Raw genomic sequence first — 71,364 nt, 5'->3', positions numbered from 1 at the left:
TCCCAAAGCCAACGCTATCCTTCAGCTGACACGATACCTACTCTAAGATACTTACCTGTCGCTACTCATCCATCTCTCGTCTCTTCCAGTTGTCTTCCACTTGGACATTGATAGCCGCGAAGCACTTGCGACAAATGAAGGCCTGGTCGAGTGCTGATGGGTTGGAGATTGGAATAAGTGTCCCGTCCACAAGGCCAATTACTCGCGGGACACCTGCAATGGCATGGAAGCCTTGATGTGTCTCCATCACTTCGTGCCTTGTGAAAGGCATACATATGTAATCGGTGGCGTGGCGAAGCAGTACGTTTGTGACTTAGTGAACGCACAGCCACACTGAGGTCTTACTCAGCCAATATCCATCCCCAACCACCTCCAGAAAACTCCCCACGGCATAAAAACGCCCTTAAAAAAACGCCAGCAGCTGAATTTCGGGTCTGAGGGGGTACCTCCATCGAGTTTGTCCTGACAAATCTGGGCCAACTGGTATCTGGCTATGCGGACAGCGCCATCTTTGATTTAAAACAAGTACTCGCTGTCCCGTCTTTCTTTATTTCTGTCAAATGGTTCGCCAGCAGATGTGCCTCGGGATAGTAATTAAAAAAGCTAATAACCATTAGTGTATGGAAACTTTATTAATGAAAACACTTCCATACACTAGGTGTAGGCTATAACAAAGTATGTATGTAAGTATCCTGAATCCTGAATCCTGAATTCTTTTTATTATCCCCGAGGGGCAATTTGTTCTACAGCAGCCATTGACACAGCCAACACATAAATACAGTAAAAGATACAATAAAAGAAAAGATAAATAAATAACACAATTAACCCCTAGATATCATCCTGGAAAAGTTACAAATTACAATGCTTAGAGCTGATTCAAGTATTTAACAGCTAATGGTACAAATGATCTTGTGTATCGGTTTGACTTTGCCTTCCTAGAAAAGGCAAACCTTCTCCCTGACGGCAAGAGCTGACGGCAATAATTGAAAAAGTGAGAATTGACTCAACAAATGATGAATAAAACATTTTCATAAGTGAACTTTCAACATTAAAACTCCTCAGCTTCCTTAAGTAAAACAGTCTTTGAATGACCTTTTTACAGATCCTATCTGTGTTGGCCTCAAAGGTCAGTTTATCATCCAGTATAGTTCCCAAGTACTTATACTGACTGACAGTCTCCACTACAGAGCCATTTATAATGGAACATGGCAAGGCAGGTGGTTTCCTACGGAAGTCAAACCGCATGTCTTTGGTTTTTGCGACATTGAGCTGTAGGAATGACTTCTCACACCATTCTATGAAACTGTCCAAGACTGGACCATGGCCCACTTCATGGTCCTGCAGAAAACTAAGTACCACTGAATCATAGGCATATTTGATTATAGATGATGATTCCAAAGTGCTACGGCAGTTATTTGTATACAATACAAATAACAATGGCGATAAAACGCACCCCTGGGGTGATCCGGTAGAACACACCAGGGCCTCAGACAAGGTGCCATTTACACGGACTCTCTGTGGCCTCCTGGTCAGCCAGCCAACCAACCAACATATGGTACCAACATCTATTGCAGGAATTTCAGAGAGCCTCTGAGCAAGAATGTGGGGCTGCATGCAATTAAAAGCTGATGAAAAATCAATAAAAGTAGCCAATACATGTGTCTTTGTGCCCTCTAAGTGCCCCATGACACGGTCCAGGAGTGTTGCTGTAGCATCCTCCACCCCTTTACCTGCCTGATATGCAAATTGGAGTGGGTCAATAATATTCTGTGACATAGCAAGCAAGCTCTTCTTCACAATCTTTTCTAGCCCTTTCATGACTAATGATGTAAGTGCAACGGGGCGGTAATCGTTCAGTCCCTTAGGTCAGGGGTTCTCAACCTTTTTTGCGCCAGGGCCCACCTCCTTCTCGGGTCAATTTTGCAAGGCCCTCCTATGCCTGACACTGACATTTCCTCATTTCATTTTTTTAAACCTTTTTTTAATAACCAAAACATTTGTTTGGCTTATTCTTCTACTGCATGTTATAAAAAACCTCAAACAAACAAACAAACTTTAAATTAAAGCTAAATTTAAAAGAAAACCCTCTGCTCAGTTCTAACTTTTTAACATATATATACACATATACAGGTTTAAAGCTCCTGAATTCTTTAATTCAGACCTTCTTTACAACTTCAGAGTACTTTTTCTTAAGTGAACCTGCCAAACAGAACAACAGGGAGATGCCAAAATTCTACTCACTAAACCTGTCCATTTGAACTGGATTGACTGAATATCTACTGTTTGCATCCATTATAAAATATACATACAAATGAAAAATACAGCAAATCCATTTTGAATCTGTTCATGCTGGTGCTTATGTGCATAAACACCACTGACCCTTAGATCCACCTCTATGGGTGAGCATTCATAATAAAACACTCACAAGACATTCATTTGACAACTATGCAAATATTTTGAAATTTCATGCAAAAATATAAGGATCAATAGCGGAATAATAGCGGAATAGCGTGCCTAGACTCCGATATACAAGTATGTCATTCATTAGGCGCCAGTCCGTTACCATTACACCGATCGTCTTTACCTTCAAATTAGCGCAAGGGTTTGTTCCATGCAGCCAAGAGATGAAGTAGAGACCTGTTTCCCCACGGGGGTATAGGTTACTTTTATGCGGGCTTTTGCTGGCGGGAGTGGGGGACAAAACACGAATGTCGCGGGCGGAGCGGGACGAAAAAATCCGTCCCTTAAAGAGTATTTGAGCGCAGCGGAACGCGGAGTGAAGCGGTGTGATTCTGAATGGAGGGAGGAGCGGATTTTTTAAAAGTCGGAGCGTCGTGGTTTTCGCTCGCTCCAAGAGCGCTCCATCTTGAGAACAATTTACGCCAACTGTCCGTAATATTACTGCATATTAAGCAAGAATTCACATGCTAAACATATTTACCTAGCTTGATAGAGATGGATCACGCTAATCAGAAAGAATGTGAAGGTTATGATGACGGCAATGGACATGAGCGGTAAATTATAGTTCAAAAGGAATTGGTTTGTTCCTTCTAGATACTGAATATTTTTATGTGAACAACAGTCACAAGCAATGCATTGAAACAAATGTAATGGTATCTGATTTCGAATGAGCAGAAATAACTACGATGAAAACGTATTCTTATTTTCATTACAAACTTTGCACTGGAAAAGCAGAAATTATACTCTTTTAATGCTGACAGTGTTATTAGTTTGGCATGTGGTAGGAACATAGTTTGCACAGTACTAGTGTTCCAAACTCTCTTGTTATTTTATTGTATAATTTTTTGTGTTTTAATATGTTATGAACAGGACTGTTATATTTCAAACATACTGAATTTTTTTTATGACGCGGAGCGGTGTTTCTGATATCAGTGAGCGAGGAGTGGAGCGGGAGCGGTAAATAATGAACCCGGAGAGGAGTGATTATTAAATGCACGGAGCGCGGAGGGGAAAATGTTGCCTCTCCACTCGGCTCACATACTCTGATACCTTGCAGGTATCTAATGACGCTTGCGTTTTGAGCTGCCGTTCAGTTTGTATTTAACAGTACGATGAGGCTTGCTGTGCCGAGTCCAAAGCAATCCATCACAGAACACGAAAGAGGCATGCTTTGATCATTTTAGGATAATATTTAAATTAATTTTAAGGCATCTCGCGGCCCACCTGGAGGATCACTGAGGCCCACTAGTGGGCCGCGGCCCACCGGTTGAGAATCCCTGCCTTAGGTGATGGAATCTTAGCCACAGGAACAATAATTGATTCTTTCCATAATGCAGGGACATCCATTTGTGCTAAGGAAAGCTTGAAAATATAAGAAAAAACATCACATAAAAATAGACCACAATTTTTGAGCAGGCGACCACAAACGCCGTCAGGCCCGGGACTTTTCCTCGGGTCAGTTCCCTCCAAAATTCTCCAGACATCCATTTCATTAATCTGAATTTTACTGCCCTCAGGAGCCTCCCGAAATTTAGACAGATCCTCAGAGAAATCATGACAATCAAATCTCACATAGAATTGGTTCAACTCCTCAGCCAGGGCAGTATCAGACTTATCAGGGTGAAACACCCCCTTTTTTTTGTCTGAGGACACTTTTAAGGGATTTACTAACCCAGGGTTTGTTATTTGGATATATCTTAATTGTCTTCTTGGGAATAATAATATCTTGCATATGTAATACATAACTTGTCACAGTATCAAGCAATTCATCTAAGTCATCACAAGCATATTTAAAAACATCCCAATCAGTGCAATAGAAACAACCATTTAGTTCTTGAATGGCACTCTCTGTCCAAAGAGCAACCTCTTTGTATTCAATCTTCCCTCTCTTAAGGGCTGGCTGATAGACAGGGGCTAGAAGAACACAATTATGGTCAGAGGATCCTAATGGTGCCATTGCATATGATTTATACGCCCCTTTTATAGTGCCATAACACAAGTCCAGCACTTTGCCATGTCTAGTTGGACAATTTACATATTGGTAAAAATGACCGAGGGGCTTTTTAAGACAGCAAGAGTTAAAATCCCCCAAAATAAAATGTGGAGCATCAGGAGAAATACTCTGCAAACGGTGCACAAGTTGGACAATGGTGGAAGTAGCATCTGCCAGATTGGCTTTAGGATGGATGTACACCACCGTCAGAAATACTTGCGGAATTTCACGTGGCAAGTAGAATGGGCGCAGTGAAATAGATAAGAGTTCAACATTGGGAGTACAGATCGATTCTCTCACTATAACTGTCTTACACCAGCGTTGATTGACATACAGGGCCACGCCCCCTCCCAGTGTCTTACCGGTCAGCTGCTCATCACGATCGAGTCGGATAGGTTGACCAAAGCCATCGATTTCATAGTCGTGGCTCGGGTACTGATCTTTCAACCAGGTTTCAGTCAAAGCAATCACTCACGCATTTTTATATTCAGGAATACTCTTAACATGTGCCTGCAGCTCGTCGATCTTATTCCTCAGTGACTGCACGTTTCCTAAGATAATAGAAGGCAGTGGAAGGCGACGAAGCCCTCGCCTGCGTAACCTCTGTCGCACGCCTCCTCTTCGGCCCCGCTTCCGCTTTCGTACAGCGGACTGCTGCCGGCTGTCTCCGGTCTGGTGTCTGGATGGCAAGTTTAACCACACTTGCCCTCCTCCTTCCCGTCCGCGCTTCCTCGCTCGCACCGCTGATAGCACATCCAAGTTAGCGGCTCCGTGCATACAGATCTCCGGCGGAATGCAGCTAGGTTTCGGTAAAATCCCGACAGCTTTTTTGCCGCACTCTATGAGGAAGTCCCGGCTGTATTGGAGCCTACCCGGCTGGTTGTTTGCTCCGTAACACTGGACATTTGTTTGGAAGTTCAAGATGGTACCAAAAGTGACAATGTTCATAAGCAAAGCATTCATAAGTTCCATGATGAGGTTAAAACACCATGCGCACGACGATAAAAAAAAAGACATAGAAATAGACAAATACACGCAAACCCAACCACTGCTGTTGGTCGCCGCAAGGCAGCGCCGGAGAAGTATTAATACTATTAATAAGTATTTTATGTGTAAAATTTTAAAGTAAAGTAAAAATGCACATTTAATACTAAATCAGATTTTATATTAAATGTTCATATAAAATTTTCTATGTGTAATTAAACTGCGATGTAAAAAAAGCTTTTTGCATAGTAGTGGCCACTAGCGGTATGAACTGTCAGCAGCGATAAGGTATAGCTAAGAGTGCTCCAGACCAACCTCACGAACGTATGACTTACAGAAGGTATACTTGACTAAGAAGGTTTCGAAAAACACATATTAACATAAGATACTCTTAAGGTACAACTTAAGAACGACGTAGCGTTAAGGTGGTTTCGCAGAACGCAGCCCAGGAGGGAGGTGGAACGGAGGCGGACCAGGGAGAGGGATGGCGGGCCAGGCCCATGTAGTGGAAGAGGGCTTGGATCCAGAGTTAGATCATGGAACCAGGGCAGGGAAGGCTGGGGCGGAGCCGGCCAAACTACAGCCCCAGCAGACGACCAGGGCGGAAACGGAGGGAAAGACCAACGAGACTAAAAACAAATAGCCACACCGGCGGGTGACCAGGGCGGAGCCAGGAGCTTGGCAGGCCTGCCAAGGAGGAGCTGACAAAACAGATAAATCCCCTAGCTGCTCAGGCAGGACTGCAAAGAAGAGAACAGAACAGAACAGGCAGGCAGCTCAGCAACGTTCTCTTTGACCATAACAGAGAAGACTGAAAGCTCAGGAGTGGGCACCACCGCCCAGAGAAGAGCTGAAGCAGATGGCAAATTGCAGACGGAAAATTGACCCAATGTGGCCACCGAATAAAGTGAATGTTGTTAAAGCCACAAAAAATAAGGACCATCCTGAGTTAGGATGGACTCCACACAAAATTCATACAGGCTTGGAACAAGTGGAGGTGAGGAAATGATGACAGAATTTACATTTTTGGTTGAACAATCCCTTTAGTGGATAATTGCCATTTTATTTCAACAATGAACAAATTAAATGTTAATTCACAGATAAGCATGTTGGCAATGAAAGTGGGATGGACACCAGAGATGGAGTTTGGAGAATAATGACAGCAACGATAACAAACTCGATGGCCAAGAATATTTATGTGTAGCGTAAAAGGGAAGATCAGCTTTAAAAGCTTGCAGTTACGGAACAATGTTCTTGGTAAGTCTGTAGTGAGTAGGGATGGATATCGTTAAGGTTTTAATGGTATTACTACTTCTATCTATACCACTTATCGATTCGGTACTGTTATCGGTACTTTTTGTTGTGTTTTTTAATTATAAAAACTAAACAAATTGAGAACAGAAAAAACAACACTTTATTTTTTAGATGTAAAATAATTATCCATAGCTTAGCAAAGACCAATGTTTAAGCAAATATCTATTACACAAACAAAACCAATGATTGTAAACAAATAAATACACAATTTTCTTGTAAAGGAATATACAATGATTTAAAGGAACATATTTGGAGCATGCAGGCAGGCTGCAAAAGAACTAGCAGCTTTTAACCATTCTTCTGGAGAAAAATCAACATATTGGCCTTTTCTGGCAGAAGTCGGGACCTCTCTTGGCTTATTGTGCTCCCTGCAGTTGAAAATACCCTCTCACTAGGGGTGGAGGAGGCTTGTGCACAGAGGTAACTTGTTGCAATGGTTGTGAGGAGCTGCAGTTCATCTCTCTTCTCCCACCACCACATCACTGGATCTTCAGCCATTGGAATGGAAGGCAAGCTTTTGTAGCGTTCAACCTCTAAGTCAACCTGATCACTTAGGGTGAGGGACAGGTTTTCCTTTTGGATCCTCAACCTCAACTCCCTGTCCTCTGAGAATAGCTTCTCTAAGGCACTCCTTTTTATGTGCAATGGAACAATGGTCTCCTCCATTTTCTCATCTTCTCCTTCTGATTCCTCCTTTTCCTCTGTGTTTGTCATCTCATCTGACAGCCATGTTGTTGGTCTCACATTGGACTCAATAGCTTTCCTCCTCAGCCTGTCCCAAGTTTCATCACTTGCTGACCTCCCTTTGAATCTGGGGTCCATTGCTGTGGCCTCATGCAGGAAGGCTTGGATGTAATCATTCTGATAGCGCTGGGAGATGTTCTCCCACACCTTCTCTTTGATTGATGCTACAAACATTGTATCTTCATCCTTCATAGTCAAATGCTCTTCTAGTTTTTGAAGGATGGGTATGATCTGTCCACAGGTGGCATTTTTCTCACATGACACACACAGTGTGGATGTATAGAGGACTCTTATGAGCTGGACAAACTCCTCAGCCTTATGGAAGTCCTCATCCTTCAGACGATCTAGGTTGTCCTTGGTGATTGCTTTTCGAAGGCGTGGGTCCAAGGCTGCTGCTTGTATTGCTGGAAACTGCTCCATGAATCTCTCTATCATTAGATAGAGTGAGTTCCATCTGGTCTTGACATCAAGGATGAGCGAGTGTTGTGGAAGGCCTGAAACAACAACAACAGACAACATACAATTAATAACCAAATCCTTGATTATTGACTGAAATTGTTAAATGTGTAAATTTCAAAAGCAACATTTGTATAATATATCAAACTGACTTACCAAGGAGCTGCTGCTTTTCCATCAACACTGTTTTGGAAAGGGAGGACCTATTGAACCACACGACCACTGCTCTGATTCGGGCTGCCCATTTATCAATGCTAGCAATTTTGTATATATTCTGTGCTCCTAAATTCAACGTATGTGCAAAACATCCTATTTTTAGGATCTGTAGCTTCTTGATAGCAACATCCATATTACCAGCATTATCGACAGTCACAGCTACAATCTTGCTTGGCTCTATCTCAAACTCTTTTAAAATATCAGAGATCTCCTCTGCCACTTCTTCACCAGTTTGAGATTGGTACACTGCCCTGGTGTGGAGGACCTTCTGTTTTACACTGCCCTGGCTTGTGTAGTGCACTGTAACAGTAAGATAGTGGTCCTGACAAAAGCTGGTCCACCCATCTGATGTGATGGCCAGCTTTGACACATCCTTCAGCTCACTGATCACATTAGCCTTTTCAACATCATACCAGGAGGGAATTAATAGCCGCTTTTCCACTGTCGGGCCAGTGCGAGCCAGTGCTAAGAGCGTGCCGGGCGGGGCCAATGGCCTCGAGTCGCAAGCACCAAGACCAAAAGTAAGCTGTGTTTCCACTATCGAGCCAGTAGCCTCGCTGCGCAAACCTAAAGCCCGCCCTTTACACACCTCTTTGAATCAAACGTCACGAAACCTCTCCCCTTTCAGCGGGGAGATTGAAAGTAAGTCACCGTAGTGTGATTATCGAAGGAGGAGAGCCGAAGCGGCTGTTTGCTCCTTTTGGTGTTTTCTTGGTGGAAGATGAGGCAGGGAAAACCAGACGCAAAGACGGAGGCTCAGCAGCGTTTAAGGCGAAAGCTTATATTAGCTGCAAGGCGAAAAAGAACAATAAAGCGACATGGAAGCCGGATACAGCGAATGCAGAAACGTCTAATGTTGGTGATGTCTGTTCTGATGCAAGAAGTGCTCTGCAACAGTTGTTTATGCAGCAGCAATATTTGTAATATATTACATTAATAAATCACTTGAAAAGAAGCTTTGTTTTTATGACCGACACACAAGTCTTTCGTCTAACTTTGTATTACATTGAACTAAATGTTGCATATTATCTACACACTACTGCAAAAAATAACTACACAGTTGTACTTCTAGTATAATTTTGTATGCTTTTATTTAGGTACAGATACAATTGCAGTGTATGTTAACAATTTATCAAGGTGTGTTGGTGAGTTTCTGTGGGGGTTTTTGGACGATGTAAATAAACGTATACATCAGATCTTATTTGCATTTTTCCAAATTTAAATACGAGTAGATACTAATCAGACAGGCATTTAAATGTTTTCATCACAAATCTGTAACAACAGTTAATAGTGTAACGATTACTGAATAGGACCTGGTTTACACAGGACACAAAAGGTGCCCCATCAGATAACCATTTAAGTAATGTGCCCATCAAAACGGCATTTCCATATAATATCTGCCTAATGTAAGTGTCTTCTCTGGGCACCGCTTTGTCCATTGTGCATTTTTATGGCTTTGTACTGCGCCGTGCGCCCGCAATTTCTTCAACTTGTCTCCAACTTGCATTGTGGTGCGCTGGATATTGCGAGTCCAGCAACAATGTATTTTATCACGTCTGTATTTGTTTCTGCAGACGCCGTCAAACTGGCGTTGTATATTGTCATCGGCCCAAATACATAGAAGAGCCCTGTATTAGTAATACAGCGAAATGCGCATACCGCAGACACACTCCGCCTTTCACTTTGACCACGCCTCAAGCCCCGGCTGGCCCGCTTTGGCCCAAGGTTTTCGTCGGGCCGAAAAATCCGGGCCATTGGCCCTGAGGAAGCACCGACGAGGCACGATCAGGCCCCGGAAGTGACAGTGGAAACGCGACTGGCTCTGGCACGCACTAGCACGCCCGCTTTTGGCCCGACAGTGGAAACACGGCTCATGTGTCACTGAGATGACTCCTGGAGGGAGGGGTATATTTGGGGTTAAGTGTCTTGCACATCTCCCGACAGTAAAAAATATAAACAAATAAATAATCATTCTTTCATTTGTTTGATTTATCATTTTTATTGAACTATTGTGGTGCTGTTTTTTTTTTGTGGAGTGATGGGACTAATATACAGCCCTTTTATAATTCTACTATATCCTACTATATGCAACTGTGTATATGTATATACTGACAAACTGTTACCTAAAAAAGTTGGACTCCACTGTCGCAAAGGGATGTAGGCCTTTCACTATGAACTTGGTCAAGGCTACACTCATTTTACTCTCTCCTCAGGCATCTTTACACTAGCTGCCAGTGTGAAGGGGCTTTGGGTTTGTGTTTTGCTTGGACCAGATGCAGGAAGAGTGTGTTTGTTCACTTAAATTGCAGCTTTAAAAAATAAAATAAATAATAAGTAGCAAAATGCAGCTAAACAATCATCTGTGGCTACCGTTTAAGTTTTATCATGAACACATTCACATAAATTACTGTGTTTGGGATTGAAAGTAATACAGGTTTGGAACTTATTGCAATGTGTGTTAAATTGAATGTATTTAATCACTACAAATACATTTTTAGGTAAGCTCTGCTTTATAAGTTCTTAGCATAGTTTATTATTATTTGTCTATTTGTAAAAGCAGTTCTATAAAGGCATTTTAATGTTTAGTATTTATTTAGGCTACTGCATTAAAAATACTCTAAATATTTAGCACATATGTAGGCTATATGTTACTAAATGTGTGTTTATTGAATTATTAACATTATAATACTGATTTAGAGAGACTTTATGTGATGTTTATGTCGTTATTTTAACACAGCATGCATACCTGAGGAGGCAGATGATGAAGTAGAAGCCAGGCATTCGAAAACTTTGCATTTGTCTATCTGCACATAATGCACTTTGGCTAGATGCTTTGATAAATTGCTTGTGTTTCCGCCTTTACAAGCAAAAATCTTGTTGCACTTGTTGCAACGAGCATTGTCCGTGCTCACACGGGTGAAGTGTAACCACACTTTGGATCTTTTTGCTCTTTCCACCATAACTGCATCACTCCATAAGCGCGTGCTCTCTTGTGTTGTGAGCGGGCTCTGTGTACTGCGTAACAGACTGCATTTCGTGCGTGAGATTGCAAAAAACGGCAGTGCAGGAGAATAACGAATATTATCGCAAATTACAAAAGGCTGTTCAGGGTTTTTTTTTTATTTCTCCAGTACCGACAGCAGAACTGTTAACGTCAGAGCTTGTCTATACTTCGGTCTTCGGTCCATCCCTAGGTATGTGACAATATACATGTAAAGTCTGTCAAAATTTGTTCAAAAGCATTGTATATGACCATGAATAACCCTGAAACAGGACAAAGCTGGACAGAAATACCTATTCTCACACTATGGCTTCCTGACGGACGTCGATGTTCTTCAGAAGCTACAGGAGGCAATTAGTCGACGAGGAAAGACCATACTGGATTACTGTGCAACAGTGGACAACCCCAAGATCAGTGATGTTCTGGCCTGCTATGATCCAGACTCTGACAAGGCTGCCTGCATCCTTCTGCTCCTAACAGGGGCGGATCTAGAAAATTATTCATGGGGTGGCAAGGGGGTGGCATGAAAATTATGAGGGGTGGCAACACTGAAGCAAGCATCCTTGCATGTTTTTTTGTGGATTCAAGGAACGCTATTTTTATTTGGTGTATACACCAGGGTGCACTTTTTTACATTGTCCTATAAAAATTCAATAAAAGCTGATGTGTGATTGACTTGAACCTGATATCTGGATTGGAGAGTTAGATTTAATTAGATGGTATGGTATACTTAACTTCTCTTTACTGAGTTATATGCAAACCTGTAGCAAGTCTATGCCAAGTTTAATTTACAAAGCATGACAAACAATGCAGACTGCATATGGATACAAAGTCTCAGTGGATCAAGTTTCCTTAAGTAAAAAACACATAATAAATATACAGAAACCACATTTAAATCACCAACAAATATCTTCAAAATGAATAAAATAAATCACAGTACTCAGTGCAACAAGAGCAACAAAATGACCTTTTAAAGTATTCAAATATCTTGGAGGAGACATGAAAACAAATTCAATAATTTTAGTGCAAGTAAAGCAACAAAAGTCCCTTTGAGTCCAAGTATCTCTTCTTTTTTTAACAAACCAACAAATTTGCATGGACCGAAAACTAAATAACAAGGTTATGACCAACAGTTTATTTAACCATTCACAAGTCAAATTCAAGCACTTTCAAGGTGCATTTTCAAGATTTTCCAGCACTGTGTTAAAACAGATGTTATTGTGCAATTAAAAAACAACTGTCTGGATTGCATATAACATTAATATTAATAGCCAACATACGGTATAAAAATTAATTTAAAATATTTAATTAATATAATTTACAGAGTGTCTCCAGTATTTTTATTTTTATTTTTGTATTTTTTAAGACCTGCACAAATAAAAGTAATACTGAATGAGTGGGGTAGGCCAATGTCTATGGTAACATATTAATGACTGGTATAAAATGACTGTAAAAAAATGATACTAAACTAAAATTCTAAAACTTGTAGTTCAAAAAAGTTTTTCACAAATACATTTCACATTTTAGCCTAAAAGTACTAAAAGGTAGTCAAAAAGAAGCTATAAAATTAATTATAACATTAATTTATCTAGCCAAAATAAAAAAGACAATATTTTTTAAATATAGAAAATCAGATAGAAGTCTAAATGGCAATCAAAAATATTTTTAATACACAAACAAACAAATATGAAGGAATTATATATATTTTTTTTCACTATTTACAGTGCATCTGCAGAATTTTTAAATATCAATTTAGGGCAATGTATGACCCTTTTTTAAGAGCTGCACATGTAAAATGAACACAGTATGAGTGGGGTTGGACAATGTAACATACTGTATTAAGCCATAAAATGACATGACTTATAATTCAGATTTTCACAAAAACAAAACGTCTTATACAATGGCATTTCAGCCTTTATACCATTAAAAGGGATAAATCAAGTAGATAATTGATTATATTTATTTAAATATTACTATCTTAATTGTTTCGATTTTTAGAAAGCACATTAATTTGTTTCACATTTACAACTCTATGTGTTTGTTGCATAAAAACGTGGGTCGATATTTGCAATAATCTGACTATAAACATCTGAAAATGTGCAAATTGACATCAGTGCCGCGTTTTGACTTTTTTGAAACGTGCAGCGCGCATATTTATTCAATTACATCATTGCCTTTTGAAGTTTTATCAAGCCCTATCGCGATTCTCGTCTTTACGTCCCCAACTGAGACCTCTTGAAATTATATTTAAGCATTTTCTTCTTCTATTTAACGTATTTAAAAGTTTTTATGGCTTTAAATTTGATACAACTAAATTGAGGAGTTTAGAACCCGCAGGAGCCCTCTACTTTACGATAGTCCGTCGGGGAGGCCGGTGAAACATTTTGGTAGCCCGACAGGAAAACACAATAGCCTGGGACGTCGGGCTGGCGATTTTGCGAGCCCCCGCTTCTAATTTAAAAAATAATTCGTATTTGTCGTTTTCAAGCCATCGCAGACTGATGTGACAACCTCCCGGCATGTTTTCGCTTGATCGCTTGGCTTCTGACTAGCTCTTCCAGCTGTCCGTCCTTGGTTTCCAGGGCGACGCTGATAGATGATTGGGACGCACGCTATTTTTATCTCATCAAAATACAGAGTTGCTGCTGTAAATCGGTCAAGGAAACTCTTTTATTTTTAGAACACTAGGACAGTGCTGGGGTGGCAAATGGGGTGGCAAGGCTTTTTCTTTGGGTGGCAATTGCCACCCCGTGCCACCCCGGTAGATCCGCCCCTGGCTCCTAATGTTGTACTTCAAAGAGCCGAAAGAGAGTTTGGTGCTTGAAGTTGATGTAAGATTTTTTTATTCAAATATTTAAAATGCAAAATGAGTGATTGCATTATCAACATTTACCTTGCATGAATTACTACCTGACCAATAAACAATACTTATCCTTTATCCTAAATCCATGCTATTTACTATGTTACAGTCATGTGCCACTGCTGTGGGCGTCAATACTGCAGAACTCCCCAGCACCCCCTGCTTGATCATTCAAAGTAATGTTACTTTGATCTAGTATCGACATTTCTAGCTCATTATTTTGTTTTCATTCTAGAAATCTATATGACCACAATAAATAATTATAATAAGAATTACATTTGTATAGCCCTTTGTATCTTAAGCAGATCACAAAGTGCTCATAACACATAATGTTGTATCTGTTCATTTCAGGTGAAATGATGAAGCCCTCTGGATGGCTTTTATCCATCGAGGGACATGTCGTGATGGGCCCACACCCTTTCTTTTTTACACAGAGTAGCTGCTTTCTTCAGCAGCTATTACGTCTTCAACGTTGAGTATCCTGCCGCTGGATTGCTGACCCTGGAGTTCATTCAAAGGTATTTTATAAAGATAACATTTAATCGTGTAATTCACATTATAGTACAGGCATCCAACTCAATGATTGTCTTGAGGTTTAAAATGCTGACAAACAAAGTACCTGAGGTTAGCCTGGTGAGACCATCCTGATCTCGCAAACTCATTCAATTTCACTCTGCAGATCAGTCTGGGTTTCTACATTTTATGCTGACAAATACCTTAGGCAAACCTAACCTGAGGCACCTTGGCTAAAAATAGCTAAAAAAAAGTATGGTGAGAGTAAGATCTAACAAGTTTGGATTGTAAATCTATTAGGGTTTGATGTGGGGGGGAAAAGCACAGCAAAAATCACACCTTGATAAATTCTTTCTGCAATACATACTGTAAGTCTATTTAAAACTGAAACTATCTTTGCTTATTAACAGGTGCTTCCTGGGCATCAATCCTGAAAGAGGCCAAGAGACCAAGAAGCGGACAACAATGAACCCTCATGTGAGCACCCTTTTGCGGAAACTTATTTACTTTGAGTGGGCATCATAGTATTTTTTGTATTTTGTATTTTTTATTTTTTATTTTGCAGCGGTAGTTGTCAGGCTCAGTTTTGAGTAGCCTTGTTCTTTTTGTTATTTTTCAAGACAACTTTGCACTACAAGATTTTTACACAATGCTGTTGCGTGTGGACTCATTATAATGTTTGAGTCTGAGAGGAGCGACTGACCTCTTTATGACATTCCTTCATCGGTGTCTCCCTTGCTCTCTTATCTTGCCATGAAGGCCTCATTCCCATCCTGTCCATTACTGTTATTGTGACACAGCTAGCTGAATAGTTGTGAGACAGGTAGTTGAATTGCAAGTTTGCACAATTTCTCTGTATTTTTTGCAATTTAAGCATGTGTACTGTAATGTACCTGTACATTGAAAAATATTTATTTTTCGATCCTCTTCTCCACTTTGACAAGCATATAAATACAGTTGTAAAGAGTAGTTTTTTCATCTCAGATCACTGGCTAAGGTGAAACACTTTTTATCCAGTAAAGACCTTGAAATTGTAATTCATGCGTTAATTTCTTCTCGTCTGTATTACTGTAACTCTCTGTATGTTGGCCTACCTCAATCTACACTCTCTCGGTTACAGATGGTTTAGAATGCGGCAGCCAGATTCTTAACAGGAACTAAGAAAAGGGATCACATCACCCCTGTCCTTGCCTCATTGCACTGGCTCCCTATAAAATTTTGAGTTGATTTTAAGATTCTTCTTTTTGCTTATAAGGCACTGCATAATTCTGCCCCAGAATATATCTGCAAACTAATCACACCCTATGTAGCTTCTAGGTCTTTAAGATCTAATGATCAGTTACTATTATCCGTTCCTCGTTCACGTTGTAAAACAAAGGGTGATCGGGCTTTTTCAGTAGTTGCCCCAAAACTCTGGAACAGTTTACCATTGCACATCAGAGCTTCTGCATCGTTGGATGTTTTTAAATCGAGCTTAAAGACATATTTTTACTCACTGGCATTTGGGTGATGTTGTGCATGTATCATGAATAATGAATTAATTAATTTGTGTTGAGTTGTTTGTTGGGTGGAGGGGGTTAATTGTAAAATGATTGTAAATTCACAGTAAACGGAAGCTTCATCTGCATTACTTTTACAGTAAGTTACTGGACAATTTTAGCATGACTTCCACAGTGTACATTGTAAATTCACAGTAAATTGTCAACTTGTACATTACTTTCACAGTGCACACTGTAAAAGTACAGGGCCTTGTTGTAATGATGTATGTTGATTGTATGACAGTAATTGCTTTGTCATTGAAGCTGTGAAGTTACAGTATACAGTTGTGCTTTTACAACAATGCATTGAAATATCACAGACATAAAATTACAGTAAATGTAAACTATGTTCACATGGACAGCAGTAATCTAATTACTGATCTTATTCTGAATAGGACAACATACTGATTTAAGGCATTTACATCAGCTGCTTTTAGAATACACATTTAATTTTCCTGTTTTTACGTTATAAACCTTGGATCAAATAGTGGCACTTCAGCACGTTCACGGCCATGCCGTCCGAGGTTCTCTCCAGACTTTTACATATAAACATACAGGGCTGCGTTTCCCAAAAGCATCGTAAGCTTAAGTTGATCGTAGCTCCATTGGTTTCAATGGGTCTAGGATGTACTTAAGCTTACGATGCTTTTGGGAAACACAGCCCAGCTTGTTTTTATGGTATCATATGCAGTTTGGATACTTCATTTTAGTTTTATGAAAGCTTCAAGTGCAGTTGTCATGCTGTGCATGCATTTGTGTCTAGTCACAAAATGTGACAAAAACTCCCACACAACATTAGCATAATTAAGTTGTGTACATGTCTATAATGCACTTCAACAAAGCAACTAAAATAAAAATATATGTAAACAAATTAAAATTAGACGTGGAGTATGACTTTAACTGGTTTAAGGTACTCAAAACTCAGTTTACATGGTTCTTAATCAGAGTATTGTTTTAATCAGGTTAAGCTACTTCAATAAGAAGAGATCAATTGGAAATAAAGAACAATATTTAAGTTTAAGTTTGTTTATACTATGGGTTGTGAGAGGGATTATCAGCAAACAAGAGGGTTATTTAGCCAAAGGTGATATAATTTTCCTTCAAATTGTCCACCCAAACCATCCAGCTTAAAGGGTTAGTCACCCCAAAATAAAATTCCTGTCATTAATTACTAACCCTTATGACCCATAAGACCAAAGTTCATCTTTGGAAAACAGATTTAGATATTTTTGATGAAATCTGAGAGCTTTCTGACCCTCCACAGACAACAATGCAACTGAAATGTTCCCACTTCACATTGCACATTTGGTCAAACGGAATTTACCCCTCAACAGACAGTAAAAGATAAGACAGACATACTGTACAAAATGTACATGTATTTTCTTATGTACCAAGGTGCATTTACACATTCAGCAACAGTGACAATTTGTAAATTTGCAATTTACACATTGCAAAAGCTGATTCCAAATCATCGGTTCTCATTTTGCTGGACCTATCTGCTGCTTTCGACACAGTGAATCATCAGATCCTGTTGTCCACCCTCTCATCGCTGGGCATCACAGGAACTTCACTTCACTGGTTCAAATCCTACCTCACTGGTAGGTCTTTCAGGGTGGCCTGGGGTGGTGAGGTATCCAAAACTCAACAACTGGTTACTGGGGTTCCTCAGGGATCAGTTCTTGGACCCCTCCTCTTCTCCATATACACTACATCTCTGGGCCCCATCATACAAGCACATGGCTTCTCCTACCATTGCTATGCTGATGACACACAGCTCTATCTCTCATTCAAACCAGATGATCCATCGGTAGCTGCACGAATCTCAGGCTGCCTGGCGGATATCTCTGCATGGATGAAGGAACACCATCTCCAACTCAATCTAGCAAAGACTGAGCTCCTTGTTTTCCCTGCCACGCCGACTCTACAACATGACTTCTCAATCCAGTTAGGTTCATCAACAGTTACCCCTTCAATTTCAGCCAGAAATCTTGGTGTAATGTTTGATGACCAATTGACTTTTAAAGACCACATAGCTAAAACTGCTCGATCTTGCAGGTTTGCACTGCACAACATCAGAAAGATCAGGCCCTTCCTAACAGAGCACGCTGCACAACTCCTCGTCCAGGCCCTGGTCATTTCCAGGCTGGACTACTGCAATGCTCTTTTAGCTGGTCTTCCAGCATGTACAATCAGGCCTCTACAAATGATTCAGAATGCAGCAGCACGCCTGGTCTTCAATGAACCAAAAAAGGCCCATGTCACACCTCTCTTCATATCCCTTCACTGGCTTCCAGTGGCGGCTCGCATTAAGTTCAAGACACTGATGCTGGCATATAGGACAGCCACCGGCTCATCACCTGCTTACCTACGTTCACTATTACGAATTTACACTCCCTCTAGATCTCTGAGATCCTCTAATGAAAGACGCCTCGTTGTACCACCCCAGAGAGGCATGAAATCACTGTCCAGAACATTCTCGTTCAATAGTCCTGCCTGGTGGAATGACCTTCCCTCCCATATCCGGAATGCACATTCCCTAACTGCCTTCAAGCGACTTCTGAAAACCCATCTCTTTCGACACTATTTGACTCAATAATAATAAAAAAAAAAAAAAAAACTTCTCTCTTTTCTTGATCTTCCCTTTCTATCCAGTACTTATCTAACAATGCCGATATATGGTATTTTTGAGCACTTCCTAGGTTGACCTGCCTCCTTAGGACGAATCACTTGTTGCATCCCCAATTGTAAGTCGCTTTGGATAAAAGCGTCTGCTAAATGAATAAATGTAAATGTAAATGTAAATGCAGTGAAGTTGCTACAGTTATAAATTAAAGCCACTGTTTGTAGGGAATGCAGATGATTACTGCGTGGTGTGCTCCTTGCTTGAAAAATATGCAGATCAGAGCATGATTGAAATGGTAAAGTATAACATAAAAATGTTTCTATTTACAGTTTTTCTAATAGATTTGACACATTTCTCAAAACTCAGGTCACTGTCTTCAAAACAGTTAACACAGCGAAATGAACACTTTGTGATTGTACGTTTTCACTCATTTCATACAAATTACAAATCATGCACATCATTTTCTCAAAACAATGTACACAAAACTCAAATATTTTTACAATAGTTTGTACAACCAACCAGTATTTTAAAATATGTTACATTTTTACACAAATCACAAACATTTATGTACCATTGCCCAAACACAACAAACAAAATTCTGTAATTTGTCATTCGATCAAATGAACATGGTATATTTTTGATTGAGCCTAAACTAATAACTGTTGGAATACTTATACAGACAACACAGGAAATGCAGTTTTCCTTATATTATTATATTATATTATTCAGTTTTATATGTATTATGCTGCTGTGTGCAATCAACTCACAGGAGAAAAGTGTCAAATTGATTTAGAAAACCTGTAGCATACATATATATGCACAAACTCTTTGTGGAATTTTATGCATCTAATGCTTCTTTTTATTATATGTAATTTGATTTTATTTATTTTTTGTCTTGTAGGTGCAGTGTGATTTGTGTGGTAGGTGGGCACATTTTGAATGTGCCCAATATAAAAAACATAACTGCAATACATACACATGCAAAAAGTGTGAGAGTGCCCAAAAGGCCAGTGTGAAGTGTGTGTAACACGTAGAATTTTATGACAGAAAATTATGTAATTAGAATGTTCTATGTTCATGGAAATTATTAAAAATGATTGTTCAAATATCAAAACGTGCTACCCCTGATATGACAGAATACACTGCTCCTGACATCTTAAAGATATTACAGAACATATCAACATGCTCCTCATATTTATACAGTGCATATTCAAGGAGTAATGGTGTAAAACAAGGTGAGTTTGCACTGGGAGCTTTATTTGATGGCGTGCACGTACCTCTGCGTGAGCGGTGAGTGGGAAGGGGGGAGACGGGGTGGTATTCCCATCGCAGGGATCACGGACCGAGGGCACCAAGATCGGACCGAAAGGGCACTTTAGCTCGAACTCCCCCAATATGTGCTACGGTAGCATTTTTTGACATTACATCACCAGTAAATACTAAACTGCAACAAATATATTGTCCTGTCCTCATTTACCCCTAAAGCAAAAGAAAAATAAGCTTCCTGACAGTGTTTTAATGATTTTTCAAAAGAGGAATAAATACACCAAAAATATAACAAGACACTGATTACAGTAGTCCAAATAGTGATAGATCAAATTTGCCATCACACCCTCTTTGTAACAGTTACACAGCAGCATTAACTAGTTTAATGTGTATTTAATGGTAAGGTACAAATATTTTAGTGTTTTAAATGTGCATAATTTTTTGAAATATTCCCAGATTTATGATGTTAATAACTTTAGACAGGCATCATTATTTCTTGAGTACAAAATTATATTCTATATACAACATTTCTATGATGTGTTTGTGATTCTAGAGAGCAGTGCACGAATGGACTTTTATTTTGGTCTGATGATGTGACGTCATAAAGCTTCGCCGCGCTCCTCATCTGTTGTGATTCACATGAAGAAAGGTTTGTGCTTTTAAAGTTTTTAAATCAATGCAAACTATTACATCAATTAAAGAATTTGCAAGCTGTGTAAAATAAATGCATCATTATTAAATATAACGTTGTAATGCTTTATTTGGTGTTACTTGAAGATTAGCCTTTAGTAACAGATAATGTGCGTCTCATTTCTCTCTCTCTATATCATGAATCAATCGCGTGATGATAAGAAGTGATGAGGGAAACTGAGAATCCGAATCATTTGAATCAAATAATTTGTGAAATGATTCATTCGATTCAGCTGCAAACAACAACAAACACAAACGAGTGAATCACAACCGAGAATGATTTCATTAAAGTGTAATATATTATATATGATAAACAAATAATTGAATACCAGCTATTAATTAAAAATAGCCTGCCTAAATATGAACCTTCTGGGTAATTTGTATGTTTTATAAATTTTATATAGAAGTCCGTTAACTGTCTGACTCTTACTAGTGCACTGACTACTGAACTAGGAGCTGATTGAGACGCACCCAGAGATTTAGTTTGCATTGATTTTTCTTTCTATTAATTATTCTCATCTTAAACAGGACAAAGTTTTTAAACGCACAGAAAAAACTCCTGGAGAATCAACAGAGATCCAAGTCACACATTATTAGGAAGATGGCATTTATTAAAGAGAAGAGTGAAAACATGAAGATTGAAGCCTCATTGAAACATGAAGATACTGAGGAACAAATAAAGATGGTGTTTATTAAAGAGGAGAGTGAAGACATGAAGATTGAAGTCTCATTGAAACATGAAGATACTGAGGAACAAACACGGATGGCGTTTATTAAAGAGGAGAGTGAAGACATGAAGATTGAAGAAGTATTTGGAGTCAAACAAGAAGATGCTGAGGAACAAACAGGTTGGTTTTTATTCTTAAAGCTGAACTCATTGCAAAATGAATATAAAGAATATTTATTAATAATGTCACACAGGTGTAGAAATGTTTTAAGTGCTACTGAGAAAATCCTGCTTTCACACTGGCCATTTGTTATCATGACATCAGGCATTTAAGTTGTAGCGTTAATCTGGAATAACACTCATAAAAGACTATACAAATGTAGCAAACCTTTTCATACAGTTCTTTGCATACAATTCTTCTAAAATCATTTCAATTACCTTTTTTTGTAGACCAAGACAATGTAGGATATACAGAAAAACAGTACAACATTAAAGAAAACAGTGCTGTAAATATAAAGCAAGTCTGACAATAAAACAAACACAAAAAATAAGCCAAAACAAAAACATTAACATTTAAGTTAAATTCTGATGTAAATATGGGAGGTTAAAGATACACCTTTTTTATAAAGTTAAAAAATAAGGAGGACAATTAGGAAAAGAAGAATAAGATGTATAAATATATCACTGGTTAAAGAGAGGAAAAGAAGAAAATAATTAAATATCAATATAATCAAGTAAATACAAAGATGAAAACAGTGCGTTCAGGAGGCATAGGTCAAACTTACACCAAGGTACTCTATTTTAACGTGAGAACGGCAAAAACCAGTGGTTCTCAAACTGGGGTATGGGAGGGGATGGAGGGGTACGAAAAACAAGAGGCTGAGCTTTGGCATTTATTTAATTCTACCCCAAATTAAGGTTAAGGTGATGAGTAGGCATAAATCAGGTTGTTTTGTTTCCCATGCATTGATTTATTTGTGGCGACTCAAATATCATATATCATGACTACAATATCAAAACTGACCACAACAAATAGATTTTCCAAAAGGTTTTTTACAGTGTAAAAAACAAACTTTTTTACAGATTTTTTTTTGAAAAAAGTATACACAGTAGAGATCTGAAATTTTGCATATGATCTATTGGGTATATTACCCATCACATGGATTTTTCTCAGACAAATCTGAGGAGGTCAGGTGGGGAACTTTTCCAGAATTTGATGATTCCAGTTGGACTGACCCATTTGAGACACCCTTAATAAGTAAAGATTTCTCAAATGACATGCAACACCTCTTACAGTTGCTTAACACAGCAGTCGTCGTGTCAAGGCTCTGCATATGTTGTGTGTACCTCTTATCACATTTAACATTTGTTCCATATGAACATAAGTGCCCTGCAAAGTGGACTTCATAGGATATTCCGTGATGATTCCAGTTCGAAGCAACCAAATACGTTTCATTTAAAGGTCATTAAAGCGTGCAAGACATGAATTTAAATTGTATTTATTTATACAGGTCCTTTTCCAAAAATTAGCATATTGTGATAAAGTTCATTATTTTCTGTAATGTACTGATAAACATTAGACTTTCATATATTTTAGATTCATTACACACAACTGAAGTAGTTCAAGCCTTTTATTGTTTTAATATTGATGATTTTGGCTCATGAAAACCCAAAATTCTCAAAAAATTAGCATGTTTCATCCGACCAATAAAACAAAAGTGTTTTTAATACAAAAAAAGTCAACCTTCAAATAATTATGTTCAGTTATGCACTCAATACTTGGTCGGGAATCCTTTTGCAGAAATGACTGCTTCAATGCGGCGTGGCATGGAGGCAATCAGCCTGTGGCACTGCTGAGGTGTTATGGAGGCCCAGGATGCTTCGATAGCGGCCTTAAGCTCATCCAGAGTGTTGGGTCTTGTGTCTCTCAACTTTCTCTTCACAATATCCCACAGATTCTCTATGGGGTTCAGGTCAGGAGAGTTGGCAGGCCAATTGAGCACAGTAATACCATGGTCAGTAAACCATTTACCAGTGGCTTTGGCACTGTGAGCAGGTGCCAGGTCGTGCTGAAAAATGAAATCTTCATCTCCATAAAGCTTTTCAGCAGATGGAAGCATGAAGTGCACCAAAATCTCCTGATAGCTAGCTGCATTGACCCTGCCCTTGATAAAACACAGTGGACCAACACCAGCAGCTGACATGGCACCCCAGACCATCACTGACTGTGGGTACTTGACACTGGACTTCAGGCATTTTGGCATTTCCCTCTCCCCAGTCTTCCTCCAGACTCTGGCACCTTGATTTCCGAATGACATGCAAAGTTTGAGCAACAGTCCATTGCTGCTTCTCTTTAGCCCAGGTCAGGCGCTTCTGCCGCTGTTTCTGGTTCAAAAGTGGCTTGACCTGGGGAATGCGGCACCTGTAGCCCATTTCCTGAACACGCCTGTACACGGTGGCTCTGGATGTTTCTACTCCAGACTCAGTCCACTGCTTCCGCAGGTCCCCCAAGGTCTGCTGGTGTTTAGAGTTAATTAGTTGATTCAAATGATTAGGTAAATGCCTTGTTTAGAGAACCTTTTCATGATATGCTAATTTTTTTTGAGATAGGAATTTTTAGTTTTCATGAGCTGTATGCCAAAATCATCAATATTAAAACAATAAAAGGCTTGAACTACTGCAGTTGTGTTGTAATGAATCTAAAATATATGAAAGTCTTATGTTTATCAGTACAGAAAATAATGAACTTTATCACAATATGCAAATTTTTGGAAAAGGACCCGTAGATGTCATACTTCACACTTCTCTACTAAGATTTGTCTGTGTTTGAAGACGCTGGCTTAGTTGATATAGGATGTAGTTGTGTATTAGTTTTGACACTTTCACATCTTTGAATGTTTTGATGTCTGTTGTTTTGTGTCATTAAACTGGGGTTAACTTTTACTTGTCTTTTTTCATCTTAGATCTGATGGCCCTGAAAGAGGAGAGTGAAGTACTGAATGAAATGGAAGAGAAAAATCATGATTTCATTAATGGAGAAAAATCTTTTAGTCGTTCACAGACTGAAACGACTTCCTCAAGAAAAAAGACTAGAAAGACAGGAAGAAGTTATTTCACCTGCCAACAGTGTGGAAAATCTTTCAATCAAAGAGATAGTATTAAAAGACACATGAGAGTTCACACAGGAGAGAAACCTTACACCTGCCAACAGTGTGGAAAGAGTTTCACTCAACCTGGACACCTTGGAGTCCACATGAGAATTCACACCGGAGAGAAGCCGTATGTCTGTGAACAGTGTGGAAAGAGTTTTACTGAATCTGGTAAGCTTGGAGTCCACATGAGAGTTCACACTGGAGAGAAACCTTATTTCTGCGTACAGTGTGGAAAGAGTTTTACTCTAAAAGGAAGCCTTACCAGACACATGAAAATTCACGAACAGCCTTATGTGTGTGATCAGTGTGGAAAGAGTTTTGATCAACATGAAAACCTTGAAGTCCATAAGAGAGCTCATAAATTGAGTCCTTACACATGCTCTGAGTGTGGAAAGAGTTTTAGTCAAAAAAGGTGCTTTGAAGAACACAGGAGAATCCACTCCGGAGAGCAACCCTACACATGCTCTCACTGCGGAAAGAGGTTTATTTATAAAATAAACCTTCAAGACCACATTCGAATTCACACAGGAGAAAAGCCTTTCACCTGCCAGCAATGTGGAAAGAGTTTTACTCAATCTGGAAAGCTTGGAGTCCACATGAGAGTTCACACTGGAGAGAAACCTTACACCTGCCAGCAATGTGGAAGAAGTTTCAGCCAAAAAGGAAGCCTTAACAGCCACCTGAGAGTTCACTCTGGGGAAAAGTCAGCTACATGTGATCACTCCCTTGCAAAAACTAACAATGTTTTTTTCGTTGTAACCATGGTTTAACTATGGTTTTAGTAATAAAACCATATTAACTACAAAATAAATCATGGTTCTGCGACAGGAAAACTATAGTTTTGTGGTAAAACCATAGTAACTACAAAAGAACTATGGTTTTACTACAGTATTGACAGTGAAACCATAGCAATGTTGAATGAACCATCTATAGCATAACTGTTAAAATTAAATATTGATGTACTTTAATATGTGTGCTAATACTTACCTGGAAGAAACAATTAAGCATGAATTTGTAAACAAAATAAATAAATAAATAAAAAATACGTACATATAAGAGTGGCATTAGCTGCTCTTCCTCTTTCACATCTGAATTGTTTTGTTTTACTGGGGATTGAATTGGTCTTGCAAACCCATATCCTTTTAATAATTTCCCAAACAGACAAAAAAAAAATACATACACATAAACAGTGTTTGATACCTTTAATTAAGCATGATTTTAAAAAGAGAATGAAAATATAAATAAATAAATAATAGAATGGCTTTAGCTGCTCTTTTTCTTTAAAATCTGAATTGTTTTGCTTCCTGGGGATTGAGTTGGTCTGGCAGGGCTTTTTTTTTAACCACTATGCTTTTTTTAGTTCTGTATTTTTATGATGTTTTTGCAACCTGGTCATTTGGCAATACATATTCATAATTTACCTAAGCAATAACAATATGTATACAGTTGTAAGTTCACATGAAGTGCTATTTGGGACAGGACCCACGTCAGCCGTCAGATGGAGCAACAGAATGGTGCATCATGAAAATAATGGATGATTACAATTACAATTTTCTATTTCTAGGCAGTAAATGTATTTTCCTGCCACTCCAGGGATGGCTGTATGGATATGTTGGCTGTGTGGTCCCTGTTTAAGGACTATGTGGCAGAATCTGCACAGGCGGTCTGCTCGAGAACAGCTCCAGTTGCTCATGCCATGGTCATGCTTAGGCAGAAGAACAAGAACGGGTGGCTGAGCTGAGGGAACTAGGAATTAAAAAGAAGTTTAAGATTTAAGAAAGACAAAAAAAAATGGACAGGGTAAAAATAATTAATTACATGGTTAATATAAACTGCAGAGTTAATATGGAAATGATGGAAATAAATAAAATGACTAAAGCAGAGTTAAGACAACATCTTAGTGTCAGAGAAGTTTACAAAATGGAGGGGTCATCTACATGTTGTTCATTCTTACCATTTTCACCACTGTCCTCAAAGGCTAGTGCTTTGTGTGAAGCGGTGCCAGCAGCACTTGTGCAGAGTTCTGAAACAAAGGACAGTCTTTATGTTTTGCATTTGAACAGGTTATTAGCATCATAGTACGATGACAAATTTTGGTTGTGTTTGTGATAACGATACTAAACTAAATCTGACAGGGTTTCTGCTGGTATCATCAAATCTAATGTAATGCTTTTTATAATGCATTTAATTTTTTTACAGCCACGCACGACCCATATATAAATATGTAACCTAAATAGGTAACACTTTACAATAAGGTTCATTAGTTAAACATTAGTTAATGTATTAACTAACATGAACTAACCATGAGCAATACATTAGTTACTGTATTTACTAATCTTCATTAACGTTAGTTAACGGAAATACAGTTGTTCATTGTTTGTTCATGTTAGTTCACGCTGCATTAACTAATGTTAACAAGATTTTAATAATGTATTAGTAAATGTTGAAATTAACATTAACAAAGATTAATAAATGCTGTATAAGTGCAGTTCATTATTAGTTCATGTTAACTAATGTGGTTAACTAATGTTAACTAATGAACCTTATTGTAAAGTGTTACCAATATATAATAAAAAGGTGATTCTTAACTTATAGGTGTCACATGTTTGTTCTGTTGTGTTCCTGTCTGAGTTAGTTCCTCATTTGTTCCCATGGTTTTTGATTAATTGCTACACACCTGTTTCAGTTCTCCCTAATTAACCTTCTAGTATTTAAGTCCTGCGTTATCCCCATTTCCTTTGTCTGCTATTAGATGTTCCCATGTGTGTGATTCTCCTTGCTCTCCTGTATTTTCGTTGTGGATTATATTAAAAGACTGCATTGGAATATTCTTGCTTCGTGCTCTTCCCTTAAGCCACACAACCCGTGACAGAATAGCAGACCAAACAACAGTTTATTTGCGGCGTTTTTTCTTCCTTTTGTTTTGGTTTGTTTCTTTTTTTTCTTCCCTCTCCCGGAATGGATCTGCCAGCAGTCCAACTCCTCTGCCTGAAGCAACAGGACCGTTCGCTGGAGGACCACACAAGGGACTTTTTAGATCTGGCGTGTCTTACACACTTCCCGGATCGCTCGCTCAGTGTTTTCTATCACGCCAGCCTGAGCGAGCCGTGTAAGGCACGCCTACCAGCGAACGGTCCAAGGGAGGATTTCGCCGCCTTCGTGGAGTGGGCGCTGGAGAGTAATGGACTGTATTTCTCCGTCTGTCCTGTTCAGGAAGACCTCTCCAGCCCCACTCCCGATCCAGAGCCCAGCCAGCTTTCATCACCCCGCAGCACGGAGCACAAGCCAGAGCCCACCGCAGCCGCACAGCCAAAGCCCGTAGCGATTAAAGCGCCACGATCTGCCGCAATTAAAGCGACAGAGGACATCATCGCCCCGGAGATTGAGCCTGATGACGCGACTGACCAGGTGTGTGAGCCGGCTACACTGTGCAACACCGTAGGAGTCCTTGTGGAGATCGAGGGCTTAGAGGGAGGTCCCGCCCACACTCCTAACACTGAGGGTGAGCTGCAGCTGAGCTATGGATATTATCATAAAGAACTTTTGGAAATATTTGAAGTGGATCTTATAGACTGGTTTGGGGAGATATTATCCAGCTCTCCTGTGTCTCCGCTGGTTCCGTCCAGCTCTCCTGTGTCTCCGCTGGTCCCGTCCAGCTCTCCTGTGTCTCCGCTGGTTCCGTCCAGCTCTCCTGTGTCTCCGCTGGTCCCGTCCAGCTCTCCTGTGTCTCCGCTGGTTCCGCCCAGCCGTCCTGAGTCCCCGCTGGTTCCGCCCAGCCGTCCAGAATCTCCGCCAGTCACATCCAGTCTTCCAGAGTTTCCGAAAGCTCCATCCAGCCGTCCAGAATCTCCGCCAGTCAAGTCCAGTCTTCCAGACCCTCCGCTGGTCCCGTCCAGCCGTCCAGAGTCTCTGAAGTTCCCACCCAGCCTCCCTCTCCCGCCTCCACTCAAACCAGCCAGTTCCTCAGCCCTGTCTCTGCTAGTGCCTGTCTGTCCCTCAGCTCACCCTCAGGCTGCGCCATCTAGGATTGTGGATCCATCTCGGGACTTCCAGGCTCCAGCTCCGCCTAGGCGGGTCGATCCCCAGTCTCTACCTCCAGCCTCCGAGTCCTGGACTCCACCTCGGTCCTCCGACCCTTCGGCTCCGCCTTGGCTCCTGGCTCCCTCATCTCCACCATGGCCCGTCATCCCACCAGCTCCACCGGGCTCCCTCGTCTCTCCGGCTCCGCCTTGGTCAGTCGTCGACCATCCGCCGCCTCGGGACTCCATTCCTCCGGCTTCGCCTTGTCACTCTGTCCCTCCGGCTCTGTCAGGCTCCTCCTTCCCTCCAGCTCCGCCTTTGTCCTCTGTCGCTCCGGCTCTGCTGCGGTCTTCCGGATCCACATCTCCGCCTCATTCGCCTGAGCCATCAGCTCCGCCTTGGCCCTCTGGACCCTCTGTGTCACCCTGGCTCTCCGTCTGCTCGGCTCCACCTGGGTCACCTCTGCCAGTAGCTCCGTCTCCATCGCTCGTCCCCAGGGTGTCATCTGCCATCTCTCCACCATGGCTCCTCCCTCCTTCGACTCCGCCCTGGGGCCTCGTCCTGGCTGGTCTCTGGACTACCATCTGGCTCCTCCTGCTTCTGGCTCCTCCCTGGCTCCTTCCTCCATCTACTCCACCCTGGCCTCCTGAACTTTACTCCTTTCCCATTGCCTGCCCTTCGCCTGCCCCACGCCCGCCTCCTGAACCCCCACCCTCCCTCCTCTGTTGGACTCTTTGTCGGCGCGAGGACGCGCCTTTCCGGGAGGGGGCGAAATGTCACATGTTTGTTCTGTTGTGTTCCTGTCTGAGTTAGTTCCTCATTTGTTCCCATGGTTTTTGATTAATTGCTACACACCTGTTTCAGTTCTCCCTAATTAACCTTCTAGTATTTAAGTCCTGCGTTATCCCCATTTCCTTTGTCTGCTATTAGATGTTCCCATGTGTGTGATTCTCCTTGCTCTCCTGTATTTTCGTTGTGGATTATATTAAAAGACTGCATTGGAATATTCTTGCTTCGTGCTCTTCCCTTAAGCCACACAACCCGTGACAATAGGTACTTTTTTTGTTCTTTGGTCATTTTTTTTTTTTTGACAAATTCCTCTTCCTTTGTTAAGCTAAAATTAAAACCACCTTAACATTTTTTGCATACTTTATTATTATGATTTTTCCATACTTTTCAACCTCCTTTTAGGTCTCCTTGTTGCACACCCAGACTTTTAAACTTCAACAATGAAAATACAGTTTATAAATATTACTTATCTGGTAACTATTAATTTCCAGTCATTTCCACCACAATACTGTGTGTTTCTATGAAAATGTTGAGTGGCATCAGAGCACATGTTGGACACGGAGAAATTTAAATTTTCAGCAACAACAAATTAAGAAACATCAAAGTAAATATTGCTTGATCAGTTAATATATTTATTATGTGTAATTTCCACCACATGCTGTTCCTTCAAAGGTGCTATTAAAAAGCAAAAAATGTTAGGTAAATAAGAGTATTTTAAATACATGAAATGCTAAGTATTAATTCAAAGCCAATCAGTGAAGCTATCTTCCATTTTTTCCACAAATAATCTACAGAAATGTCATTTCCACCACACTGTCCTTTGTGGTGCAAATGACATTCATGGTTACAAAGTACAATTAATATGGATTAGATCGACAGTAGATTTGCAGGACTGCAAATGTTTCAGTCCAGTCATGTTCCAGCATTGGTATGAAGCTTCCCTACAATTATGTTAATTTCATGTCATTTCCATTTCATTTCCACCAACACACACATTTTTTTTATATTTATAAAGGTCTCATCACTCATTAAACATTCATCCACAATTTATGAGATCATGCTCTACTTAATATAAAAATTCAATATTCCTTATCTAATAAGATCTTACCCAAACCAATGTTTAGTTTCAGAGTGTGACAGGTGTACAGTTCATGATTTGGACCTTAGGGCAGTTAATTTGTCTCGTTGACAACTGTATACATATTTTACAATCTGAAAAAAATGGTTAAACTAGTTACAAAAATGATCTTAAGACAATTCCTGAGTGACATAAGTTATTCTATTTTTAAACAACAGCTGTATATTGTGATGTGGTGGAAATTACAGTTGTTCATTGCAAAAAAATAGTAAAATATAAACAATTTCTCTTGTAATCTAAGTTTCAGACCTTAAAACTTGACTAACTATTTGGGTCTGTGTAATGTGACTTTCGCAAATATTTATGTTCCTCAGCTTAGTTGAAGAAACGTGCATAAATATATAAATGGTCAAAGGTTTTTAATGTTTAAAAACAATTCTGTTCTGCTCACCAAGGCTAAAAAAAAAAAAAATTCTATGCTAGTATCTGTTAAAATGTAGTTCATTGTTGTGATAAAAGCTGAATATTGAGCATCATTACTCCAGTCTTCAGTGTTACATGATCCTACAGAAATCATTCTAATATACTGATTTGCTGCTCTGTTATGATTATTGGTGCTCAAACATTATCCAAGGTTCTTCTTATTAATATTGAACACATTTTTTCCCTTTAATTTTCAATTTTTTTAAATTATTTGATGAATAGAAAGTTAAAAAATAACAGCATTCATTTGAAATAAAATATTTTTTAACATAAAAAATGTCTTTTCACTTTTGATCAAGTTAATTTTTCCTTGGGAAATGTTATATATTACTTTCTATTAATCAAATAATTCTGAAAAATAAAATGTATCATGATTTCAACAAAATTGTGAAGCAAAAACATATGTGTGTGTATATATTGATCATTAGAAATGTTGCAAATCAGCATTTTAGTGTGACTTTACTAAGGATTGGCATTATGAAGCTATAATTCAAATTGAATCACATAATACAATCACATATAATATGTGACCCTGGACCACAAAACCAGTCATAAGGTTAAATTTGACAAAACTGATATTTATACATCATATGAAAGCTCAATAAATAAGCTTTCTATTGATGTATGGTTTGTTAGGATCGGACAATATTTGACTGAGATACATCTATTTGAAATCAGAAATCTGAGGATGCAAAAAAATCAAAAAGACTGAGAAAATCACCTTTAAAGTTGTCCAAATTAGGTTCTTAACAATGCATATTACAAATCAAAATTACATTTTGATATGTTTACAGAAGGAATTTTACAAAAAATCTTCATGGAACATGAACTTTACTTAATTTCTTAATGATTTTTGGCATAAAAGAAAAATCTAAAATTTTGACCCATACAATGTATTTTTGGCTATTGCTACAAATATACCCCAGCGACTTAAGACTGGTTTTGTGGTCCAGGGTCACATATAAGTTATATTTTAAAATGCATTCACCTAAAAAGTATCATAAATTTAAATATTATATTATACTATACTATATATATTACATATTATATAATATAGACTATTCAAAAACATTAAACAATCTTAATGATCCCAAACTTTGACCGGTTATATGTTTTATATTAAGTGCCATTGATTTTGACAATGCAATGATGATAGTCTTGGATATGTGAGAAAATCTATATAATTTAAACTGCATCACTTCTAACCTTACTTAAATCAGCATATTCATGATATCTTCCCCCTTAAATTGTTTTCTGCTGATTCATTCAAGAATCAATCAAGTGTCTGTCTTTATGAATGTATCAATGATTCATCGACTCAAAAATGATTTAACTAAAAAAAAAAACGCTGATTTATTCCGTAACAAAACACTAATTGTTACTTGTTTATTGAATGACAAATCTGCAATCGAGGTAATGTTCTGAAAACAGCACTCTCTTTTGTTCCGCTCACGTTGCTTAACTAGGCTACATCGTATGTAATTTTCTTGACTTTCATACTTTTAATGCCCCGCGGAAACCCTGTCTGATCATCAGCCCTACACTAAAATGGAAACATACCTGGAGTTGACTCAGGCCTCTCTGCTGAGGTCTCCTTCACTAGGAACATCAGTTCTGCTGGAAGAGCCACAGGTGTCTTATTATATTTATGTAACCAAAATTAACTCAACATTTGATTACATAATCTAGATTACAGTGTTTTTACCATCAGCTGGTGATGCCTTCAATCCAGCACTTGTATCAGGAGTTGGTTTGGATAGTGCAGCAGATGGAACTATAACATACAAAACCATCAGTCATTTCAGAGTTTACAATATATGCTAGTAATAGTATAGTGTTGGTGTTAGTAGGAACTAAAACAGCCATATGTTTCCTTCTCCTGCCTGTCATAGATTTAAAATGCTTACATTTACACACTGTGTACCTTGAGACCATCTTACAGTTTTTTTTCAGTCGCTAACAAGCGTTTGTCCAAACAGTTGTCACATTTTCAAAACTCTAAACACAATTAGCACAGCATCGGTCTTTTGTGGCCATACCATTCACACATTCCATGTCATTTTCACCCAATATGGAGTCAGTGAACACATTTCCACAGTGCTTACATTTTCTTAACAGACAAGCTATACCTACCAACAAAATTATGGATTGTTTTTGTAGTATTTACGAATGTTAACACAACATCCCACAAAAGCAAAAACAATGTTCTAAACCTTAGATACAGTATAAAAACCTGTATCCTGTAAAAAAGTATGAATTACAGTTTTTCAATCGCTAACAAACGCTTACCCATACTTCAGATACTTTTTTCTAAACTCTTAACACAGACTCACATCTACAAAACATAATTAGCCAAAGGGATAATTTTCGTCTCAAAAATACATGCTCCTCTCACTGCATCTCTCACTGCGTCTCTCACTGCATCTGCTCCTCTCACTACATCTCTCACTGCATCTGCTCTTCTCACTGCATCTCTCACTGCATCTGCTCCTCTCACTGCATCTCTCACTGCATCTGCTCCTCTCACTGCATCTCTCACTGCTTCTCTCACTGCTTCTCTCACTGCTTCTCTCACTGCATCTCTCACTGCATCTCTCACTGCATCTCTCACTGCATCTGCTCCTCTCACTGCATCTGCTCCTCTCACTGCGTCTCTCACTGCATCTGCTCCTCTCACTGCATCTCTCACTGCATCTGCTCCTCTCACTGCATCTCTCACTGCATCTGCTCCTCTCACTACATCTCTCACTGCATCTCTCACTGCATCTCTCACTGCATCTCTCACTGCTCCTCTCACTGCATCTGCTCCTCTCACTACATCTCTCACTGCATCTGCTCTTCTCACTGCATCTCTCTCTGCATCTGCTCTTCTCACTGCATCTCTCACTGCATCTGCTCCTCTCACTACATCTCTCACTGCATCTGCTCTTCTCACTGCATCTCTCTCTGCATCTGCTCTTCTCACTGCATCTCTCACTGCATCTCTCACTGCATCTGCTCTTCTCATCTGCTCTTCTCACTGCATATCTCACTGTATCTGCTCCTCTCACTGCATCTCTCACTGCATCTCTCACTGCTCCTGCTCCTCTCACTGCATCTCTCACTGCATCTGCTCCTCTCACTGCATCTCTCACTACATCTCTTATGGTAATGAGCTATGACGCGGCTCGGCGGCAACCAATCGGAATGTAGAAGTTCACCGCTGAGAGGTTTCCAAAGAACGCAGTCCTGTAAACTTGGTTCCGGCCACATTAGTTCCCAAGGAAAATGGAGAAGTTAATTATCACTGTGGCGGGTTTCCCCATAATCTAGGACGTGTCCCTATTTTTAAGTTTGCACTTAACCATGAACACAAAACCCAAGTGAACTGGAATTTACCATTCATTCTCAATTCAATTCATGAATGGCCCCAATCCTGTTTGGAAACATGTGGCCTAACCCTGAAGATCACAGAGATTGGATACATTACTTCTGTGCTTTTTTTTAGTTAGTTTTAGCTATATAAGTAAAACTTAATTAAAGGAGCAATCTGACTCAGTGAACAAGCCTGCATTCAAGTGTTAATACCCAATGAAACATGAATGCAGAACAAAAATGCATACTGACCCTCATTGTAGTTGGTATCAATTCATCATGGCACGAATTCATAGTCCTTAGGACAGTTAGTATAATGCACATTCTCCCTGGGAAGAACAGCACTTTTTTCTGCATCTTGATCTACCATGAAAGAAAAACTGAATTTTAGGTTTATTTGTCAAAACCAATCAAACTCTTTGCACTGTTATGTTATAACATATATGCCCTTTACGTTGCGCAAGGCATATATATATGCACACACATACGGTCTGAGATAAAGTTATCAAATCAACTGTAAACATCTATAAATATTATTCCCTGTCATGCACAAGACTAGTTTTCTTTTTCAGAATATTCCTTTTATTATTAGTAGTGTATATAAAAATAATTAAGGAATATTCTGTCTTGTGCATGACAGGGAATACTATTTAGATATTTTTACAGATGGTTTGATAGCTTTATCTCAAAAGGTTATGTTGTTTAATGGATGTGTATTATTTCACACATTGAAAGTTGTAAAATTATTATAAAGCCCATATATTTGTTTCTAAAATTAGGCTATTAAGGCTTGTGCAACGTAAAGGACATATATTAAAGTCTACCTTATCTAATTTGCACAAAGAATTTACAGCAGTAAGCTACCTTGGACAGTGCAATGTGTATCTGCGAGTTATCAACACATTACTACTGAAATCTATGCCATACATAGCTTATTTAACATCACCAAATGAAAACCACATAAACGTAAAAAAAAAACATATTCATTCATCATTTAGCTCATATTTACCACAAGCCAAATGAGTGATGTCATGGTAACTAAACGGATAGTTTAACCGAATGACATAAAAACTGTACACATGAACATATAAAACGATCATGTTCATTCATAACTTTGCGTGCAAATCAACCTTTGATGATATAATAGTAAACAAAAGCAGACAGCGTAAAGTTTAATGACGACCAACGGAACGAAGCGGGCGTTTTCGCTCAACAACTAATTGGATATCATTATTAACAGCACCCAAAACGTAACCTATAAGGTAATATATATAAATACAGTAACTTACCTTTGATAGATGTGCTGAATAAAATGAACGAGGCAGATCTTCACTGAATGTATTTCACGCTCCGAGTCAGTATGAAAATGGCGACTTCAAACTTCCCGGGGAGACGAAACACGGAAGAGCGCCACTAGAGCGTTAGTGGACAAAAGAATATTGCATCCGTAGTGGTTTAGCACTACCATTGAGAATGAATGGGAAACGGTTTAGGGCGGTTTAGCTAAACTATCGAGATAGACCGCATGAGGGACCTCGTGCTTCCGCCCGACTTGTTGGTTTTCGACGTGACAGAAGCCAGTATTGCTGTCTGCATGTTCTCATGCTATTAGCAGGCCAACACTAGGTCAGCTCTTCCCTGATGGTCTAGTGGTTAGGATTCGGCGCTCTCACCGCTGCGGCCTGGGTTCGATTCCCGGTCAGGGAACGCTCTTTTGCCCCCTTCCCCCCCAACGGTGGACTGTGAAATCAAGCTCTGCTGGCCGCTTTCAGAAGGCCGGCCCCCCAAAAAAGGTGGGCACATGAAAAACGACCTCCTTCGAGCCGGAGTCGAACCAGCGACCTAAGGATTGCCAAGCACTGGCCCACCGCCTGGGGGACCTCGTGCTTGCGCCCGACTTCTTGGTTTTCGACGTGACAGAAGCCTGTATTGCTGTCTGCTTGTTCTCATGCTATTAGCAGGCCAGCATTAGATCAGCTCTTCCCTGGTGGTCTTGTGGTTAGGATTCGGCGCTCTCACCGCCCCGCTTTCATAAAGCCGGCCCCCTCAAAAAAGGTGGGCACATGAAAATCTACCTCCTTCGAGCCGGAGTCGAACCAGCGACCTAAGGATTGCCAACGTTCCACCTACAGTCCTCCGCTCTACCAGCTGAGCTATCGAAGGCACGGATCTGTGGGGTCACAACCTCTGCCTATTAGGTTTCTCCAGCTCGACTGCTGGCCAAAAAACGTCTTTCGACGCAGAAAGACGTGCGCCCCGTTCGAAGAGGGAAGCAAAGAGGAACCCGCCTTCCCATACCGGGAGTCGAACCCGGGCCGCCTGGGCGAAAACCAGGAATCCTGACCGCTAGACCATATGGGAACTGGTCAGTGAAAGCCTTGTCCGGGTAAAAAAAAAGATTCCAAAAATACTCACGCCACGCATTCGAAAAAACAAGCGTGGTCTTGCATTGTAACCGTTATCTCAAGGAAAAACAGCCTATCGCCGATCTGTCAAGGTACAGAAATGAAAATATCATGAGATTAACAATGAAACTGAGATGCGGTTTTAACCGGATATTTCGTGTCCAACTTTTTCTCAAAGCCCGGATGGCACGTAGGAATAGGGCAACAATTCAGCAAGCTGTGACATCAAAACCAAACTGCATTACGCAAAAAGCGGTGCTCGAGCAAGCCAGGAGTCGAACATAGAATCTTCTGATCTGTAGTCAGACGTGTTATCCATTGCACCACTGGCGCACCACCTAGGGTACCTCGTGCTTGCGCCCGACTTGTTGGTTTTCGACGTGACAGAAGCCTGTATGGCTGGCTGCTTTTTCTCATGCTATTAGCAGGCCAGCAGCAGATCAGCTCTTCCCTGGTGGTCTAGTGGTTAGGATTCGGTGCTCTCGCGGCCTGGGTTCGATTCCCGGTCAGGGAACGCTCTTTGGCCCCCCACCCCCCCAACGGCGGACTGTGAAATCAAGCTCTGCTGGCCGCTTTCAGAAGGCCGGCCCGCCCAAAAAAGGTGGGCACATGAAAAACGACCTCCTTCGAGCCGGAGTCGAACCAGCGACCTAAGGATTGTGTGGTCTTGCATTGTAACCGTTATCTCAAGGAAAAACAGCCTATCGCCTGTCTGTCAAGGTACAGAAATGAAAAAATTATGAGATTAGTAATGAAACTGAGACGCGGTTATAACCGGATAAGTTGCTGATTTTTGGCTAGTTTGGATTTCATTTCGTGTCCAACTTTTTCTCAAAGCCTGGGTGGCACGTAGGAATAGGGCAACAATTCGGCAAGGCCGTGACATCAAAACCAAACTGCATTACGCAAAAAGCAGAGCACGAACCAGCCAGGAGTCGAACCTATAATCTTCTGATCCGTAGTCAGACGCGTTATCCATTGCGCCACTGGCCCACCGCATGAGGGACCTCGTGCTTCCGCCCGACTTGTTGGTTTTCGACGTGACAGAAGCCTGTATTGCTGTCTGCATGTTCTCATCATATTAGCAAGCCAACACTAGGTCAGCTCTTCCCTGGTGGTCTAGTGGTTAGGATTCGGCGCTCTCACCGCCGCGGCCCGGGTTCGAGTCCCGGTCAGGGAACGCTCTTTTGCCCCCCTCCCCCCAACGGTGGACTGTGAAATCAAGCTCTGCTGGCCGCTTTCAGAAGGCCGGCCCCCCAAAAAAGGTGGGCACATGAAAAACGACCTCCTTCGAGCCGGAGTCGAACCAGCGACCTAAGGATTGCCAACCACTGGCCCACCACCTGGGGGACCTCGTGCTTGCACCCGACTTCTTGGTTTTTTCGATGTGACAGAAGCCTGTATTGCTGTCTGCTTGTTCTCATGCTATTAGCAGGCCAGCATTAGATCAGCTCTTCCCTGGTGGTCTTGTGTTTAGGATTCGGCGCTCTCACCACCCCGCTTTCATAAAGCCGGCCCCCTCAAAAAAGGTGGGCACATGAAAATCTACCTCCTTCGAGCCGGAGTCGAACCAGCGACCTAAGGATTGCCAACGCTCCACCTACAGTCCTCCGCTCTACCAGCTGAGCTATCGAAGGCACGGATCTGTGGGGTCACAACCTCTGCCTATTAGGTTTCTCCAGCTCGACTGCTGGCCAAAAAACGGCTTTCGATGCAGGAAGACGTGCGCCCCGTTCGAAGAGGGAAGCAAAGAGGAACCCGCCTTCCCATACCGGGAGTCGAACCCGGGCCGCCTGGGTGAAAACCAGGAATCCTGACCACTAGACCATATGGGAACTGGTCAGTAGAAGACTTGTCCGGGTAAAAAAAAGATTCCAAAAATACTCACGCCACGCATTCGAAAAAACAAGCGTGGTCTTGCATTGTAACCGTTATCTCAAGGAAAAACAGCCTATCGCCGGTCTGTCAAGGTACAGAAATGAAAAAATCATGAGATTAACAATGAAACTGAGATGCGGTTTGAACCGGATATTTCGTGTCCAACTTTTTCTCAAAGCCCGGATGGCACGTAGGAATAGGGCAACAATTCAGCAAGCCGTGACATCAAAACCAAACTGCATTACGCAAAAAGCGGTGCTCGAGCAAGCCAGGAGTCGAACCTAGAATCTTCTGATCCGTAGTCAGACATGTTATCCATTGCACCACTGGCCCACAGCGGAGCACGAGTCAGCCAGGAGTCGAAACTAGAATCTACTGATCCGTAGTCAGACGCGTTATCCATTGCGCCACTGGCCCACCGCCTGGGGGCCCTCGTGCTTGCGCGCGACTTGTTGGTTTTCGACGTGACAGAAGCCTGTATTGCTGTCTGCTTGTTCTCATGCTATTAGCAGGCCAGAAGTAGACCAGCTCTTCCCTGGTGGTCTAGTGGTTAGGATTTGCCGCTCTCACGGCCCAGGTTCGATTCCCGGTCAGGGAACGCTTTTTTGCCCCCCACGGCGGACTGTGAAATCAAGCTCTGCTGGCCATTTTCAGAAGGCCGCCCCCCCAAAAAAAGGTGGGCACATGAAAAATGACCTCCTTCGAGCCAGAAGTCGAACCAGCGACCTAAGGCTTGCCAACGCTCCACCTACAGTCCTCCGCTCTACCAGCTGAGCTACCGAAGGCACGGACCTGTCGGGTCACAACCTCGGCCTATTAGGTTTCTGCAGCTCGACTGCTGGCCAAAAAACGGCTTTCGACGCAGGAAGACGTGCGCCCCGTTCCAAGAGGGAAGCAAAGAGGAACCCGCCTTCCCATACCGGGAGTCGAACCCGGGCCGCCTGGGTGAAAACCAGGAATCCTGACCGCTAGACCATATGGGAACTGGTCAGTGAAGGCCTTGTCCGGTTAAAAAAAAGATTCCAAAAATACTCACGCCACGCATTCGAAAAAACAAGCGTGGTCTTGCATTGTAACCGTTATCTCAAGGAAAAACAGCCTATCGCCGGTCTGTCAAGGTACAGAAATGAAAATATCATGAGATTAACAATGAAACTGAGATGCGGTTTTAACCGGATATTTCGTGTCCAACTTTTTCTCAAAGCCCGGATGGCACGTAGGAATAGGGCAACAATTCAGCAAGCCGTGACATCAAAACCAAACTGCATTACGCAAAAAGCGGTGCTCGAGCAAGCCAGGAGTCGAACCTAGAATCTTCTGATCCGTAGTCAGACGTGTTATCCATTGCACCACTGGCCCACAGCGGAGCACGAGTCAGCCAGGAGTCGAAACTAGAATCTACTGATCCGTAGTCAGACGCGTTATCCATTGCGCCACTGGCCCACCGCCTGGGGGCCCTCGTGCTTGCGCGCGACTTGTTGGTTTTCGACGTGACAGAAGCCTGTATTGCTGTCTGCTTGTTCTCATGCTATTAGCAGGCCAGAAGTAGACCAGCTCTTCCCTGGTGGTCTAGTGGTTAGGATTTGCCGCTCTCACGGCCCGGGTTCGATTCCCGGTCAGGGAACGCTCTTTTGCCCCCCACGGCGGACTGTGAAATCAAGCTCTGCTGGCCATTTTCAGAAGGCCGCCCCCCCCAAAAAAGGTGGGCACATGAAAAATGACCTCCTTCGAACCAGAAGTCGAACCAGCGACCTAAGGCTTGCCAACGCTCCACCTACAGTCCTCCGCTCTACCAGCTGAGCTACCGAAGGCACGGACCTGTCGGGTCACAACCTCGGCCTATTAGGTTTCTGCAGCTCGACTGCTGGCCAAAAAACGGCTTTCGACGCAGGAAGACGTGCGCCCCGTTCCAAGAGGGAAGCAAAGAGGAACCCGCCTTCCCATACCGGGAGTCGAACCCGGGCCGCCTGGGTGAAAACCAGGAATCCTGACCGCTAGACCATATGGGAACTGGTCAGTGAAGGCCTTGTCCGGTTAAAAAAAAGATTCCAAAAATACTCACGCCACGCATTCGAAAAAACAAGCGTGGTCTTGCATTGTAACCGTTATCTCAAGGAAAAACAGCCTATCGCCGGTCTGTCAAGGTACAGAAATGAAAATATCATGAGATTAACAATGAAACTGAGATGCGGTTTTAACCGGATATTTCGTGTCCAACTTTTTCTCAAAGCCCGGATGGCACGTAGGAATAGGGCAACAATTCAGCAAGCCGTGACATCAAAACCAAACTGCATTACGCAAAAAGCGGTGCTCGAGCAAGCCAGGAGTCGAACATAGAATCTTCTGATCCATAGTCAGACGTGTTATCCATTGCACCACTGTGACAGAAGCCTGTATTGCTGTCTGCTTTTTCTCATGCTATTAGCAGGCCAGCAGCAGATCAGCTCTTCCCTGGTGGTCTAGTGGTTAGGATTCGGCGCTCTCGCGGCCTGGGTTCGATTCCCGGTCAGGGAACGCTCTTTTGCCCCCCACCCCCCAACGGCGGACTGTGAAATCAAGCTCTGCTGGCCGCTTTCAGAAGGCCGGCCCGCCCAAAAAAGGTGGGCACATGAAAAACGACCTCCTTCGAGCCGGAGTCGAACCAGCGACCTAAGGATTGTGTGGTCTTGCATTGTAACCGTTATCTCAAGGAAAAACAGCCTATCGCCGGTCTGTCAAGGTACAGAAATGAAAAAATTATGAGATTAGTAATGAAACTGAGACGCAGTTATAACCAGATAAGTTGCTGATTTTTGGCTAGTTTGGATTTCATTTCGTGTCCAACTTTTTCTCAAAGCCCGGGTGGCACGTAGGAATAGGGCAACAATTCGGCAAGGCCGTGACATCAAAACCAAACTGCATTACGCAAAAAGCAGAGCACGAGCCAGCCAGGAGTCGAACCTAGAATCTTCTGATCCGTAGTCAGATGCGTTATCCATTGCGCCACTGGCCCACCGCATGAGGGACCTCGTGCTTCCGCCCGACTTGTTGGTTTTCGACGTGACAGAAGCCTGTATTGCTGTCTGCATGTTCTCATGCCATTAGCAAGCCAACACTAGGTCAGCTCTTCCCTGGTGGTCTAGTGGGCCCGGGTTCGATTCCCGGTCAGGGAATGCTCTTTCGCCCCTCACCCCCCCAACGGCGGACTGTGAAATCAAGCTCTGCTGGCCGCTTTCAGAAGGCCGGCCCCCCCGAAAAAGGTGGGCACATGAAAAACGACCTCCTTCGAGCCGGAGTCGAACCAGCGACCTAAGGATTGTGTGGTCTTGCATTGTAACCGTTATCTCATGGAAAAACAGCCTATCGCCGGTCTGTCAAGGTACAGAAATGAAAAAATTATGAGATTAGCAATGAAACTGAGACGCGGTTATAACCAGATAAGTTGCTGATTTTTGGCTAGTTTGGATTTCATTTCGTGTCCAACTTTTTCTCAAAGCCCGGGTGGCACGTAGGAATAGGGCAACAATTCGGCAAGGCTGTGACATCAAAACCAAACTGCATTACGCAAAAAGCAGAGCACGAGCCAGCCAGGAGTCGAACCTAGAATCTTCTGATCCGTAGTCAGACGCGTTATCCATTGCGCCACTGGCCCACCGCATGAGGGACCTCGTGCTTCCGCCCGACTTGTTGGTTTTCGACGTGACAGAAGCCTGTATTGCTGTCTGCATGTTCTCATGCTATTAGCAGACCAACACTAGGTCAGCTCTTCCCTGGTGGTCTAGTGGTTAGGATTCGGCGCTCTCACCGCCGCGGCCCGGGTTCGATTCCCGGTCAGGGAATGCTCTTTTGCCCCCCTCCCCCCCAACGGTGGACTGTGAAATCAAGCTCTGCTGGCCGCTTTCAGAAGGCCGGCCCCCCAAAAAAGGTGGGCACATGAAAAACGACCTCCTTCGAGCCGGAGTCGAACCAGCGACCTAAGCCTGGGGGACCTCGTGCTTGCGCCCGACTTGTTGGTTTTCGACGTGACAGAAGCCTGTATTGCTGTCTGCTTTTTCTCATGGTATTAGCAGGCCAGCAGCAGATCAGCTCTTCCCTGGTGGTCTAGTGGTTAGGATTCGGCGCTCTCGCGGCCCGGGTTCGATTCCCGGTCAGGGAACGCTCTTTTGCCCCCCACCCCCCCCAACGGCGGACTGTGAAATCAAGCTCTGCTGGCCGCTTTCAGAAGGCCGGCCCGCCCAAAAAAGGTGGGCACATGAAAAACGACCTACTTCGAGCCGGAGTCGAACCAGCGACCTAAGGATTGTGTGGTCTTGCATTGTAACCGTTATCTCAAGGAAAAACAGCCTATCGCTGGTCTGTCAAGGTACAGAAATGAAAAAATTATGAGATTAGCAATGAAACTGAGACGCGGTTATAACCGGATAAGTTGCTGATTTTTGGCTAGTTTGGATTTCATTTCGTGTCCAACTTTTTCTCAAAGCCCGGGTGGCACGTAGGAATAGGGCAACAATTCGGCAAGGCCGTGACATCAAAACCAAACTGCATTACGCAAAAAGCAGAGCACGAGCCAGACAGGAGTCGAACCTAGAATCTTCTGATCCATAGTCAGACGCGTTATCCATTGCGCCACTGGCCCACCGCCTGGGGGACCACGTGCTTGCGCCCGACTTGTTGGTTTTCGACGTGACAGAAGCCTGTATTGCTGTCTGCTTGTTCTCATGCTATTAGCAGGCCAGCAGTAGATCATCTCTTCCCTGGTGGTCTAGTGGTTAGGATTTGGCGTTCTCGCGGCCTGGGTTCGATTCCCGGTCAGAGAACGTTCTTTTGCCCCCCACCCCCCCAACGGCGGACTGTGAAATCAAGCTCTGCTGGCCGCTTTCAGAAGGCCGGCCCCCCCGAAAAAGGTGGGCACATGAAAAACGACCTCCTTCGAGCCGGAGTCGAACCAGCGACCTAAGGATTGTGTGGTCTTGCATTGTAACCGTTATCTCAAGGAAAAACAGCCTATCGCCGGTCTGTCAAGGTACAGAAATGAAAAAATTATGAGATTAGCAATGAAACTGAGACGCGGTTATAACCGGATAAGTTGCTGATTTTTGGCTAGTTTGGATTTCATTTCGTGTCCAACTTTTTCTCAAAGCCCGGGTGGCACGTAGGAATAGGGCAACAATTCGGCAAGGCCGTGACATCAAAACCAAACTGCATTACGCAAAAAGCAGAGCACGAGCCAGCCAGGAGTCAAACCTAGAAGCTTCTGATCCGTAGTCAGACGCGTTATCCATTGCGCCACTGGCCCACCGCATGAGGGACCTCGTGCTTCCGCCCGACTTGTTGGTTTTCGACGTGACAGAAGCCTGTATTGCTGTCTGCATGTTCTCATGCTATTAGCAGGCCAACACTAGGTCAGCTCTTCCCTGGTGGTCTAGTGGTTAGGATTCGGCGCTCTCACCGCCGCGGCCCGGGTTCGATTCCCTGTCAGGGAACGCTCTTTTGCCCCCCTCCCCCCCAACGGTGGACTGTGAAATCAAGCTCTGCTGGCCGCTTTCAGAAGGCCGGCCCCCCAAAAAAGGTGGGCACATGAAAAACGACCTCCTTCGAGCCGGAGTCGAACCAGCGACCTAAGCCTGGGGGACTACGTGCTTACACCCGACTTCTTGGTTTTCGACGTGACAGAAGCCTGTATTGCTGTCTGCTTGTTCTCATGCTATTAACAGGCCAGCAGTAGATCAGCTCTTCCCTGATGGTCTAGTGGTTAGGATTCGGCGCTCTCACCGCTGCGGCCCGGGTTCAATTCACGGTCACGGAACGCTCTTTTGCCCCCCTCCCCCCCAACGGTGGACTGTGAAATCAAGCTCTGCTGGCCGCTTTCAGAAGGCCGGCCCCCCAAAAAAGGTGGGCACATGAAAAACGACCTCCTTCGAGCCGGAGTCGAACCAGCGACCTAAGGATTGCCAAGCACTGGCCCACCGCATGAGGGACCTCGTGCTTCCGCCCGACTTGTTGGTTTTCGACGTGACAGAAGCCAGTATTGCTGTCTGCATGTTCTAATGCTATTAACAGGCCAGCAGTAGATCAGCTCTTCCCTGATGGTCTAGTGGTTAGGATTCGGCGCTCTCACCGCTGCGGCCCGGGTTCGATTCACGGTCACGGAACGCTCTTTTGCCCCCCTCCCCCCCAACGGTGGACTGTGAAATCAAGCTCTGCTGGCCGCTTTCAGAAGGCCGGCCCCCCAAAAAAGGTGGGCACATGAAAAACGACCTCCTTCGAGCCGGAGTCGAACCAGCGACCTAAGGATTGCCAAGCACTGGCCCACCGCATGAGGGACCTCGTGCTTCCGCCCGACTTGTTGGTTTTCGACGTGACAGAAGCCAGTATTGCTGTCTGCATGTTCTCATGCTATTAGCAGGCCAACACTAGGTCAGCTCTTCCCTGATGGTCTAGTGGTTAGGATTCGGCGCTCTCACCGCTGCGGCCTGGGTTCGATTCCCGGTCAGAGAACGTTCTTTTGCCCCCCACCCCCCCAACGGCGGACTGTGAAATCAAGCTCTGCTGGCCGCTTTCAGAAGGCCGGCCCCCCCAGCGACCTAAGGATTGTGTGGTCTTGCATTGTAACCGTTATCTCAAGGAAAAACAGCCTATCGCCGGTCTGTCAAGGTACAGAAATGAAAAAATTATGAGATTAGCAATGAAACTGAGACGCGGTTATAACCGGATAAGTTGCTGATTTTTGGCTAGTTTGGATTTCATTTCGTGTCCAACTTTTTCTCAAAGCCCGGGTGGCACGTAGGAATAGGGCAACAATTCGGCAAGGCCGTGACATCAAAACCAAACTGCATTACGCAAAAAGCAGAGCACGAGCCAGCCAGGAGTCAAACCTAGAAGCTTCTGATCCGTAGTCAGACGCATTATCCATTGCGCCACTGGCCCACCGCATGAGGGACCTCGTGCTTCCGCCCGACTTGTTGGTTTTCGACGTGACAGAAGCCTGTATTGCTGTCTGCATGTTCTCATGCTATTAGCAGGCCAACACTAGGTCAGCTCTTCCCTGGTGGTCTAGTGGTTAGGATTCGGCGCTCTCACCGCCGCGGCTCGGGTTCGATTCCCGGTCAGGGAACGCTCTTTTGCCAAGCTCTGCTGGCCGCTTTCAGAAGGCCGGCCCCCCAAAAAAGGTGGGAACATGAAAAACGACCTCCTTCGAGCCGGAGTCGAACCAGCGACCTAAGGATTGCCAAGCACTGGCCCACCGCCTGGGGGACCTCGTGCTTGCGCCCGAGTTCTTGGTTTTCGACGTGACAGAAGCCTGTATTGCTGTCTGCTTGTTCTCATGCTATTAGCAGGCCAGCATTAGATCAGCTCTTCCCTGGTGGTCTTGTGGTTAGGATTCGGCGCTCTCACCGCCCCGCTTTCATAAAGCCGGCCCCCTCAAAAAAGGTGGGCACATGAAAATCTACCTCCTTCGAGCCGGAGTCAAACCAGCGACCTAAGGATTGCCAACGCTCCACCTACAGTCCTCCGCTCTACCAGCTGAGCTATAGAAGGCACGGATCTGTGGTGTCACAACCTCTGCCTATTAGGTTTCTCCAGCTCGACTGCTGGCCAAAAAACGGCTGAGATGCGGTTTGAACCGGATATTTCGGATGGCACGTAGGAATAGGGCAACAATTCAGCAAGCCATGACATCAAAACCAAACTGCATTACGCAAAAAGCGGTGCTCGAGCAAGCCAGGAGTCGAACCTAGAATCTTCTGATCCGTAGTCAGACGTGTTATCCATTGCACCACTGGCCCACAGCGGAGGACGAGTCAGCCAGGAGTCGAACCTAGAATCTTCTGATCCGTAGTCAGACGCGTTATCCATTGCGCCACTGGCCCACCGCCTGGGGGCCCTCGTGCTTGCGCCCGACTTGTTGGTTTTCGACGTGACAGAAGCCTGTATTGCTGTCTGCTTGTTCTCATGCTATTAGCAGGCCAGAAGTAGATCAGCTCTTCCCTGGTGGTCTAGTGGTTAGGATTTGCCGCTCTCACGGCCCGGGTTCGATTCCCGGTCAGGGAACGCTCTTTTGCCCCCCACAGCGGACTGTGAAATCAAGCTCTGCTGGCCATTTTCAGAAGGCCGCCCCCCCCCAAAAAAGGTGGGCACATGAAAAATGACCTCCTTCGAACCAGAAGTCGAACCAGCGACCTAAGGCTTGCCAACGCTCCACCTACAGTCCTCCGCTCTACCAGCTGAGCTACCGAAGGCACGGATCTGTGGGGTCACAACCTCGGCCTATTACGTTTCTGCAGCTCGACTGCTGGCCAAAAAAGGCTTTCGACGCAGGAAGACGTGCACCCCGTTCGAAGAGGGAAGCAAAGAGGAACCCGCCTTCCCATACCGGGAGTCGAACCCGGGCCGCCTGGGTGAAAACCAGGAATCCTGACCGCTAGACCATATGGGAACTGGTCAGTGAAAGCCTTGTCCGGGTAAAAAAAAAAGATTCCAAAAATACTCACGCCACGCATTCGAAAAAACAACAACGAGGACGGATCATACAATTCTCTGCGATTGCAGACGGTTACAATGAGCAATATATATAGGCTATATATTATATATAATACAATTAAATTGAAAATGATTTTTTCTTTGCTCCCGCTTCATTCAAGATACGTGTGGTGATGTCGCTACAGTGAGACACTCTGATTGGTTGACGCACTGCGTCAAGTGCGTTAAGTCCGTCAAAAGTTCAGCTAGCTGAACTTCTGCGTTGCTTGCGTTTGCTGCGTTGATGCTTGAAACGCAGGTAACGCTTGAAAAGTTGACGAATCCAACGCACACAACGCAACTCAGGGCCTCTGACGGACTCAACCATAGACTTTACATGTAATCTGGCCGCAACTGATGCTTGACGTTTGGGGCGGTGTGAACGCAGTCTTTTTTTGCAGTGCAAAAAGTTGTTTTGCAGTGCTTTAACATTAATGTGATTTGTAGGTATAGCAGATACTACATTACAGATACAGAAACACCCCCAGACACACATTAATCTAATACTCACACATAACAATATAGTCCTATTCAAAATAAATTGTCCCCATTTGGGCCTTGATACAGCTTAGTTTTGATTTTATCAGCCGTTTCAGCACCAGAACAGCTTCCGGGTGGAAAATATTGACCTAAAATGGTCAAATTAGTTTGGGTTTGGGAAAACTATATCCATGTTCAGGAAAACAAATGGTTCCAATTATTTCAAATACAGTGTATCTAACACACCCAGAGCCCAAGTTGTGGCAAAATAGTTTTTGGAGAATCTGTAGTTACTGCCTTTTTCCTTGGTATGGTGCCACGTTTTTGGTAAGTCATACAAAGCAAGAATACAGTAACTGCAAAATAGTGGTAAAATATCAAATTAAATATGAGGATTGATATGTACAAAGAATAAGCTAATATAAAGTAACAAAACAGCCACATGTTCAATAATCTACCTTCAACTACTTAGGTTGGATGACAGGATAACTTTAAAGTCATTTTTCTCAGTTCTGCACTCGGCGTAGTTACTGCCTTTTTGCTTTGTAGGGCAGTATATACAGCATCCAGAGTTGAATTCTTGGTGAAATACATCTTTAAATACATGTTGTTCAGTGATGTGTTAAAAATAACTAGCAAATGTGCTTAGAAAAAAAAATATGACCACAGTATCAACGTGCCTAATAATTATGCACACAGTGTATGTGATGTGTAATATGAATAAATGGGGTCAATTGATGTTAATAGAGAAAACTAACAAATATACACATTACAAATAAACAATACTTTTGTTTCTTTATGATCTTATAATAATCTTAAAACTATGCAGTACTTATATCTTGGTCCATTTTTGCAAATCCGCGTTTCACTTGTTGCAATGGTCTCAGCAAGACTCGCTTTCACCACCTGCTGGTGAAGCGGAAAGCAACAGGCGTCGATTTTGTATCGATGCTCAATTGCTCTTCTGCCATACCTGGATTAGTAACATCGAATTGCTTGGCGAATTTGAATCAGTGTATTTTTGGAAGCGAAATAATATGCACCGAAATGTCCTGTCAAGTATCAAAGGTTGTATTGAAATTATTTAGTATTGAAATTTTGAACACTGCAATTGTCACTGCAAATGAGAAGGGATACTTCTCCCAAAAATGAAAATGTGATGTTTATCTGCTTACCCCCAGGGCATCCAAGATGTAGGTGACATTTTTTCCCTCAGAGAAACACAAAAGATTTTTGACGAAAACCGGTGCAGTCTGCCAGCCATATCATGGACGTGGATAAAAATCAAATTTTCATTTTTCATTTCACCAGGGCTTGACATTAACTTTTTGAGGGATAGGTAAGTAAATTTATGTTTCACTTGTCCATGCACAAAAGTCACTTGTCCGAGTAAAGATTTATAATATCATTTTTTTTTTTTTTTTTTTTTGCTAATGCATAATTCATTGAAAGCATCCAAACACTATCAATGTTAATACAATTCAGTTGAAACAGTAGAAAGGAACGTAGAAGTAGAAAGGAACAGTAGAAGGATCTCCAGACTCATAGTATAATACAAAGTAATACTTTGCACGCTGATGTGCACAGTGTATCACCAGAGGTAGTGGTGACTCTTGGTGAAAAAAAATAAAACTATCTATCCGACAGACGCCACAGAACATTTCTCCGTCTTCATAAATAACCAAGTCAAATTCATCTTTCCATTTGGTTACAAATTTTCGTTCCCGTTTGAACTCATATGGTGCTGTTGGTGTAAGGCAGGGCTTGAAATTAACTTTTTTACTTGGTAGCACTGGTGCTCCCAACTTTAAAAAGTTAGGAGCATCCCAAAAAATTTAGGAGCACCCAATTTCTTTTTAGTTATGCACCGATCTTGATTCTTCATGGCCGATTCTGATTAACTGACATCTGACAGACGCCTGCCAGATGTTTGTACACAGCAGATGCTTTCCAGATCAAGAGATCTTTATCAGACATCTTGCAGATGTACATGTGCTATCTGAGCCGCGTTGTATAGTATATTGACAAATATCAAGGAAAGAATTTTATTTCACCATTTAGTGTAGCTGCAGAATTTTAAAATATCAATTTAAGGCAATTTATGACCCTTTTTTTAAGAGCTGCACAAGTTAAATGAACAGTATGAGTGGGGTTGGACAATGTACGGTAGAATATTAAGCCATAAAATTACAATATTTATAATTCAGATACAGACACAAAAAACAAAATATCTAATACAATGGCATTTCAACCTTTATACCATTAAAAGGGATAAATCAAGTATATAATTTCTTATATTTATATAAGATATATAACATTAGTATTACTTAATTGTTTACAATTTTTTTTTTTTTTTCACAATATTTTTATTTTCATTTTTAAACACTTTGAAATACAGCCATTTACAATCGTACATTTTTCCATATACCATACAACCACAAGATTGCTGCATTTACTCTAGAGGAATAAATAAAAATAAAAATAAATAAAAAAACAAAAACAAAAACAAAGAAAAAAACACAACAACACTGAACAAGAATGTTACTCTGTTTTAGCCCATGGTAATCTATTCAAAGTTGGCTTTTATAATCATACTGAGTACTAAATTTAATTATTATTATTATTTTTTTTTTTAAAGATTTTATCAATCTATGAGGTCGAAACTGCTTTTGTCCATAAAGATTAGTCATCCACTTCTTCATCTGTTAAATCCAAATCTTTAATATAATTAATGAAAGGACTCCATATGCTTTCAAATACATACTGTTTGGCCTTTAATATGTACGTTATCTTTTCTAATGGAAGGCTCGACAACATCTGTCTTATCCACTGATTAGTACTTGGTCTGTGCATCTTAGTCCATAATAGAGCTATACATTTTTTGGCATAAAGCACACTGAGGTCTATAAATGCTTGTTCACTTCTACTATAATTATGTTTTTCTGGGTATAATCCCAGCAGAAAAAGCTTAGGGTCTAATAAAATTTGTTTTGAAATGATCTTTTCAATTATGACTTTTACCTCTTCCCAAAATAATTGAATATTTCTGCATTGCCAAATACAGTGAAACAAACTTCCTCTAACCTCCATACATTTTGTGCATGTGTCTGGTATGTCTTTATTATATCTGTTTAAATGAACCGGTGTTACATACATTCGCATTATCCATTTATACTGTATAAGTTTAAGCCGTGTATTTATAGACATTGTCTGAGCTTTAGTACAAGCTCCTTTCCAATCTTCGTCTGAAACTTCTAATTGCAAATCTTCCTTCCATGCATTCAACTTATATTGTGAATTCTCAGGTGAGTAAGCTGTTAGCAATTCATAAAATTCAGATATAATACCTTTTCTCAGATTATCCTTTATCATAATTTTTTCTAAAGATGAAAGTGGAGGCCTACTGAGAGCATTATCTTGACTTACTTTAACAAAACTTCTCAGCTGGAGGTATTTGAAAAAATGCTTCCTGTTAAGACTGAATTTAAACCTCAACTCCTCAAAAGACATCATAATATCAGAGTCTGTCAAATAGAGATCTTGAATCGTTTTAAGTCCCTTCGATTCCCACAATTTGAATGTTGCATCTGCTCTTCCTGGTACAAAGAACTGATTCCCCCATATTGGACTATATTGAGATAATGAATGAGAATCTTTTAAATAATTTTGTACATCATACCATATCTTTAACATATGTCTTACAATTGGATTTTTGGTTCTTTTCCGTAATTTTTTTGCTGTGTCCGAATATATATATGAGGGAAGAGGTAGGGCTAGATTATGAGATTCCATTTCTATCCAATGCGGAGACTCATTTTTTGAAAAATAGAACATAATAGACCTCAGCTGTGCAGCCCAATAGTACCACAATATGTTTGGACATTTTAAACCTCCTCTGTCAAATGGTAAATACAACAAAGATAAACGAAGTCTTGCCTTCCTATTGTTCCATATAAATCTGACAAACATGGTTTTGATTTTTGAGAACAAATCTGAAGGTGGCGGTAACGGAATATTTTGAAATAAATAAAGTAGTTTGGGTAGTATGTTCATTTTTAAAATATTAATTTTCCCAATTACAGATATTGGTAGTGACATCCATCTATCCATTGAGTCATTAATTTCTTCCATTAAAGGTTCATAGTTGGCATCAACAATGTTTTCCAATCTTGGCAAAATCTGTACCCCCAAGTATTTAAACTGCTCAACAACATTAAACTGAATTACCTCTAAAATTGGATTTCTTCTTTCATTTGAATTTAGCAATAATATAGAAGATTTTATGTTGTTTACCCTATAACCAGAGATCTCGCCAAATGTTTTAATTAGCTGCAACACAGCCGGAACTGATTTACTTAATTTTGACATGAATAGAATGACATCGTCAGCATACAAGGATATTCTGTGTTCTGTCTGTCCTATTGTTATTCCACAGAATTGCTGATTTGAACGTATTCCAATTGCAAAAGGTTCAATTGCTAGCGTAAACAACAAAGGAGAGAGTGGGCAACCCTGTCGGCATCCTTTATTAATTTTTATTGGTTTTGAAATATTTCTATTAGTCATGATTTCTGCAGTTGAATTTTTGTATATTACTTTAACCCATTTTATGAAGTTATCTCCAATTCCAAATCTTTCTAAAACACTGAATAGATAAGGCCATTCGACCCTATCAAAGGCCTTTTCGGCATCTAATGATAATAGTGCTGTATCTGACCTTTCTTTATTAGTGTGAATAATGTTTAACACCCTTCTTACATTATGGAATCCCTGTCTTCCCATTATAAATCCATTTTTATCTTTATTAATAATGTTTGGCAATAATTTTTGTAACCGTTTTGCCAAAAGTTTACATATTATCTTGAGATCAGAATTTAACAAACTTATGGGTCTCATATTTTCACATTTGTTAGGTGGTTTACCTGGTTTTGGCAATAAGATAATTAGAGCACCATTCATAGAGGGTGGGAAACTACCTTTCTGAAATGCCTCCAGAAACATTTCCAGAAGTGGAGTTAGCAGTTTATTTTTAATTTTTTTATACACATCTATTGGGAGACCATCTGGACCTGCTCTTTTTCCTGACTTCATACTATCGATAGCATTCCCTATTTCTTCTTTGTTAATTTCCATCTCCAGGTCTTCTTTAAGTTCATCTGGGAGATGGGGTATGGATAGTTCATCTAAAAACCTATTTAAATTTTGCGAATTAGTCTCATTTTTTGTATCATATAATTCTTTATAGTAACCTCTAAAGGCACCATTAATTTCTATAGGATCCACTACAACCTCTCCATTTGTTATGACAGTTGTGATTGGTGTTTTTACCTTCAATTGTTTTATCTGCCATGCTAGTAATTTACCTGATTTATCTCCTTGTTCAAAGAAAGATTGCTTTAATCTCATAAGACTGGAGGCGGCTCTGAACGCGGACAGTTTATCATATTCAGCCCTTAAAATTAGTAACTCACTTTGCATTTTTGGATCACTTCTCTCATAAACTTTTTCCTGAAGAGTCTTTATTTTATGTTCCAACTGTATTCTCTCCTCTCGAACCTTTTTTGATTTTGAGGTTGTATAACTAATAATATGTCCTCTGAGGAAAGCTTTAAATGCTTCCCACTTTGTACATGCAGAAGTCTGTGTAGTGTTAATTTCAAAAAACTCTTCTATCTGCTTTCCTATATATTTCACAAATTCTTCATCTTGTAACCATTTATGCTGAAAATGCCATCAAGCCGGGTCTTTTGTTAATTTTCTATCCACATATTCTATACAACATGGGGCGTGATCTGAGATCACGATATTATCGTAGAAGCTATTATGAATTTTAGACCGTAATTCTGAAGAAATTAAAAAATAATCTATTCGAGAATATGTCTTAAATACATGTGAGTAGCAAGAATAAACTTTAGCATGTGGTTTCAATTCTCTCCAAATATCCAACAGACTAAATTCTTTGATTAAACAAAGAATAGCTGTTCTACATTTATTATGTGATTGATCCAGTCCTGTGGATCTATCCATACAGGGATCCAGTGTACAATTGAAATCCCCTGCTATTATGTATAATCCTGCTAATGTTGAAAGAGTAAGAAACAAATCTACAAAAAACTTAGGATCATCTGTATTGGGGCCATACAGGTTTACTAAATTTAAATTTTCTGATAATAGAGAACCTTGAATTATTAAATATCTCCCAAACTTATCTTTGAGTACTTGTTTCACTTGAAATGGGACTGTGCCATGAATAAGAGTCATAACTCCTCTGACCTGTGATGAGAATGATGTTGAGAATACACTACCCTGCCATCTTCTCCTTATCCTTATAACATCCTTTTCTAATAGGTGCGTTTCTTGTAAAAACACAATTTTGGAATCCATTTCCTTTAATTTATTCATGACTTGTTTAACTTTTCTGAATTGTTGTAGACCTCTGCAGTTCCAAGAAACAAAATTAAGAGATACTCCTTGAGACATCTCTGAGAAATGATAAAGATAGATTACTTTGCCATATAAAAATAAAAATACAGGGAAACATGGTGAACCTGGATGCTTGAACCCACATCCAACACACTGAACATGAACTACACTTTTCCCACTCCCGTGAGATCCCCCCTAAAACCACCCTGACTCCCAGTATCACTAAAGACTATTCCACACCTAGTGAGGATCAGTCAAACCACCCTTTGTTATCCTTTTAACTGAACACTCGTTGCTGCTCTATCTTATAATACTTATCTGCAACATATGCAACACGTTTACTTTAAATCTATTCTACAAATTTCTATTTCTTATCAACTTAAACATAACATCACACGGTCTGATATAGCCTAATCATAACGTGTATATTTGAAAGTACTTTCGTACCAGAGACTGGCTTCTGAACGCTAATGCACTTTCAAAGTGCTATACTATGCAAATGTTCTACGTTCATTTTAACTCGCGCCAGTGTTCTCCTGGATTTTCTTGATAAACTCCCGCGCTTCAGATGGTGTATTAAAGCTACGGGTCTGTTCTTTGTAAGTTACCAACAGTCTGGCTGGATGAACCACTCCGTGTCGGATTCCCAGGTCGCGCAGTTCCTGGCGTATTGGGTCAAACTGTTTCCTCAGTTGGTGTATTCCAGTGGCCAAGTCAGCATAAAACCGGATTTGTTGGTTCTTGTACCGAATGTCTTTTTTAGCCCCTGCAGCTGTGATGACCGCCTGTTTATCCTTGTAGTTCAGAAACCTCATTATCAGCGTTCTCGGCGGCGCCTTGGAGTCTTTCATAGGTCCGATTCTGTGCGCTCTTTCAATAATACCTGAGGACTGCAACGTCACAGCATCCAACACCTCTGGAATCCACTTCTCCAAAAAGGAGCATGGATCCCGTCCCTCTGCACCTTCCGGCAGGCCCACCAGTCTCAAGTTGTTCAAGCGGGATCTGGCTTCCAAGTCCACGAGTTTATCCTCCAGAGACTTGTTTTTTGACTCCAACTTGTTTACTTTAGCTTGCAAGTGAGCAACGTCGTCCTCCGCGTTTGATATCCGCAATTCCGCCTGCGACACTCGTTCATTGCAGTCGTTCATTTCCTTCTTCATACTTTCTATCGCCGTCATTATTCCATCGAATCTGGATGAAAACTCAGTTTTCATGGAGTTTATGGCAGCCAATATTGCATCCGCCTTCACCCCTTCACCACTGGTCCCGTCCTCCGCCACATCTTCGTTACCTTTCTGTGTCTCAGCGCAAACGCGATAATCAGTTAACTTCGGCTGCTTCGTCGACTTGCTATTTTCTTTACTTACTTTGCCAGACTTCGACATTATAGTCTTAACATCAACACTATGCTACCACGTTTTGTTGCAAATGGCAGTATTTTTAGTAGCAAATTATAGTGGTTAAGACAGAGCAGCGTGAGGCACGTCTTCTCAGGTGGCCGCCATAACCGGAAAATCTTGTTTACAATTTTAAAAGGCAAATTAAATTATTTCACACTTACACATGGATCGATAATTCCAATAATTTGACCATAAACAGCTGAAAAAATGTATTGAAAATAAAAATTAATTTGTTTGTCACGAGGGGGCGCTTTAGGAGCGCTGAAATACTACGGTTTCCATAGTAACAGCTGTACACAAACCAGCACTAACGCCGTTTTATCAGAAATGAAATGACAATGCAAACGACATGTTTCTGAGGACAGTCTGTTCCCTTCAGATACATTCATATGAAGACATACGTGTAGCGTTTTGACTTTGAAACGTACAGCGTGCATATTTATTCAATGACATCATTGCCTTTTTGAAGATTTATCCAAACCTATCGCGATAGTCTTTCCGTCTCTTAAAATTATACGTTAATCAAGACTTTTAGTCTTGTACTACTAGTCAGTAGTTAGGCTAGCGACAGTTTTGAAACCGAGTCGTACCACACTCATTTCTCTCACTCGCACAAATGCTTCCAAATATAATTTGAGGTCGCACAGATTAATTTCTCGCAATTTCGAGAGAGAGAGAGAGAGAGAGAGAGAGAGAGAGAGAGAGAGAGACACGCGCGCGCGCGCACTCTCCCATGATCGAGCATAGAATGCTGCTACGTCAGAGCGGCCAAAGCATCAACAAGCTTCCTCGTACTTTTTGACAAGAGTTCTTGACGGGGCGGCCAGAGCTTCTTTTCAGCTCAAGTCGGCGGCGGTGTGAACGTACAGTAACTTCATGAGCAGTTCTTTTCCGTTCCGTGTGTGTGTGTGTGTGTCGGCGCGCTCTCTGTTCAATATTCCGCTCGGTGTTTGCGCTGCACGTTCTGCTCTGTCGTTAACGGCATATAACGTTAATTAACATGGCATTTTATTTTGTTTGAAATTTAACTTGTCCAGTCGGACAACCAATTTTCTCTTCCACTTGTCCTACAAAAAAATCCACTTGTCCCGGACAAGCGGACAAGCCTTAATGTCGAGCCCTGTTTCACTATTTATTTAATGATCACATCTCCTCCCCTGTTGCAATTGTGAGCTACAAATACCCAGAGGAGATGGCATTTACGCTGGAATTCATACAGAAGTAAGCAACACATATGCCATGAAATGTTTATAAAGCATTTGGTTGTGTTGCTGTCATGATCGGGGCTGTGGATTTTCCCTCAGCCACCTGAGGTCGCTGTCCCACACTACACTCCCTTTAGTCGTTCACGTTTGTCTTGTCATTTGCACTGATTACACGCACCTGCTCACAATTACCATCAGGACTATAAGTACCCTTCACTGCTCAGTCTGCTTTATGTCTGCATTGTATCGTGTCATGTTTGTTTCCGTGTTCTGCAATATCCTGACTTTTTGATTATGTTTTGGTTTTGGCTTAGTTTATGTTCTAGTCCTTAGTTTGTGCCGTGTTGGCCTTTTGTTTGTTTATTTGTTTATTATATTCATTAAAAGACCTCTTACCTGCATTTTGGACCCAGACCTCCTTGTATAACGTGACAGAATGCAGACATCCGTGATGGGTCCAGCGGGGAGGATTTTTGAAGAGGCGGCGGACGCATGTTTGGGGGCGGCGACCACCCACTCTGTTCCTGACACGGCGGGGATGACTTTTGAGGAGGCGTCGGCTGTTCGTTTCGACTTCCTCTACGCCTGTCTGGCGCGGATGGACGCCTATAGTGTTGAGGCTGCACGGAGGAGTCCCTGCTTTGCGGCGGGGGCGGAGACGCTCTTCAGCGGGAAGGCAACGACGTCCACTATCTCCGTGTCTGAGGCGGCGGCGTCCGCTATCTCCGTGCCTGAGGCAGCAACGTCCGCTGTCTCCCTGCCTGAGGCGGTAACGTCCGCTATCTCCGTGCCTGAGGCGGTAACGTCTGCTATCCCCCTGTCTGACGCGACGACGTCCGCTATCTCCGTGCCTGAGGCGGCGGCGTCCGCTATCTCCGTGCCTGAGGCAGCAACGTCCGCTGTCTCCTTGCCTGAGGCGGTAACGTCCGCTATCTCCCTGCCTGACGCGGCGGCGTCCGCTGTCTCCCTGCCTGAGGCGGTAACGTCCGCTATCTCCCTGCCTGACGCGGCGGCGTCCGCTGTCTCCCTGCCTGAGGCGGTAACGTCCGCTGTCTCCCTGCTTGAGGCGGTAACGTCCGCTGTCTCCCTGCCTGAGGCGGTAACGTCCGCTGTCTCCCTGCCTGAGGCGGTAACGTCCGCTGTCTCCCTGCCTGAGGCGGTAACGTCCGCTATCTCCCTGCCTGACGCGGCGGCGTCCGCTATCTCCGTGCCTGAGGCGGCGGCGTCCGCTATCTCCGTGCCTGAGGCAGCAACGTCCGCTGTCTCCCTGCCTGAGGCGGTAACGTCCGCTATCTCCCTGCCTGAGGCGGTAATGTCCGCTATCTCCCTGCCCAAGGCGACGACGTCCACTGGCTCCCTGCCTGACGCGACGACGTCCGCTATCTCCTTGCCTGAGGCGACGACGTCGGCTGAGGCTCCGCTGGTGGCAAGGCATGTTTGCGGGACCCCGCTGCACGGTCCTGGCCCGCCATCTCTCCCCCTGACTTGCCTACCTCCGTACCTCCTCCCTCCAGACTTTGGGAACGTCTGGAAGCCGTTCCGTAGGGAGGGGGTAATGTCATGATCGGGGCTGTGGATTTTCCCTCAGCCACCTGAGGTCGCTGTCCCACACTACACTCCCTTTAGTCGTTCACGTTTGTCTTGTCATTTGCACTGATTACACGCACCTGCTCACAATTACCATCAGGACTATAAGTACCCTTCACTGCTCAGTCTGCTTTATGTCTGCATTGTATCGTGTCATGTTTGTTTCCGTGTTCTGCAATATCCTGACTTTTTGATTATGTTTTGGTTTTGGCTTAGTTTATGTTCTAGTCCTTAGTTTGTGCCGTGTTGGCCTTTTGTTTGTTTATTTGTTTATTATATTCATTAAAAGACCTCTTACCTGCATTTTGGACCCAGACCTCCTTGTATAACGTGACAGTTGCTGTTTATTTAGTTGAAAATAATAAAGTATGTTGTAAGACACAGTTGATTTGACAAGCTCATATGACTTGCAAATAAAGACCATTGGAAATGTAAGCTAAGCAATTTCCACTGTTTAAATAGCAGTTGATTTAATTAGCTTAAAATACTGTATGATTGCTTTTCTATCTCCAATCTGCATTTTACTCTGTAGTTCAGTTTTATTCATATCCATTTCTTTTAGAGATTTCCTGGGAAGAAATCCTGAACGAGGGTTGAGATGAAGGCAACTAAGTGGCTACGCATTCCTCCAAGGCTCTTGCATGAACAGTTTTGGAAAACCATGAAGTATTTGAGCTTTTCAAATCTCAAAAAGGAACTTGGAGTAAACATGCAGATAAAGGTGGGAATAAACCTGGAGGCTGCATTCAGTAGTTTTCTCAAACTGGCACATGGTGAGAGGTATACTAAGAGTGTACAAACACTTGGAGCCCTGCGTCTCACATCATGTTTGCTCTTACTTTCTTAGTTTCACATTGAAATGTCAAGCATGAGTAAAACAAATCTTTGTTTCATATTTTCAAATGCTGTACAAGAAAGCATTGTTGCAGAACCATGCCAATTTAAGTTTCACATTAAAATAATTTTGCATGAATTACAGATTAGTCATCTAACTTAAAGAGAGAGTTAACCAAAAATATTATAAGAAAATTGTTAAATTACTCACCCTTATGTTGTTTCAAACCTGTAAAACTTTTGTTCATTTTTGGAACACAAATGGAGATCATTTTAATGAATTCTGAGTGCTTTCTGTCTCTCCATTGACAGCCAATGCAACTACCACTTTCAAGGCACAGAAAGGTATAAAAACATCATTAAAGTATGGGACTCCAGTGGCCTAACATCAGTTTTAATGCTTTCTGTTCACAAAACATCTTCACTTTAGCATAGATGATAGATCCTGCACGTGTGTTGACACCATTTAAAAAAAAGGCACAAATGTGAGCTCAACTGCACAAAAAAAAAAAGTATTTTGCAATTTTATATAGGCTACTGAATTTAATTTTATATTAGCATATATATATTTATAATCCTACTGTTCAAAAAGCCTTGGCTTTTCCCAAAATAACCACTAGCCTTTATGGAGCCAAGATATATTTTTGTTGTTGATATGGACTACATTGACGAGAGTGGCGTAGTAATGTTCACTGTAATGCTTACATTGCGATGTACCTGAGAGAAAACTGATTTGACCATCTTATTTTCACCAGTAAGAAAAGTGTTTTAAAGCTTGTTTTGCAGAACGTCACAGTTATAAATGATATGGGAATAAGGCTTGAAGTTAGGAAGAACATTTTAAGGAAAATGTAATTATATTTTCATCATACTTTTCTTTTTTCTCAAACATTATCTGGGGTGTAAAAACACCCCTGGCCAAATGCCCCCAGAGGACATCACTTCCCACTATGATAATTACTGTAGTTACCATGTTCTGAACATCACATCTTTTCTTTTTCCCTCAGATGTAATCTGGCTCGGTGATTGATTATAAATATTTGACTTCATATCTGAAAATTACCTCAACTTAGCACCAGCAAGCTTGTTAGCTAGACAGTTAGCATCAGCTAACAATATATACTTATTTTCAGTATGGTTATAAATAAACATTAATATCTATCTACTAAGCTAGTTGATCCAAACAATATATAAATTATACTGTTAATAAACAATATAAAAACAGACGTCACATAGGGCTAAATGCGTAGCATTTTAATAAAATTGTTAAGGTCACAGCAGTGAGGAATATGAACGTGCGTGAGTTATTTTATTTAATCTGTGTTATTTTAATGTTTCGTTTTTTGACCTAAAACATTGAGACAGCGATGCTGATGTGTCTGCATTCAATCATTTCAGTGGGCTTAAATATATTACCCTTTATAACAGATTTAGTTCACAAACAACTGACAGTTACAATAATTAATCCTAAAACTCGACATTATAACTTACTTTTCGCAGCATCAGTCGCACACGCACTCACAAGATCTCCCGGTTCTTATTTGTGAATCGCACTCGCTCTAAACAGCTCATTTGAATCAGTGAGTTGTCGACTCGAGAACAGCTGCAATTGGATCAGTCCAATTCGTGAATGAATTGTTTGGTGCAATTTGCGAAATGATTTAACAGGTTCATTGAAAAGAATCAGTTTGTTCATGAATCAGACACTGCTTCTACGTCTCGGGGCACGTGATATATTATAAGGAGTAATGACATGTTTTATGAAATGTAGTTAAGTAAAAAGTATGATCTTATGCTTTAGAATGTAGTGAAGTAAAAGTTACTTAAAATAAAACTACTCCAGTAAAATACAGATACTTGAAAAATTTACTTAAGTACAGTAACGAAGTACAACTACTTCGTTACTGTCCATGTCCATCACTGCCGCCAGCTCCCGCTCTCCTCCCCTTTCAACGGAACGTCAGCATGCTGATGACGTCAGCCCACAGCTGACTGCAAAAAACAATTTGCAGCCCATGCATCACCACACTCCTAACCCCCTCCCCTACCCATCCCAGTCCAGCGCAAACTTGTCTCCGCTAACAGTGCAAGCCCCAGCGCCAGCTATTCCCGCTCTCCTTCCCTCTTATTCTTCTGCCTCAGAAGCCACTCATAGTGTGAGTATGCCACTGCCTTTGGTACCAGCTATTCCCTCTCTCCTTCCCTCTGTTTTCCTCCACCCCAGGAATCACCCATAGCACGAGCATGCCTCCACTAATGGCGCCGTCTACATCACAATCTATTCCTCTCCTTCCCTCATTTTCTTCTGCCCCGGCTTTTTCGCATAAGGCCCATCAGCGTAGCAACCAAACATTTTAGGTAAAAAACACCTCATAATCCATCTTTCATCCTCACAGAATTCCCAGTTTCCGAGCATTAAGAGTCTCATCCCGCTCAAATAATTTTCTCTCCACTATCATGACATTGACCAAGTCATCACCCTGATCAAAGAAGCAGGTTGCAGTGCTTGGCTGGCCAAAGTTCACATTACCTCTGCCTTTAAAGTCATGCCCATCCACCCAGATGGCTGTAGAAGCAGCCCTAAATTCTTAGACACCCGTCAGAAGCAATTTGTTGAATCCTCTCCAATAATTACCATATATCTTATTTGATTCATCTTGCCCCCCGACTCCTTCCCAGCCGCACATCTCTCGACCCAAAAGCTTTTCCCCTCACCCAAGACAAAAGCGTAGGCCCTAGCACCTCCATCCAATTCTTTGGTATCAATTTGGATTCACAAAAATTTCAGGCATCATTACCAAAAGAAAAAAATTGATTAGACAATTCTGGTAGCCCCCACTCTCTCAATTACCCCTAGCTGTCCCAAACGCAAGCTGTTATCCATTTTAGGCCATCTGAATTTCACGATGCGCATCATCCCGCAAGGCCGCCCCTTCATCTCCCAGCTCTTCTCCCTTGCATCCTCCGCACACACTTTGGAAGACCAAATATTCCTAACTGATTCATGCCGCAACAAACTTATCCTATGCATAGCCTTCCTGAAGAATGGAATGGCTTATCCTTTTTCTACAACAACCTGCTTTTCTCACCAATTGATATACAGCTTTTTACCAACGCTGCCCCTTCCATCGGGTTTGGAGGTTTTCTCCAAGGCCATTGGCTCACCTCCACCTAACCTTCACCGGAGTTCTGACACTACATTTCCCAGCATCCCCGTACCTGGGACCCTGACTTCCGGTTCCGGGTCCTCCGGGTCATTTCCCCTTGTCGGCCATTTAAGAACTGTTTTGTGGGCGTTTCCCTCGCAAAGTTTTGTTTAGTTATGCTAGCAATCCTGAGTGCTCTTTTCTCGGACTGCTATCCTGTTGCCAACCGGACTGTTTATCGTGTGTGTGAACGTTTGCCACCTGCCTATTACGACCCTCGCTCGTTGCACGGATTACCCCCTTTGATCGCCGCCCGCCTCAACCTATTGCCTTGACTATCGATTCCCCTTCCTGTTTGTTTTCACCACACCAGTCTGCCGTTGTCGACTACTGTTTGTTTACTTTGTCTACGTCAAAAAAGCTGTTGCAAATGGATCCAAAGCCTGCGGATCAGTTTATGCCATCATCACACCTACTTCCAACCCCAGTTCCTCCCTATTCAGAGCTGATATTCCCATAAACCACTCTTTGAGACCTCTCCTAGAAGCTTATCTTAATTCCATCCTTCAAGCCATTTCGCCCAGGACCCTTAAGTCTTACCTAACAGCATGGAAATGTTTTAAAACATTCCACTCTGCTTACAACCTGTCGTTCCCCGATTTTTCACTGCTGTCTATTATCTCATTTATCTCTTACCTCAACATCATCAAAAACCTCCAAATTGGCTCAATGAAAGGGTACCTAAGCGGGACCCAATTTTTTCCATAAACATCTGTATGGCTCACCTTCATCCAATATAACCAATTCCCAGATGTCCCTACTAATCAAAGGCATCAAAAAAAAAACATCCCACTCGCCCGGACACCCGCCAAATTATAACCCTAAAAAAATCTGAACAATTCCATCTCCACCCTCCGTAAAGGCTACCAGTCCATTCACACCACCCGTACCCTAGATGCAATGTTTATCCTGGCTTTCTGCGGTTTCAGGATTTTCGGGAGGAGCTCACACGGATAATTAACACAGCCAATTCATCATTAGTAATCACACTCCCTATCCAATCAGCACGAGAAATAACCGAAGCAGCCCTACCTTCTTCATCTCCCATTTTTCAGCACCCTTCCACCACCCAGTCTCCTCACCTTCAGCCCGAGGGCAAGAGAAGTGCCCCGGGCTCGGGAATTTCTGCCGAGCTTGGAACCCTCTCCCGGACAGCACACCAGATACGCCTAACCTTTCCCTTAATTTATGATCCGTAAGAGTGAACTTGAGAAAGACTAAATTAAAGGTTGTATCAGCAATTTCAAGCCTGAAACATAAAGTGTCAAATTCAGCTGACCTTTCTTCACGATCCGCTCGCTGCCTGCCACATAAATCAGCTGTAAAAAAAAACCGCGTCTCTCAGGTCAGCCTAGGGTCCGAGATATGCCAAAAAAACAAAACAATCTGTGCTACCAACCTTTCCACAGCAAAACAAACAGTGTTCCAACCAATCACCGTCAGGGGGTTGGTGTTGTGGACTTTCGCTCCGCCTCCATCACATCCCTGCACCAGTACGAAAGTCCACAACACCAACCATATAATGATTACAGCCTTCCACAAAGCCGCAATGTTGGTGGTAGAAGACAGAAAGTAACTGATGTGTGTAAATTAAATCCATGCACACTGATGTTGAAATGCTTGAATCAAAAAACAGTGTGTTTCCCCCTTCAATTCATGGCATACAAATGTGAAGTTCTTAAATCGTAGACAGAGCAAACACATTGTCAACTGTCCATATTCTTTGCACATTTATGCATTAAGCTCAGTCCAATACAATATAGCTAGTTGACATGGTAAAGTGTACTATGGACAAAACACATTGGTTTAAAATGTAAATTAGAATTTCTATCATTGTAGGAGTCCTATATAGGATTCTTATTAGAATCCTTTAGGATTGTTTTGACAAGGGAACATTTTGCAGATTCTAAAAGGGGGATGTAAACTTTTGACCTCAGCTGTAACTGTGCATTCAACAATGTGGTTGCAGAGAAACAAAGAGGTGTGTATGTTTGTAGAGTAATTTACAACAGCTTTGATTGTGGCCAATCAAAATCAAGGACCGGAACTGCCCGTTCTAGACATTTTGCTTGAAACTCTGTCCATGGTAAGGGGATTTGTTAGGCTTCTCTTTATTGTGAATTTTCATGTGCCTGTCAAGGCTTCCTTTTTGACTGAAACTCTTTCCACACTGTTTGCATGTGTAAGGCTTCTCTCCAGTGTGACATCTCATGTGTCTGTTAAGGCATCTTTTTAGAGTGAAACTCTTTCCACACTGTTTGCATGTGTAAGGCTTCTCTCCAGTGTGAAATCTCATGTGTCTGTTAAGGTTTTCTCTTTCAGTGAAACTCTTTCCACACTGTTGGCATGTGTAAGGCTTCTATCCAGTGTGAAATCTCATGTGTCTGTTAAGGTTTGCTTTTTCAGTGAAACTCTTTCCACACTGTTTGCAGGTGTACAGCTTCTTTCCAGTGTGAACTCTCATGTGTCTGTTAAGGTGTTCTTTTTCAGTGAAACTCTTTCCACACTGTTTGCATGTGTAAGGCTTCTCTCCAGTGTGAAATCTCATGTGTCTGTTAAGGTTTCCTTTATCAGTGAAACTCTTTCCACACTGTTTGCATGAGTAAGGCTTCTCTCCAGTGTGAAATCTTATGTGTCTGTTAAGGCTTCTTTTTTCAGTGAAACTCTTTCCACACTGTTGGCATGTGTAAGGCTTCTCTCCAGTGTGAATTATCATGTGACTTTTAAGGTGTGCTTGTTGTTTGAAACTCTTTTCACACTGTTTGCATGAATAAGGCTTCTCTCCAGTGTGAATTCTCATGTGTCTGGCAAGGCCTCCTTTTCCAGTGAAACTCTTTCCACACTGTTTGCATGTGTAAGGCTTCTCTCCAGTGTGAATTATCATGTGTCTGTTAAGGCTACATTTTTCAGTGAAATTCTTTCCACATTGTTTGCATGTGTAAGGCTTCTCTTCAGCGTGAATTATCACATGCTTTTTAAGGCGTCTTTGTTGTTTGAAACTCCTTCCACACTGACAGCAAGTGAAAATACTCCTAGTTCCTGTCTTTTGAGCACTTTTTTGTTTAGAAGTCTTTTCAGACTCAAAAGAACAAAAAGATTTTTCTCCAGAAACAAAATTATGAAGATTCTCAAACTGATCTTTCTCTTCAGTTTCATTCAGTAGTTCTCTCTCCTTTTTCAGTGCTGTTAGGTCTAAGGTGGAAAAACAAAGAGATAAAAGTTAACCCCAGTTTAATGGCACAAAGCAATTAACATCACAACATGTAATGCATGTATGCTAGATCCTATTCCAGGGTCTCCAAACCTGATCCTGGTTGGCCAGTACCCTACAGAGATTAAGTTGGCTGTTATACATTTAATTAAATCTAGAAAATCTATATAGACTGATCTCAATTATTATATACTATTTTTATGTCTCCTAGGGGATAAAATTCAACAAATTTAGAGAGAGACTAGGAAAAAATAAACTCCCCACTTAACCATCAGATGAAAAATTCATTACAAAATAATTCCTCCTGAGGTTTTATTAAGGGGGCAATTGTGTTAGCCAATCATAAAAGTTGGCTGTTACACTTGACCTTTCAAATGGAAAACACCAAAACAGACTGTCAGAGGATGAGAAATAGTGGAAAACTGTCATCTCAAATCAAATCTCTCAAAAATCTTATTTAAAAAATGTAAAATCACTCAATTTTTAAATGTTTATGTAAAAAACATTAGTAATATTATAATTACATCTCTAGAAACATAATATTAAATTAAATTAAACATGCAGCCGGAGCACTGGGAAACTCTGGCAACTAATGCTGCTAAACTAACCTGGTCCGGGACTTTCGATTTGGTAATGCGGTGGTGAGACGCACGGTGTCTGCGCTCCACGTTATTTCATTTAATATCTTAAGAATACACCTTATTTGATCAGCACATCAAACTTGTTGCACCTCATTTTTATTTTTGAAAGTCTACGCCGTCGGAATTTTCATTTAAAATGAACAAGTCTACGGGGACAGGCGGTAAACAACAAGCTCACCATGATCGGGCCTGTCAAGAAAGCAGAAAAATGGCGGATAACGAATCCACATCTTCGCAGCTTACAATCGAATCCCTAGTTAAGGAGCTTGAAAGATTCAGAAAAGAGATGGGGAATTCGTTGCACTTTTAAACACTTCTCTGGAAACAATTCGGTCTTCAGCACAGGCAGCGACGATCAACGAGATGGAAGCGGGCCTTTCAGAACACAGTGACCGAATAACTTAGCTTGAGCATGATGTAAAAGCTCTTCAGTTAAAACTGATAAACACCGAAAAGGAAAACACAGGCTCTTAAAGCTAATATAGAAGATTTGATATCTCGCTCGAAGTGGCAAAATGTACGACTTGTAGGTTTACCGGAGGACATTGAAGGAAAGAACCCAAGGGAGTATGTGTCTAACCTGCTTTCCGAGATTCTTGGCGATTGCCTAGCAGAACCACACGAGCTGGATCATGTCCACCACAGTCTCCAACCTAAACCTCGCGCAGACGAACCCCCACGGCTGTTGATAATCAGATTTCACCAATACATCATTAAGGAAACTGTCATGAGATAGTCTAAATCCCAAAAGGACATTTCCTACAAAGGCCACAAGATCAAGATGTTCAAGGACTTCAGCATAGGGTTTGCGAGGACACGAGCAGCGTTTAACAAGATCAAGAGCCTACTTTACAAGCAAGGAGTACGATTTGGAATGCTGTACACGGCTCACCTTCGAGTGAGCTATAATGGCGCGGAACGGTTCTTTGATTCTTCTGAGGCAGTGGATTCGTTTTCCCAAAAGAACTTTCCTAACTGACTTTGGCAATAATGGACTAATGTGCATTTCCATGATGAGCAGGTGAATTCTGCAGGTTTAAGCTGCGGTTTTATACTGGGCCGTCAGTTAACGTCCAAAATACGTAGACTTTTGAATGTAATCTTTACTCCATCCCGGTCTTCAAGACCAGAAATGGTTATCTCTCTCGATGCAGAGAAGGCCTTTGACCTGGTGGAGTGGGATTACTTATTCATGGTTTTACAAAAATCTGGATTCAGATCTAAATTCATCTCATGGATTCGTTAACTATATTCCACTCATTCAGCTTGCGTGAAAACAAACTCTGAAAAGTACCCTTATTTCTCGCTTTCTCGTGGCACCCGTCAAGGGTGTCCACTCTCACCTCTCCTTTTTGCTTTGGCTATAGAGCCTCTCTCTATAGCCTTTAAATCGTCTTCAGTGTGTTCAGGTATTTGTAGAGGGGGAACTTACAGACGGTGTGTTCCTCCCTGCCAACGCTTCATTGTTGGTGGGGATACACACAGTCTGTTTGTGGTCTGCTTGAGAGCGGAGCATGCACAGTCAGCCCTCGAGGGGTGAACGTCTTATGCTGCGTCTGCATCTGATTGGTTGCAGACTACGTTCAGAGCGTGCTTCGCCAATGGCGTTCCCCATAGCGTTCGACGCAGCGTCTTGTTCCCTCAGGGAACCAGGGTTACATACGTAACCTGAGACATTCCCTGAGATAGAGAACGATCATCCTCTAGGGGGCGCTAAGGGGAACAATGTTATCTCTATCCTAGGTAGCAGATGGTCATAAGGTATCTGTGATGATACCTAATTGTAGTTGGGCCCAAGGAGACCGGGGTTTTAAATCAACTCAAAAATGGAAACAACGTCTAGCACGTAACTTATACCATACAGGATTTTAGAAACGTGCACAAACACTTGCTATGCACTTATCACCCTTGCGGATTTTAGAAAGTGCCCAGAGACTAGTGTGCACACTTACCATAACATGGATTTGAAAAAGGTGTGCCAGAGAGGTCACACTCGACAGGGTTCCAGATGCTTGTCACATGACGGGAAATACTAGGGTCAACCCTCACTGTGAGGGGAGCAATGCTGCACTCAATCAGCATAGGCAGTTTGGAATTTGCTAATCGACTGACGGTATTGCCATGGAGCTAGACTTGACCATCTTTCTAATAGCGGATATAGAGGAGGACAGGCCCTTAACCTAGAGAGACAGCGAGGAACTCCTGACCCGTCAAGAGGTGGCACTCTATAAGTGAACTTTCTGCAGAATGAGGAGCATGACATCATCCACAAGGCTTGAGAAGCTGGAATCAACCTGGAGATCAGAAAGGACAGGCTCCTAACCATGAGATACAGGGAAGAAAACCTAACTTGCCAGGGGGTGGTGCTCTAAGGGGACCCTTCTGCAAAATGGGGAGCATTACATCATCCACAAGGCTTGAGAAGTGGGAATCAACCTGGACATCAGAAAGGACAGGCTCCTAACCCTGAGGGACAGGGAGGAAAACCTGACCCACTAAGAGACGGCTCTCTATGAGGGACCCTTCCCGGAAAGGGGAGCACGCCCTATCCAGCAACCCTTCGCTCATATAGCTGCATAGAAACGGCAATCTCCCCTGCCCTCAGACTGAAGGGGGTACTTCCAAGGGGATTAGCCTTAACCAACCCTAAGTGGACTATGCTTCTGCCTCAACAGAAGCACAGGCTCCGCTCTGGCCAGATCCACAGAATCTGCAAGAGCAAGAAGTCTGAGAAACTGGCACTCGCTGAAGACTTAACCTGAAAGACACAAGCTTAGCATAGTAAACAGGCCCCAAACAACAGTTAATAGCTAGACTAGGCTTGCCACGATAGACGGTGTTGACGGTGTTACCGGTTTTAAGACGCAACACCGGTGACATCACTTTTCCACCGTGACACCGTCTCCACTTTTTTTTTTTTTCTTTTTTTTTTAAGTATTCGTTTTTTATTAAATATTTATTTGAATTGAATGGAAAATATCATTCTAAATAATGTACTTAAGACGAGAGCATGCAATATAATTAAAAACTGAACATAGCTACAATGCGTCATATTTCATTTATCACGTGAGGAGTTTGCGCTTATAATAAACAGCGTAAAAGTTAAGCATGTTTGTCCAAGGCCCGGGGCACTCCCCCTGCCCAGGGAGAGGGATGTTGAAAACAAGAGATGATGAAGGTAAGACTGCTTGGATATTTAAAGGGATTCTCTTGTAGTGCTTGGATACGGAGTGTGATTGCTGATGGTGAATTGGCCGTGTTAATTATCTGTGCGAGGAGTCGAATTTACAGAAACAGAATGGCGGACGATTTAGTGTCCAAAAGCACCTTTTTGGCAATATTTTGGGTTCAAAGTTTTTTTTTTTTTTTTTTTTGTAGTTTCGTTGTCGTCCATTAAAACAATTGACGCCGAATTGCCAAATCCCGCAAAAGTGAAAGTATAATACGCACGCTATTTAAAAGCAGAAAAAAAAGAGCAAACCCCCACCCCCACGGTGATACCGGTATTACCGGTGTTGTCACGTGCCGATTAACCGGTGGGGAAATTTCCTCATCGTCACAACCCTAAGCTAGACAATAGCTAAGTATATGGATCATACTCACTTAGATGGTATGAGGTCAGGGTATTCCCACAGGAGCTAAATACAATCTGCCCATGCGACAGATTTTGCCAGGAATCAAGCAAAAACAGAGCCGCTGCCGTCACGAATGCATTGTTAATACCATGAAAGGGTGAACACACTTATGCAAAATCGGGAGAACAGTAAAGACTCACCTCCCTCCTTTGCGGATGCATCAGGAAGAGCACATTAATTCCCTCGAGAGCTGAAAACACTGCTACTCACCACACTCACATACCCTGCAAGCTCGTGAAAACAGCTATGAGTAGCGTGCCTCTCGCAAGAAATAAGCAATGAATGCAACGATTGCATTTCACTCCCTCGAGAGCTGATTTTGCTTACTCCTCACCACATACACAGCTCGAGCCATATGAAAGCTGCGGGTATCAGAGCGTGCCTTTTTCACAAGAAACAAGGAATGAATGCAATGATCACAAACTCAATTCTCTGCATAACAAACTCCCTCGGGAGCAGAAAACGTTGACTCTTCACCACACGTCACAGCAGTCATTATTTCAAAACCTCAGGTGAGAGAACATGCCCTCAGACAAAAAGTGAGTGAATATGAAGAAAAGGATGTTGTGTCCTATCGGTGCCCCTTTGTACTGGGCGTGCCGGTGGTGACATCATAAGCTGTCGCCGGCCATTGTCGTTTTTGTATGTATTCTTCAGACACGAGTCACACTGATGGCGTTCCCCATAGGGCCCCCTAGAGGATGCGGTTCGAAGTTCCCTCGAGAGGGAACTATGTAGTATATATGCCAGATAAGTATGTAGCGCTGTAATTCTGCCACAGAGATTCACTTAAAAACAGAATGGACAATTTTGGCTATGCACATAAACCTTGCACGCGGTATACTTATTAAAAAAAAAAAAAAACATTTATTAATGTGTTTGTTACTTAATAAAAAGACAATCATTGAGTGCTTGTTCATGTTTTTGTTACGTGATGTAGCAGTGTCTGACTAGAAGCGTTGACTGATGACATTTAAAAAAACAATAACTCACACAACATGTTTCTGTATTGAAGAGAGTTTCTTAAATCAGTCTCTATGTACAGTCTGTTTTTAAAATTTTAAAACAAAAAGGTTATTTCAATTGTATGCGGATTCATTTAGATGTAGCTTTAGTGTCCACTGGCTGTTTTATTTGCTTATCAAATGTGACCCTGGGCCACAAATCCAGTCTTAAGTCGCTGGGGTATATTTGTAACAATAGCCAAAAATACATTGTATGGGTCAAAATTATTGATTTTTCTTTTATGCCAAAAATCATAAGGAAATTAAGTAAAGATCATGTTCCATGAAGATTTTTTTGTAAAATCCCTACTATAAATATTAGGGATGCACCGGTTGACCGGCCATAAATCGAAACCGGCCGGTTTTTGCATCTAACGCGTGATCGACAACCGGACGGTTTTCGTTTCTATCCCGGCCGGTTTTTTTCCGGAAGTGTGCACGAGGGCCGCGGCATTCGATTCATTCAGAAACATAATTCATACACATCTTGAATCATTCATTCATTCACAAAGAGCCGCTTTCCTGTGCTCGCTGAAGTTGCGCGAGCGCACCTGTCCACGCCCTGCACAAGCGTGGACAGCAAACGTTAGTTCAGCTCAGCTTCTCACGTGATAGATGAAAAAAGACACAGACTCACTTTTTTGTTAAAAAAAAACAAGCATTTACTTTTGAAAAGCCAAAAATAAAGGTCTGTTCTGTTAAGAATGATTATTATTATTTTACATTAAAATGCCTGTTGGATTACTTTTTTT

At 41.9% G+C, this 71,364-nt stretch overlaps 1 protein-coding gene and 16 non-coding genes across 17 annotated transcripts; 5 read left to right on the top strand and 12 right to left on the bottom strand.

Annotated features, from left to right (window-relative positions):
- Positions 1-20,574: 20,574 nt before the first annotated feature.
- On the top strand, positions 20,575-25,619 carry LOC141341054 (uncharacterized). The gene is made up of 3 exons (XM_073846198.1): positions 20,575-20,617; positions 21,187-21,506; positions 24,289-25,619. The coding sequence occupies exons 2-3, from the start codon at positions 21,260-21,262 to the stop codon at positions 25,245-25,247; spliced, it is 1,206 nt and encodes a 401-aa protein (XP_073702299.1). The 5' UTR covers positions 20,575-20,617; positions 21,187-21,259; the 3' UTR covers positions 25,248-25,619.
- Positions 25,620-35,836: 10,217 nt separating this feature from the next.
- On the top strand, positions 35,837-35,908 carry trnae-cuc (transfer RNA glutamic acid (anticodon CUC)). Its single transcript has one exon. It is a non-coding gene; the product is annotated as a tRNA-Glu (tRNA).
- A 369-nt stretch (positions 35,909-36,277) lies between these two features.
- trnay-gua (transfer RNA tyrosine (anticodon GUA)) lies at positions 36,278-36,364 on the bottom strand. Its single transcript is given in 2 exon segments — positions 36,278-36,313; positions 36,328-36,364. It is a non-coding gene; the product is annotated as a tRNA-Tyr (tRNA).
- A 126-nt stretch (positions 36,365-36,490) lies between these two features.
- trnae-uuc (transfer RNA glutamic acid (anticodon UUC)) lies at positions 36,491-36,562 on the bottom strand. Its single transcript has one exon. It is a non-coding gene; the product is annotated as a tRNA-Glu (tRNA).
- Positions 36,563-37,526: 964 nt separating this feature from the next.
- Positions 37,527-37,599, bottom strand: trnar-acg (transfer RNA arginine (anticodon ACG)). The gene has a single exon. It is a non-coding gene; the product is annotated as a tRNA-Arg (tRNA).
- A 115-nt stretch (positions 37,600-37,714) lies between these two features.
- Positions 37,715-37,786, top strand: trnae-cuc (transfer RNA glutamic acid (anticodon CUC)). The gene has a single exon. It is a non-coding gene; the product is annotated as a tRNA-Glu (tRNA).
- Positions 37,787-38,156: 370 nt separating this feature from the next.
- Positions 38,157-38,243, bottom strand: trnay-gua (transfer RNA tyrosine (anticodon GUA)). The gene is given in 2 exon segments: positions 38,157-38,192; positions 38,207-38,243. It is a non-coding gene; the product is annotated as a tRNA-Tyr (tRNA).
- Positions 38,244-38,369: 126 nt separating this feature from the next.
- trnae-uuc (transfer RNA glutamic acid (anticodon UUC)) lies at positions 38,370-38,441 on the bottom strand. Its single transcript has one exon. It is a non-coding gene; the product is annotated as a tRNA-Glu (tRNA).
- Positions 38,442-39,395: 954 nt separating this feature from the next.
- On the bottom strand, positions 39,396-39,467 carry trnae-uuc (transfer RNA glutamic acid (anticodon UUC)). The gene has a single exon. It is a non-coding gene; the product is annotated as a tRNA-Glu (tRNA).
- Positions 39,468-40,421: 954 nt separating this feature from the next.
- On the bottom strand, positions 40,422-40,493 carry trnae-uuc (transfer RNA glutamic acid (anticodon UUC)). The gene has a single exon. It is a non-coding gene; the product is annotated as a tRNA-Glu (tRNA).
- Positions 40,494-41,403: 910 nt separating this feature from the next.
- On the bottom strand, positions 41,404-41,476 carry trnar-acg (transfer RNA arginine (anticodon ACG)). The gene has a single exon. It is a non-coding gene; the product is annotated as a tRNA-Arg (tRNA).
- Positions 41,477-42,042: 566 nt separating this feature from the next.
- Positions 42,043-42,115, bottom strand: trnar-acg (transfer RNA arginine (anticodon ACG)). Its single transcript has one exon. It is a non-coding gene; the product is annotated as a tRNA-Arg (tRNA).
- A 115-nt stretch (positions 42,116-42,230) lies between these two features.
- trnae-cuc (transfer RNA glutamic acid (anticodon CUC)) lies at positions 42,231-42,302 on the top strand. Its single transcript has one exon. It is a non-coding gene; the product is annotated as a tRNA-Glu (tRNA).
- A 724-nt stretch (positions 42,303-43,026) lies between these two features.
- trnah-aug (transfer RNA histidin (anticodon AUG)) lies at positions 43,027-43,099 on the bottom strand. The gene has a single exon. It is a non-coding gene; the product is annotated as a tRNA-His (tRNA).
- Positions 43,100-45,505: 2,406 nt separating this feature from the next.
- trnae-cuc (transfer RNA glutamic acid (anticodon CUC)) lies at positions 45,506-45,577 on the top strand. The gene has a single exon. It is a non-coding gene; the product is annotated as a tRNA-Glu (tRNA).
- A 684-nt stretch (positions 45,578-46,261) lies between these two features.
- trnar-acg (transfer RNA arginine (anticodon ACG)) lies at positions 46,262-46,334 on the bottom strand. Its single transcript has one exon. It is a non-coding gene; the product is annotated as a tRNA-Arg (tRNA).
- A 494-nt stretch (positions 46,335-46,828) lies between these two features.
- Positions 46,829-46,900, bottom strand: trnae-uuc (transfer RNA glutamic acid (anticodon UUC)). Its single transcript has one exon. It is a non-coding gene; the product is annotated as a tRNA-Glu (tRNA).
- Between the last annotated feature and the right edge of the window lie 24,464 nt (positions 46,901-71,364).

Source organism: Garra rufa, chromosome 1, assembly GCF_049309525.1.
Source record: "Garra rufa chromosome 1, GarRuf1.0, whole genome shotgun sequence".
Lineage (NCBI taxonomy): Eukaryota > Metazoa > Chordata > Actinopteri > Cypriniformes > Cyprinidae > Garra > Garra rufa.
Note: the sequence above shows the minus strand (reverse complement) of the source record. Positions and strands in the feature narration are given on the sequence as shown.

Coding starts and splice junctions, on each gene's coding strand:
- LOC141341054 (XM_073846198.1), top strand. CDS start 21,260: ATGGCATTTATTAAAGAGAAGAGTGAAAACATGAAGATTGAAGCCTCA. Junction 21,507..24,288: donor AGATGCTGAGGAACAAACAG/GTTGGTTTTTAT, acceptor TTTTCATCTTAG/ATCTGATGGCCCTGAAAGAG.